The following is a 72,089-nucleotide window of genomic DNA, read 5'->3' as shown; positions in this document are numbered from 1 at the left end:
TCTGTATATTTTATTTACATGACTAAAATCTGGATTAGCAAGATAGCTATAATATTGAATTGTTTCCTCTAACAATATTCATTATTTTATTAACCTAATTATATTAACCTAATTATATTACTTTATAAGTTGTGGTGACCAAGAACATCAAACAATTTAAAACTGGGTTTCATAGTGATTCTTATATAAGAAATATTTTTGGTCTTTCTAAAAAAAGACCCATTCTGTTTAATCACAAACTTTTAAGTAAGTCACTTAAACATTAACTTTGCTGTAATTAACTTCACTATTATTTGACCCATTGCTGACCAAATGAAATTATCTATGTGTATCTACATCTCATAGGAAATATGGGGAAAATGTGCCTCCACTGCTCTTTCCAGTATTTCTGACATAATAAGTAATCACACAGAAATTGAATTTGAGAATTTTCAATTATTTAGTGATTTGGAATTAGAAGGAAAGGTGCTTATTCAAATAAAAATACATTTAGCAACAGGATTATTGGCATTGGTTATTTATATCTTGTGTCTGATTTGAGACTTAAGCTCAAGTTTATTCTGCTAAATAGAACTAGGGAGAAAAAATGTTGCTTAAGTAAAACTAGAAGAATTTCCATAGAAAGTCAAGTCTTATCACTGTAATAACAAAGATAAAGCAACTTTTAAATGTGGAAAGGACTTTCAGATAATGCTAATAACATAATAAACAAAATAAACTTTATAAAGTAAAACTTAAAACAATACTCTTTCATACATAAATTCCACAAGAAAATGAACTTTGAATTTTGAATAAAAGAAAACGGAAAGATTCAGTATTGATACATTTTATAAACTCCAGGTTCAGAAAAAATTCAACCCCAAGTCTCTGATACTTCTGTTCAGTGCCTGCCCTACTAGTGCATTACGTTTGGCAGTCGGCGCAGTACTTCATTTTGTCGTCCTCAAGTATCTCTCCTGTCTTCGTGTCCACTTTCTCTCCATGATCGCTCTGCTCAGTATCCTTTTCTGGTCTCTCCCTTGTCTCTCTTTGGTTAGAGATAGGACTCTTGGTTACAACAGGAAATGAGTATATTGAATGTAAATTTGTATAAAATGAAAATGCTGAGGAAGTTGGAGGAATCATCTGGAAAAACGGGCAGGGACAGAAGGAAGCAAGGCAGCCAGTTATAGCCAAATTTATGCCTCAGCACTAGCTTGATGAGGGCAGCTTTTACTCTTCTGAACTTGGATGCCACAGCACCCAATTCAATGCCATTGTTGCGGATGCGGGATGCATTAGCTGGAATCTTAACATTGTTGCTTTTGCCACCAAAATTCTTTTTGTCCCTCTACCTTTGTCTCTCTCTCTGTATTCCAAAGCTGGCGTATGTGGGTTTGACTGGCCAAACCTTGATCAAGTCCCCTTACTCTAGGTGCAAAAGGAGCAGGAGAGCAAGTTTCTAGATCTTTTGGCTTCTTCAGTGGTTGATGGTCTCTGTCTGCCACCAAGACTCATGTGGTAAGAGGTGATGAGACGCTCGCCATCTAATAAATGATGTCCCTCTGCATTATAACCTCTTTAATGTAACTCCTTCAAGTTTTTTCCTTACCGTTCTCTGTTTCAGTGTGTACACTCGCCAGAGAACAGGTCTTTCATTGTTACAAACACCCCAAAGACTCCCAAATCATTATTCTTATTTGGGTCTAACAGGTCCATATTACTCAGTACATCTCATTGGGATGTTCATAGGATGCTTTTTTCTCACAACTTTGCCAATGCATTTTACTCCATCTCAATTTTTTTTTTTTTTTTTTTGTGACCAGCCGCACCGCGCTCAGCCAGTGAGCGCACCGGTCATCCCTATATAGGATCTGAACCTGCGGCGGGAGCGCTGCTGCGCTCCAGCGCCGCACTCTCTCAAGTGCGCCACGGGATCGGCCCTCCATCTCAATTTTTGATGACCATCTACCCCATCAAAAAGGGAATGCTTTCTTCACTGACCACCTCTTTCACATCTGATGTGTCACAAAGTCTTAGTGTCCCACAATTCTGAATTCTTCTGCATCTATGTCCCTATCATTCTCATCACTCCCAATGTTATTTCACACGTGGACTAGCCACTTCAACTACATGGGAATTACCTCTGGAGTCCTTTTATAATGCAAATTATTGAACCTCCTTATTGAATTACTAAAGCATTTTCTAAGTAAAACCTCACAATCTATATTTTGCACAGAAAGCCCCTCCACACATTTCTGAGTATAATGTGGTGTGAGAAGCCCTGGGCAATAGTAGCAGCTCTCTTGTTAGCATCCCTGACTCCAGTTTCCCTTCCCTGTAGTGTGTTTTGTACAGTAAAAAATATTTAATTTAAAAAATTTCTTATGATGCCACTTCTCGTAAAACTTTTTAGTACATGGCTACTGCCTGAGGGATAAAGTTCAAAATCCTTCACATGCCATTCAATACATGTTTTAATCCAGGCTCCTTAACCATCTATCCATTGGCCCTGTTTCCATGTCCAAGACACAAAATTTCCCTCCTATATTCAATAGTGTCCATACAAATTTACCACATGCTCAGAAGGCCTCTCCTTTTGTCTAAATCTTTTGATTCCAGCAAGTTTGATGAACCAAAATAATTGCATTTTTTTCTATTTCTTTAATTCCCCCAAATACATACTATCTATTAAAATAATAATATAAACTTTAGAGGTTATTCTGATAAGTATATGGTTATATTCAACTCTCATCCCCCAATATTCACTTCATAAATCATTAGTGAATGTTCTTTTAAAGTTTACTTTATTTCATTTCAGGAGGCACCAAGTAAGGACATGGAAAAGGAAAATGCAACACTGCTGACAGAGTTTATTCTCACAGGACTTCCATATCAACCAGAATGGAAAATCCCCCTGTTCCTGGTGTTCTTGGTGATATATCTCATCACCATTGTGGGGAACATTGGTCTGATTATTCTCATCTGGAATGACCCTCACCTCCATATCCCCATGTACTTATTCCTTGGGAGTTTAGCCTTTGTGGATGCTTGTTTATCATCCACAGTGACCCCGAAGACGCTGGTCAACTTTTTCATCCAGAGCAAAACGATGTCTCTCTCTGAATGCATGATACAATTTTTTCCTTTTGCAACTGGTGTAACCACAGAATGTTTTCTCTTAGCAACTATGGCATATGATCGCTACGTAGCCATTTGTAAGCCTTTACTTTATTCAATGATTATGACAAATAAACTGTGCATCTGTCTTTCGGTCTTGTCATTTTTAGGTGGTTTTCTTCATGCCTTAATACATGAAGGTCTTATACTGAGACTAACCTTCTGTAATTCCAACGTAATACATCATTTTTACTGTGACATTATACCATTGTTTAAGATTTCCTGTACTGATCCTGCTATTAATTTTTTAGTGGTTTTTATATTTGCTGGTTCAATTCAAGCATTCACCATTGTGACTGTTCTTGTCTCTTATACATTTGTTCTCTTCACAGTCTTAAAAAGGAAGTCCATCAAAGGCATACGGAAAGCCTTCTCCACCTGTGGCGCCCATCTCGTCTGTGTCTTTGTACTATGGCCCTCTTCTCTTCATGTATGATCGCCCTGGGTCTCAGCAGGCAGATGATCAAGATATGATGGACTCTCTATTTTACACAGTGATAATCCCTTTGTTAAACCCAATTATCTACAGCCTGAGGAATAAAAAGGTCTTAGATTCACTGAGAAAAATGTTAAATAAAAATTTTGAGATCTCGTATCAATATTTGTTCTGTATTTAAGTTAGTCACAAAATTGTGCAGTTAGATATGGCTGTATTTTGGTTAGTGCTAATAGTTTTTGCAATTATAACTGTGCTGGTATTTTAATGCCTTAAAGTATTAGTTCCTTACAAACTTCTTAAAATATTCGCATGTGTTATTCAAAAGCATACAGATTTTAATCAAGTGTTTGTATTACATTAGGATAATTAATGCTGAAAACAAAGCAAAATACTGTCTTACATGTTTCAATGTGACTTTATAAATACATTAAGCACTAAAATAATGTAGTTCTTCTAAAAAGGACTTGAGTAAGATGTCTTTGATATAATAAAGCTGTACAGTCTGGGGACTTACACCACCTTTAACTGTGTAGTGATAGCAAACTTGAACAGAGGATAATCCCAGAAATTTAGCTAGCCATCAAAAGGTCTTTCATTTTACTTGATGGGAAGTAGTGAATTTTACTTTCGTAGGCATTCTACTTACATATCACACAGAGAAATAAGCAGAATTGAGAATGGAATGAGAAAAATAATTAGAAGGGAGTTAAAACAGTGAAGGGAGGATCAAATTTTAAGAAGATTTTCTTAGCGTACTGTTTTTCTGTGAGTAACTAGAAAAAAGCCTTGTAGACACACACCTTATTCTCTCAGGTACTTGCTTTTGCTCATGCAGGTCCCTGCACAGAGAATTCTCCCTCCATCTGGCTCCATCTTCACTTGCAATGAAAATGGTATGCTTTCTTCCATGTCTATTCCATATGTTATAGCTCCATGGTGACTTTCCTTTCTATCAAAAAGATGGAAGTGCTCAGTCACTCAAAATGCTTAGAAGTTTTATTTATCCTTCTTATCCACACTTAGTCTGGGATAATACTTATTATAGGCCTACAAGCTATTCCAAGTCATAATTTAAAAAGTCTATACCTCATTCTTTCTTGTGCAGTGTGTAACACAGGGGCTTCTAAACATCAGGTCCTAAATAAGTATTGTGAAATATTTAAAAATTTTAAAGAATCTGACCGCACAAATGCATAGAATGTGTAAGAGTGCAACATACTTTTCAGTCTTGAATCCCAGGGAGATTTCTATGACTGGGATGGCCATTGAATTTCAACTAGCCTTCTTAAGTTTCTTTCTGGAAAATTTCAAGTATCATATACTTACGGTGAATTATTCTTGTTGTTCTCATAACTAGGTACAACTCCTGGGAAATATTATGACAAAATACCAGGGAGAAGATATTTAATTAGAGATCAGGTTTATAGGATAACAAACCTATAATATTTTAAAGAAATATCATTATTCTACAATTCTGGAAGTCTAGTTTCCAAGATTAGAGCAGGTCATCTGCCCTCTTTTGTTCCCCTGAGAATACCCTTTAAGCCCCAGGAAATGGATTCCAGCTATTGTTACTCTTTCTCTCCAGAGAATACCTGGTATTGTATATACTCAGAGTTTGTTAATTTTCATTTTTGTATAATATTTCCAATGAAACGATTATTTCCTGTAAGTTTTCCAGATTTTTGCCTGTTCATTTGATGTTATGACCCAACGACTAGATTGGTAATGTCAGCAACTGGTGTCTGTTTCTTCCACCATTTTAAAGGTCTGTTTTTATTATTGGCCTTTTCTTTTCATGAGAAGAAGAATGTGAAGCTATGAGTATAAGGGCAGGGTATATAACCTGTCAAGTCCTCCTTTAGTTTGGGTGAGTATGAAAGAGTTGGTTGGGGAATCTCAGAAATTCGGACTTTCTCTGCAAACTTCCCTTGTAATTTTCTGCTCTACAGATTCCCTTGCTCTGATTTCTCCTTCAAGAAGATTTCAAATTACTTTAAGCCTTAAAGAAATTCAGCAAAGTATCTAGTTCATTGAACTGATCTCATTCTCTTTTCATTTATAGATTCTTTTTTGTACATCATTTTTGTTATTTCTGTGGGATGTTGTGAAAAGAGGTAGACATTTTACACCTGTGCAGAGCCTACATTTTGGACAAAATATTCCCCTGATTTTAATGAAATAAAATATAAAAATACATTCATATTATTTAATATATCTTTAAATGTAAACTATGATCCTTTATTGTTAAATTCACCCAATTGTCTGGAACAATGCTGATGTTGGATTAAAACCACTCTATGGAAATACTAATAATAAAATAGAAACACTCCTTGTAATGAAGGTGTATTTATTTTATAATCTGGACATTTTTGCATTTATTTCTCATCACATTCTACTCCTTAGAATATCACTGACAAAATTATGCTAGATTACTCTAAAATAAATAAAATAGTTAACACTTAGGCAAAAAACAAACACCAACCAAAACTACAACAGTGTCTGTAAATGTCCGGGGTGTGGACTAGCTATGCAAAATCTTATGAGTATGTGTTATTTATGTGTCAAAACCTCTCTCATCCAGGCTTTTTTATAAAAAAAATAGTGTTCTCAAAAGACCACAAGAATCACCTAGAGAGCTAATGAAAATACAGATTGATGGACTCCATCACTAGAGTTTCTGATTTAGCAATGTAAACATTGTTAGTTTAGAGGCACACTTAGAGAAACACTGTCTAAAAATAATCAGTGAAAAAAAATCTATAAAGTCAAAATATTTATCCATCACTCAAGTGCAGTTTCACACATGCTGTATTCCTTAGTTAAGCACCCTATGCAAATATTCTACATTTCCACTTTCTACATTGTATTTAATTCCTGTTTGGGTCAAGTGGATGCACAATTCAACAGAGCATCTATTTCAAAGGGTGGAGCATTGCAGACATTTTTATAACTTTTTTCAGACCCACAATTGACAGTGATGATAGTCAATGTAAATTCCATTGCCTCATTTCAGTAGGGATCTCTGTCTATTAGAAAATTAATTGTCTTGTCAAGATAGATCAACTTTGGAACATCATTTTAAGAGAAATTTTATATAGATGGTGTTCCAATTGCCTTAACAATGTGATATTTACTTATTCTGAGGGTCATAGTTAACAGTTGCAGGATGATATTTTACCTCTTTTATTCAAGATAGTAAAAGTAGCTCAATAAATGCACAGCGAGTATTTATATTAGTCAGGGATCTCTAGGTAAAAAGAATCAATATGATATATACACCTATATTTATACTTTATATATACTTAAATATTAGATAGATATAGATAGATAGATAGATAGATAGATAGATAGATAGATAGATAGATAGATAGATAGAACAGATTTGTTATAAAATATTGGCTTAGGTGATTATGGAGGTTGAGAAGTACCATGACACGCTATCTGCAAGCCAGGGACATGGGAGCACCAGTGGTGTAGTTCAAAAAACTGAGAGCCAGAGAGCTGGTGGTTTAGATTGCAGTCTTAGTATGAAGTCCTAAGAAACAGAACAGTGGAGGACAGAAGAAGATCAATGTCCCTGAATAACCGCTTCAGTCAGGCACAGAGGGAATTCAACCTTCCTCCACCGTTTTGTTTCATTCAGGCCCAAAATGCATTGAATGATGGGCACCTACATTGGGGAGGGCTATCTGATTTACTCAGTTCAACATTTCAAATGTTAATTTCATTCAGAAGCAAATCCACAAGAATACAAGAAAATTATGTTTAACAGAAGGCACATCTAGGCATTCCATGGCCCAGTCAAGTTGACTTAAAATTAATCATGACAAGTCCACCCATTTACAATTCACACTCATATACATCTCCTTAAACTATACTTAATCTCCAAATAAAAACAATAGCAAGGTCATAATCATCCTAGCATAATACAAATTCTTCTGCATACAACTAAAGACACACTAACCCCTTCCCCAGAAGAGGAGGTAAAATCCTTGAGTAAGGTGTACTCTTCTCCTTGACATCTGAAACCTAAATACTGTGATGTAAAATTAGCAATACTTAGTTAATATAATATAAAGACAGTGAACTTTATGTTAAATCATAAGGATATAAGAGAGGAAATGAAACAGATAAACACACACTGACATATCAGCTGTGGAGGAAGTACTTATGACAATTAGCATCATTGTTTCTGTAACTGGTCATAGGTGGTATTTACAACTACATTCTACAACTACCTACACCTTATTCCCTTCACCTTAAGCAGGCACTTCAGTTGGTCATTATTCTTTACCTATTAGGTTGTCCTAAACCTTAATGCCTGAACATTCTGGGACATTAGTAGTCCTGCATGGCTGGGATTCTTGTCATTTTCCATTGACTTTAATCACAGGACATGTAATAATAAGAGAGTGTAAAAGAATCTCCTGTATTTCAGAATACTCTTCTTTGCCTTCATAGTGGAGCAGCAATCCAATTCCCCTTGGTGGTCAAGATCAATCAGTTCAGTTAGTAGAGTAACTACCTCCATTGCCTATTGATTAAGAGGAATGAAGAGCCAAATGTGATCAAGGGACAACCTGAAATTCCAGTTCAATGGAATCATTGTCGTAGCTCTTGATGGGAGCATTTCTCTCTCTGGAACTAAGACCTCTTGGCCTACAGAATATAAGGTCATGAGACCAGACACAAAATTTTGCTAAAGGGTCAGAAGTGATAAAAGTGAGTGATGCCACTCTTATTTCCATCCCTTGACTCCTGGACCCATAAATCCTGACTATGGGAGAAAGAGCACCATGTATTGAATGCCGATTCAGAGCATATACAGCATTCAACAACCCTTTAGGGTATTTCCACCTGTCTTTGGCACTGTTATTGAGTCTTCAAAGGCTATTACATCTTTCCACCAAACTAGCTGCTTCAGGATGGTGAGCAACATAGTGAGACCAGTAAATTCCATGAGCGCAGGCCAAGCCATACTTCTTTTGCTGTGAAGTGACTTTCTTCATCAGAAACAATGCTGCATTGAATACCATGAGTATGGATAAAAAATTCTGTAAGTCCATGGTTAATAATTGTGGCAGAACCATTGTGTGCAGCAGACACAAATCTATATCCAAAGTAAGTGTCTATTCCGGTAAGAACAAAATACTGCTCTTTCCCTAATGGAATCTATCCAATGTAATCAACCTGCCCCCAGGTAGCTAGCTGATCATTCCAGGTAATGGTGCCATACTGGAGACACAATATTGGTCTCTACTGCTGAAAAATTGGGCAGTCAGCAGTGGTTGTAACCCAGATAGCTCTCATGAGTGGAAGATAATGTTCCTGAGCCCATGTATAGCCTCCATTCCTGCCACCATGACCACTTTGCTCATGAGCCCACTGGGTGATGACAGGGGTGGATGAAGAAAGTGGATTTCTGGTGTCCACAGAATGGATCATTTTATCCATAAAATTATTAACACCATCCTTCGCTGAGGTCCATCCTTTGGTGGGCATTCACATGGGCTACAAATATCTATGGGTATTTTGGTTTTTGCTTATTTTTTGTTTTTGCCAATTCAGAGAGGTTAATCCACATACCTCTTCCCAAAATTTTCTCATCATTACCAATTTTCCAATTATGTTCCTTCCATGTCCCTGGGCATATGGCCAAACCAGCAGCCAGATCCCATGACTAATGTATACTCATGTTTCTTGCCATCTCTCTTTCCAAGAAAAATGAATGCTCAGGTGCACCACTGAGAGGATTTGCCTTCACCACTGTCTTTCAGGGATGTCCCATTAATATTCTCTTGTTATGCACTTGTACACTTTCAGGTGGTACCTGCACATTCTGTAGAAATATCTGTATACAGGCTCCAGTCTTCTCTTCCTTTGTCAAATGGCCATAGGGAACATCCCATGAATCCATAGGTGGAAACTGGAAAGAGAAGGCAGTGTAGCATGATTGGGAAACCTGTGCATTTGGGCTATTTTTATTTTTAACATACTTTCGTCTCTCAGGTCCTGGACAGCCCCTATTATGTATATACTTTTATTTCATTATAAGAGTGTTGCTGTATGTGCCCAACTTTATGGCTTGGTGAGTCAGATAACACCCCGTTCCTGATTGGCAGCTCAGGTCACATGGTAAATTGATGGCCCAATCAAGGATTCAGATCTCCTTACCAGATAGCCACACACAAAAAATAATAAACTGAGGGCCCATAGTTAAGTGTTCAGTCACTGTTAAGGCCCAGTAACAGACCAAGAGCTGTTTCTCAAAAGGAGAGTAGTTATCTGCAGAGGATGGCATGGCTTTGCTCCAAAATTCAAAGGTCCTATGTTATGTTGTGATTCACCAAAAGAAGGATGTCAAAGGCTCCGAATAGCATCCTTATATGCCTCTGACCCATCAAGAACCACTGGATACATGGGATCATATGACCCAAGTGGCAGAGCATCTTGTACAGCAGTTTGGACCTATTTTAGAGCCTTTCCTGATCTGTATCCCTTTTGAAACTAGTAGATTTTTGGGTCACTGGGAAAGTAAAACAGAGTAACACAACCAAATGAGAAATGAGTTGCTTCTGAAATCCAAAGAGGCCCATTAGATGTTGTGCCTCTTTTTCGGTTGTAGGAGGAACCCGATACAACTCACACTTTAACTTCTGAGGGATATTTCAACATGCCTCACACCACTGGACCCCTGGAAATTTCACCCAGGTAGAGGCCTCTGATTTTTTGTCAAATTTAGTTCTCGTTCTCTATCACTAAATATCTTACCAGTAAGTCTAGTGTAATTACTATTCTTGCTCACTAGGTCCCATCAGCGTAATGTCACCAGTGCAATGAAACCAGTATGATATCTTATTAAAGGTAAAGGCAATCATGAAGAAATACTTGCAGATTCTGTATCTGAGAAAAGCCTTGTATCCAGGATATATAAAGGACTCTCAAAACTTGATAATAAAACAAATAAACCAATTAACAAATAAGCAAAAGAATTAAACAGATACTTCACCAATGAAGATAAATACATGGCAAATCAGGACAGAAAAAGATGCTCAACTTCATGAGTCACCAGGGAAATGCAAATTAAAACAATAGTGAGATACCATGACTACTTAAAAGACTGAAATAGAAAAGTCTACCCAGCTGGATGCAGCACTGCAGAACTTTTATATTCAAAGATGGGCAACAAAATGGGTTTGGAGATAATTACACACTATTCAAGAGAGTAGTAAATTTAAGTCAAGTTTTGGTCATGTTAAAAGCTACCTCTGCACATCCTGCAGCTACTCCACACCTCTGCAAGTTTTCACAGTGACTCCTCATTAATTCATATTAGTTTTTTATACTTCTTTGTACTCACTAGAAAAATCTTAATGAAGCAAGGTAATTGACTAATGAGTCCACCATAAAATATGCCCTTTGCTTTCCCACTATCTTTTCTGCCATGATTTTTTTAAAAGAATCCTTGCACTGTGGATTTAGTTATGTATCATTATTTATATATTAAATATCATCTTTGTATCTCATGAATATTCATAACCAATAAAAAATGTACTATGTAAAATTTTTAAAAGTCACAAATGAGTATATTAGGTTTTATATTTCCAAGTGAATGGGAATTGACTCCTATCTCTTAATGGTCAAAAGACAAATCTGAACATGTTACCACTGTGTTCATTATATCTCAATTATGGGATAAAGAACAAAGTCCCTGACCTAGCCTTCAGGATCGCATGTCATCCCACCCATGCTGCCTCCCTGGCCCTACTTGACTCCTCCCAGCTTCTCTCTGTGATTGCCATCCACATACACCATTTTTTGCTTCTCCAATGAAGAGGCTCTGTGTTCATCTAGGCCCTCCAATGATGAAGGCCCTGTGGATGCCAAAATATCACAGGCATAACCTAGTAAGAAAGGAGGACACCTGAGCACCATCCCAGAACTACTGAAAAAGAATCAGAACCTTAACAAGATCTTCAGGAAATTCATAGGCAATAGTGTTTAGGAAGTACTGATCTAGACCACCCCCTACTGTGTTTTTTTTGCCTTTTTTTCCCCCTCCCCTTGACCTTTGCCTAAAAGGTCTGTCATCAGATTTCACCTTAGTGTCGGCAGGTAGTTATTTGTCTGGAATTTGAGCGTCAGTTTGCACGAGAAGGACAATTTTATTTGGGGATTGCTCCTGAAGGGAATTCAGAGCTTTGGCCTTATTAAAATTATGTTTTGATTACCCCAGTCATGCCCATACTAATCAAAGCATAAAGAGCACATTCTATACATAAAGTGAAGTTTGTATAAACACGTCATGGTGTAACCTGGGGTGGCAAAATAGTGGCATAAAGTGTAAATTTCAATTGTTAAAACTAGAACTGTCTACAGTGAATAGATATTTATTATTAAAGAAGCCTGCTGTGCTCTGTGGGACGACCTGGACTTCTTCATGTCCAACTCCACAATGCCAAGTAGAAGAGCTTCTTCAACTTGCCCTATAGGGAATCCTCAGGTGCTCTTAGGGGATTTCATTGTTCCACTCCTTCCTCTTCTAACAAAACGGCACAGTTATACAATTTGTTGGTCCTTGGGTTCAAAGCAAATCTATATAAATGTTTTCCTGAGTTGGAGAAATGAAGCCTCCAAAATAAACCAGTGTGCCAAGTATTGATACTTGTGTTATTGGAGTACCTATGCTATTAATTTTTTTGTGTGCTTTAGAAGCCTAACACTTTTAAAGGATCACTACAATTTCTTTTTATGATATAGGTAAGAGAGAAATAGTTCCTATAATATTTCCTATCCTTTATATAGAAAGTTAAAAATGCTTTTAATTTATAAAAAATTGAAGATTGGGTTTACAAGATTCCCAAATAGGTGAGGAATGGAAAGCAAATACTGAATTTTCTGTATATTTAATTTTTATGACTTAGTCTACATAAGCAAAATAGCTGTAAGAATGTTTATTTTTCCCCTTTAACAATGTTTTATTATCTTGTTAACCTAACTGTAATGAATTTAAAAATAAGTTCTGGTGAATTAGAATATTAAATAATTTAAAACTGTGTATAAACATTCAGATCATAAAGATTCTTATATAAGTAATCTTTCTGCTGATTCTAATTTTTTTAAAAAACTTTCTGTTGAATTAAACACATATTCTGAATAAAACTTTTAAGGTAAGTCATTTAAATATTAGCCCCTATATCCTTATACCCACTTCTGACAGTGATTTAAAATATTCAACTTTTCTGTCTCTGTATGTATATGGAAATATGCAGAAAATCTCTCTCTAATGAACAGTTTATGACTTTATAAGTTCTAGAATTTATGACAATAAGTACCCATGCATAATTTAAATTTGAGAATTTTCATGTATTTAGTGATTTGGTATTGCATGGAGAGAGCCATATCAAATAAAAACACAAGGAATAACTGGAATTATTGGCTTTGCTATTTATATAGCCCATAGGCTATAGTTTCACACTTTGGCTCAATTTTATTCTGCTACAAAAGTGGTGAACAAAAAAGTGTTCTCACATAAAACTTGCAGAATTTCTAGAGAAAGTCATCTCTAATCACTATAATAACAAAGATAAACCAACTTTCAAATTTGGAAAGAAGTTTCAGGCAGTGCTATTACATTTATGAACAACATGAAGTTTGTGAAATAAAATTTAAAATCAAATCTCTCACACAAAAATACAAAGAAAAATTAACTTTTTAATAAATTTATGAATAACAGAAAAAGAACAGAATCCTAGAGTTGACATATTTTAATAAATACAGGGTTAAGACAAATATTTACCTCTAAGCCTATGTGCTTTTCCCTTTATTTGATTTTGGAACTTTGTCTAATGCTTTTTTCTCCACCTTCTTTGGCTTATCTTTTCTACACTTATCCATCTCTGTCATTTTTACTCTCTATTTCTCTTCCTTCCTGTTTGCTTTTCACCCACCCAAATTTCCCTTTCCATTTCTCCTGTCCCATTTCTCCTCTCCATACCTTTCTCTCTTCTCTCACTGAAAACTTTTATTAAAAATTCTACAGGAAAAAATTACATTTTTCTACAGCAGTAGACAAGTGCCAGCTATTCTCTGCATTTCTTAGAGTACGCTATTTCATTTCACTTGTTGTGTCAGTTGATAAGCATTTAATTCTCATTATTCTCTGACTCTAATTCTATCACCACATGGAAACTTCTCTCAATAAAGCTATTACAGATTTTTTAATATCCCCACTCAGTGATATCTGTTCACTCCTTGTTCTGTGGAGCATTTATTTTGGCACTTGGCACTGTGCTTCACTTTGTTTTCCTTGAGTGTCTTTCCTTTCTTACGTCCACAATGATCAGCTTTCCAGTTTCCCTCCTGCATCTCTGATCACTCTGCTCAGTATTCTTTTCTGGTCTCTCCCTTGTCTCTCTTATGTTTAAGCCAAGGCCTTGGATACAATAGAAAATTAGTTTATTGAATGGATATTGAATCTAATAGAGAAAATCTAGGAAGATCAGAGGAGTCAGATGGAAAATGGGCAGTAACACAAGTAAACAAGGCCGCCAGTCAACAGCCAAAACCCCATTCTAACACTAGCTCAATGAAGCCTGCTCTTACTTTTGCTGACCTTTGGACACCCTAATTTACAAAGACAATGCTACTATGTGGATGCAGGATGCATTTGCTGGAGTCTTGTTGTCTTGAAAGAGTCTTTGCTAGAAAAGTTCTCTTTTGTCCTTGAACCTTTGTCTTCCTCTCTCCATATTCCAAGTCTAGTTTGGGTGGATTTGACTAGGCAATCTTAGATCAAGTCCCCTCACTCTAGGTGTAAGGGAGAAGGAAAAGTGACTTTCCAGTTTTTTGGAATTATAGAGTGGGTGGTAGTCTCTGCTTATCCACCAAGAATCATGTGGTAGAAAAGGAAATCACGTATTGGTCATCTAATAAATGACATATATTAGTTTTTTTTTATATTTCTAATATAACTTCCTCAAATTCTTTTCCTTGATCCTCATTCTTTCCTTGGTATACTCTCTGACAGGTCATCCCTAACTATGCCTTCGACTACCTTGACGACTCCTAAGTCGTTATCTTTATTAAGCTTTAGTAGACTCACGGTACCCAGTGCATCTCATCTGGATGTTCAGAGGATGCCCCTTCCACATTTTGTCAATTCACCTAAGTTCTCAATCTCGGTTTTGATGAACATCTACCCAGTAACCAACTGATTCCTCTCTCTTTCACTAACCACACTCTCCACATCTAATATGCCACCAAGTCCTTGTGACTCTACATTCTGATATTTTTAAAACTTTCTCTTTGTTCTCTTCATCACTCCCAATGTCATATCACACTTGGTCTAATCACTTGACTTGCACTTGAATCAGTTGAGAGCATTTTCAAAATGAAGATTCCTAGACCTAATTCTTGAGCTACTGAGTCTATTTCTACAGTATTACGTTACAATCTATATTTTTCACAAAGAGCTTCACAGGCAATTATGTTGTGTAATCTGTTTTTGGGAACCCCTGAAAATAGTAGCAGCATTCTGATTGGGATTCCTAACGCCAGTTTCCCCCCGTTGCAGCCTATTTTATACACTCTCAGATATTTAATTTAAACTATCTTATCATGCCACTCCGCATCTTAAAAGTTTTCAGTGTATGCCTATTGTCTGAGGTATAAAGTTCTAGATCCTTAACATGCCATTCAATCCTTTTATAATCCTGGTCCTTCAAACATCTTTTACCTTGACCCTGAATCCATGTCCCAGACATGGGATTTCTTTACCAAACTCGGTTGTATCCTCACAAATTTAGCACATGCTCAAAATGCCTCTCCTCTTTTGTAAGTCTGTTAAATCCTGAACATTTTAAAAACAGAAATAGTTTTATTTTTCTTTCATTTATTTCCTAAGTATAGTTTCCTATAGTTGTTGTAGTACTAATAAATAAAATAAAAAGGGCATTCTAGGAGTACAGTTTTATTTCCATTTTTCTTCCTCAGTGAAAACTCATAATTGCATCATGAATTGTTCTTTTTACATTTACTGCATTTCATTTCAGGGACATCCAGCGAGGATATGGAAAAGGAAAATGCAACACTGCTGACAGAGTTTGTTCTCACAGGACTTCCATATCAACCAGAGTGGAAAATCCCTCTGTTCCTGGCGTTCTTGGTGATGTATCTCATCACCATTGTGGGGAACCTTGGTCTAATTGCTCTCATCTGGAATGACCCTCACCTTCACAGCCCCATGTACTTATTCCTTGGGAGTTTAGCCTTTGTGGATGCTTGGATATCATCCACAGTGACCCCAAAGATTCTGGTCAACTTCATAGCCAAGAGCAAGATGATCTCCCTTTCTGAATGCATGATACAATTTTTTTCCTTTGTAATTAGTGTAACCACAGAATGTTTTCTCTTGGCAACAATGGCGTATGATCGCTTTGTAGCCATATGCAAACCTTTACTCTATCCAGTGATTATGAACTATAGATTCTGCATCTGGCTACTAGTCTCATCATTTGTAGGTGGCCTTCTTCATGCTTTAATTCATGAAGGCTTTTTATTCAGATTAACCTTCTGTAATATCAATATAATACATCACTTTTATTGTGATATTATTCCATTGTTAAAGATTTCCTGTACGGATCCTTCTCTTAATTTTCTAATAATTTTTGTTTTCTCTGGTTCAATTCAGGTGTTCACCATTGTGATTGTTCTTGTCTCTTATACGTTTGTTCTATTTACGGTCTTAAAAAGGAAGTCCATCAAAGGCATAAGGAAAGCCTTCTCCACCTGTGGCGCCCATCTCTTGTCTGTGTCTTTGTACTATGGCCCCCTCCTCTTCATGTATGTGCGCCCTCGATCACCACAAGGGGATGATCAAGACATGATGGAGTCTCTATTTTACACTGTCATAATTCCTTTTTTAAATCCAATTATCTATAGCTTGAGAAATAATAAAGTCATAGATTCACTGAAAAAAACATTAAAGGGAAATGGTGAGCTCTTATACTAACATCTCTTCTCATTTTATTAAAACCGTCACAAAATAATGTACTCACATTATCTGAGTACAAAATAATGTACTCACAGGTTAAATATGAGTATATTTTGGAAAATTTTGAAAGGTTTTTGCAATTATAATTGTCCTCACTTTTTAATGACTTAAGGTGTTAGTACCTAATAAACTTAAAATATATGTATCGATGATTCAAAAACCTACATGAAATTTTAATCAAGTATTCCTGTTATATCTTTTAGTGTCCTCTTTAATTTCTTTCATAGTGGCACCCGTGTGTGTAAGACATGCAAGTGAGCAAGAGTTGGATGTTTTGCACCTGTAAAGTCCTTGAATGCTAACTTTTATTGCTCTTCATACTCTTCAAGTTTGATGAGTGTTCCGTCTTCAGCTCCGCTCCTGTCCTCCTCTCTCAACACTGAAATTCCTACTGACACCACTCAGGCTCTCACCCTAAAAACTATTAACCTATATTTAAAACAAAAAACTCTAATTACTTATCCTGCTGGCATTCTCATACTTCCCAAACATTGTTGCCATATTGCTCATACAAGTCTCTCCACAAAGAAACACCCCCAACTGCTCCCATCTTCATTTATAATTGAAATGGTATTCTTCAAGGATTATCTCAGATATTACCCTTTCTATGAGGCTTTTCTAGATTAAATGGAAGAAGACAGAAATGCTCACTCATCTGAAATATTTAGCAGTTCATTTTTTTCTTGAAATATAATTGATTATACATATTTATGGAGTACAGATTTGAATATTAATACCTGTGTACAATATATGGTGATCTAATTAGGATAATTAGTTTATTCATTATTACAAAAAATAACCATTCTTTGTGTCCATTAAATTAATTTATGTTTCTTAGGTCACACTCGGCTGTGTATAACACTTATTTTTGGACTACATACTGCTTTAGATTACAATTTAAAGTCCTGCTCCTCTTTCTATCTTTTGCAGTGCATGGACAGTGGCTTATACCCGAGACCCCAATTAAGTATTTCTGAAATATTTATGAGATCAAAATAAATCTGACAGCATAAATATGTAGAATGCAATTTAAGAGTGTATCACTCTTTTTTCTAATCTTGAAATGAGCCCAGGGAAACTACTTGGCCTTGGATGGCTTCTGTATGTCAACCCACCTTAAGTTTCTTTCATTATAATCCAAACAATGATTTACTTAAAGTGAAGATTAGACTGGGTCATTTGCTCTCTGAGAGATACCTGCACACCTCAGAGAAGGGAGTGAATTAGTCACAGCCCAACGGCTATTATGCTTTCTCCTCAGAGAATCCACGCTATTTCATACGTCTGTAGTTTATTGATTTTTATGACTGTATCATATTTCCATTGTACTGATGGTTTCCTGTCCATTATCTAGATTTTTGCCTGTTTGTTCATCATTATGACCCAAAGACTAGAGTGGTAATATAAGTATCTGGTGCACATTTCTTTTGCTATCAGATAGGTTTGTTTCCCAAGTTGGCCTTTTCCTTTATTGAGAAGGTGGACATCAAGCTATGAGTGTATGGGTGGGATATGGCACTTGTCAAGACTTAATGTTAGCTTGGTGAGTATGGAACAGATAATTGATGACCTCTAGAAACCAGGACTTTCTCTGCCACTGTCTCTTGTACATGTTTCTTCTACATATTCTTCTGCTTTGGTCTATCTTTAAATACAACCCCAACTAGTTTATGCCTTCCTAAAATCCAACAAAATCTCTACCTCATTAGTGTGATCCCATTCTCTCTTCTTTTATAGATCTGTGCTCTTTTGTACATCATTTTTGTCATGCAAGAGGGATGTCAGAAAAGAGGTATTATACACACTTATACAATGCCTGCATTTTGGGCTAGATATTCTGCTTTCTTTAAAAAGAAACTGAAATACATTTACAGTATTTACTTTTAAGATAATTTATTATACATACATGTGGGTACAATGTTGATTTTCAATAATTGTGTACAATGTGTGATGGTTAGATCAGGATAGTTAGCTTATTCATCATTATAATATGGAATCATTCTTTGTGTCTGTTAACCAGTTTCTCATTAATCCCCTTCTCTCTTCACCTCTCCTCCCCTTTTCCACTCTAGTAATCATGGTTTTTTTCTCTTTCTAAAAGTTCAATGTATTACTGTAATTGTTGTTTCTTTTTTTCTCTCTCTCTGTCTCTCTTTATTGTTTATTTGTTTATTTATGGATTAAGCTCCCAGTTATGAGTGAGAACATGCAGTATTTCTCTTTCTGTACCTGGGTGTTTTCACTTAGGATAATTTTCTCCAGGCTCATCCACATTACTGCAAATGGTAGAATTTCATTCTTTTTTATGGCTGGGTAGTATTCCATTGTGTATATATACCACAATTTCCTTATCCTGTCATCCATTGATGGACATTTAGGTTGGTTCCATTGCCTGGCTTTGTAAGGGATGATATCACATTGCAAAATTCATCCACTTGTTTGGAACTTTGCTGACAGTGAATTAAAACCACTCTATCAAAACACTAATGACGTGATGGAAAGATTGTCAATTATTAAGAGTATTAATAATTAAGGTGTATCTGTTTCTTAATCTGGAGATTTAATGAATTTGTAGTTCCTTTGTCTTTATCAGTCATCAGCAAACAAGGATAATTTGACTTCCTCATTTCCAGTTTAGATGCCCTTTATTTCTTTCTCTTGGCTATGGCTATTTCTTTTTCTTGCTATGGCTAGAACTTCCAGTACTATGTTAAATAAGAGTGATGAAAGAGTGCATTCTTGTTTTTTTTCCTGTTCTTAGAGGAAAACATTATTTTTCCTCATTCAGTATGATGTTAGCTATGAGTTTGTCACATATGGCCTTTATTGTGTTGAGATAATTTCCTTTGATACAAATTTGTTGAGAGTTTTATTGTGAAAGGATTTTGAATATTATCACATGCTTTTTCTGCATCTATTGAGATGATCATATGGTTTTTGTTCTTCATTTTGTTAATGTGGTGTATCACATTTATTGATTGGCTTATTTTGAATCATCCAGGCATCCTGGGGATGAATCCCACTTGATCATGGTGTATAATCTTTTTCATGTGCTATTGGATTTGGTTTGCTAGAATTGTGCTGAGAATTTTTGCATCTGTGTTGATTGGGGATATTGGCCTATTGTTTTTCCTTTTTGTTGTGTCTGTCCGAATTTGGTATCTGGGTGATACTGGCCACAAAGAATGAGTTTAGGAAAATACACTCTGCCTGAATTGTTTGGAATATTTTGAGCAGAATTGGTGTGAATTCTACTTAAAAAGTTTGATAGAATTTAGCAGTAAAGCTATTCAGTCCTGGACTTCTCTTTTTTGGGAGGCTGCTGATTACTGATTCAATCACGTCACTTGTTAAATACTTTGTTCAGGTATTCTTTCTTCTTGGTTCAGTCTTGGTAGTTTTTATGTGTCCAGAAATTTATCCACTTCCTCTAGATTTTCAAATTTGTTTTTTTATAGTTGTTCAAAATAGTCTCTAATGATTCATGTTATTCCTGTGATATCAGTTATAATGTCTTCTTTTTCTCTTGATATTTGCTATTTGGGTCATGTCTCTTTTTTTCTTAGTTAGTCTTGCTAATGGTTTGTCAATTTGTTTATTTTTTCAAAATAACAACTTTTCACTTCATTGATCTTTTTATCTTTGTTTGGTCTTATTTCATTAAGTTCTATTCTGAACTTTATTACTTCTTTCTTCTACTAATTTTGGGATTAAATTTTTCCTGCTGTTTTAGTTCCTTGGGATGCAACATTAGGTTGTTAATTTGAAATCTTCCTCCTTTTATCATGTAAGTACTTACTGCTATAAACATTCACCTTAGTACTGCTTTTAAAGGATCCCACATGTTTTGGTATGTCATGCTTTTATTTTTATTTGTTTGAAGTTATTCCTCGAGACTTCCAGTCAAGACGGCAGAATAGAAAGTCCTCAGCATCACTCTCCGACAAATCAACCAATTTACAACTATTGAAAAGCAATGACAGCAAAGCTGGGGCCACTAGAGCTCAGGGGAAGAGGAGGAGAGACTTATGGAGTACATGAAGGTGGGAAAAGCCATGATGAGAGAAAGAAAAAAACCATTCTGACCATTTTGAATCCCAGCTACTTCCGACTGGAGTTGCTGAGCGCATGGAGCAATAGCTGGCAAAAGCAACAGCTGTGCCCGTTGGATGGAGTTGCTTGGAGGCGGCAGGGGAGAAGAGGGCCTTGGTGGCCTCCAGACCAGCAAGACCACTGATGGGGTTCCCTTGGACCCACATAGGAGTGAGGAGCCACAACAACTGAGAAAAAGGAGCCACTCAGAGGCCAGTGGGTCATTGCAAGGCACCAGCACATGGCCCATCCCATGGGAAGTGTTTGGAGCATGGGTCGTAGGGGAGATGGGCCCACCAGGGTAACACTGGGTCACAGCAAGGACAGCTGATCTACCCCCCAATCAGCACAGGACCACTCAGAGGAGACTGGTCAGGAATACATAATTGTATGGAGTACTATTTGATGAAAAGATTCAGGCCCAGACCAGAATTTTTTTACACAACCCAGGTGCACCAGATTTCTCTAGACCTGGAAGTATATATAAAGTCAACCATTAAAATCTGAGCTGCACAAATAGCCTTGCCTAGGGAATCAGCAGCAAAGCAGTAATTTAGCTCAACCACAGTGCTCAAGTACTGGTCTCCTCAGGAAGTTCCCCCATCTAGAAGTAAGCAAAGGATAACAAATTAGTTCCAGTGCAGAGTTGAAGTGGTGGGAAAAGCAAATAATCGAACACAAAACTGGAAAAAAAGACAAAGTACCCACAACCAGAGACAAAGTCTAATATTAACTAGTAAAGGTCTCATTTTACCAAAGAACACCTATAACACCTACAAGGACCAGAAGTCCCATGGGCTACCAAGCCAGGAAAGGGGGAGGGCCAGGGACCTCAGCCATGGCCACTGACATCTGCAACCAGTCCCGAGGGTGGAGGCCGATGGCATAGGCCACACCCCAACACAGGCAACCACCCCGATGACCACTGAGCTACTTCAGGAAGTGCCCCAGGCTCTCTCGAGCTGGGGCAGTGGGGGGCCAAAGGCCTTAGCTCCACCTCCCCAACACCCACACCAGCCCAGTGATGACCACCAAGCGGCAGCAAGAAGGGCCTCAGGTTTCCAAGCTGGGGTGGTGGCAGGTGAGGGCTTTTGCAACATCTCCCTGACATCTGTACCCAACTTGGCAATGACCAAATCACCACTGGATGCCCCCCAATCTCCCCTGTGGGAATGAGGGGGGTGCCACAGGCTTCAATCTCACCCTTCCTTCTTCTTCCTTCTTCCATCACATTTCCTTCCTCTTTCCCCTGTCCCCCTCCCTCCCAACTGTTCCACAATAACATCATAAAATGTAAAAAAATAATATTAATAAAATTAATTAATATACAAGATACTTCTTGATTTCCTGCTTAATTCCTTCTTTGACCCATAGATCTTTCAGGTGTATGTTGTTTACTTTCCATGTATTTGTTCAGATTCCAAAGTTTTGCCTGTTATTGGATTCTAGTTTTATTCGATTGTGGTCTGAAAAGAGATTTGATATATTTCGACTTTTTAAAATTTGTTGAGGCTTGATTTGTGGCCTAACATGTGGTCTATTCTGGAGAATGTTCATATGCTGATAAGTGTGTGTGTTTTGCAGTTGTTGCAGTTCTGTAAATGTCTATCAGGTCTATTTAGTCTACAGTGCAGTTTAAATACAATGTTTCTTATTTCATCTTCTGTCTAGATGATCTGTCCAATGGTAAGAGAGGCGGGATAAAGTCTCCAACAACTATTGTACTGGAGTTTATATCTCCCTTTAGATCCAATAATTTTGTTTTAGATATCTTGTTGCTCCAATGTTGGGTGCATATATATTTGTGATTGTTATATTCTCTTGGTGAATTGATCCCTTTATCATTATATAATGACCTTTTTTCTTTTTATGGTTTTGGTGTTAAATTCTATTTCATCCAATATAAGTATAGCTATGCATGCTCATTTTTGGTTTCCATTTACTTGAAATATCTTTTTCCACCTATACAGTATTAGTCAATGAGTGTCTTTACAGGTGAAGTGACTTTCTTGTAGGCAGCACATAGTTGGATCTTGTTTCTTAATCCATTCGTCCAGACTATATCTTTTAAATGGGGAATTTAATCTATTTACACTCAAAGTTATTACTGGAAGGTATTACCTTACTCCTGACATATTATTAATAATTTTATGGCTGTTTTGTGTATCTTTTATTCCTTTTTCTCTTTTATTGTTTGTCTTTGCTATTCAGTCTTTTTTTTCCAATGGTAAGATATCATGTCTATTTCTTGTTTGCATTATCTGCTCAGCCAATGAGTTTTATTCTTTTGTGTGTCATCATGATGGTAGTTATTATTCTTTTCCTTCCAGATGTAGGACTCTGTATTAGTCCATTTCTGTTGCTTGTAACAAAAATACCTGAAATTGGGAAATTTATAAAGAAACAATATTTCCTGCTTACAGTTTCAGAGGCTAGGAAATCTAAAGTTCATAGAACACATCTGGTGAGAGCCTTGGTGGTGGGTAGTGACTCTTCACAGCAGAGCAGGGTGTTACATGGTGTATGGTTGAAGCAAAGTACAAGCTTCTCATGCTCTCTCCTTTTAAAGCCAACGGAATCATGCCCATGACCACCATTAAACCACCAAATGGAATAATCCATTCACTATGGCATGGTGCTCAAAATTTAATCACCTCTTTAAGGCCCCACCTTTCAATCACCAAAATAGGATTTCCCACTCTCAATAGATACATGGGGGTTATGTTTCAGTGAGTTTGGGGGGACTTTCAATCTATAGCAGACTCCCTTAAGGATTTCCTGTAATGAACTCCCATAGTTTCTGTGTGTCTGGGAAAGACACTATTTCTTCTTCATTTCTGAAGAATATCTTTGCTGGGTATAGTATTTTTTGCTGTCAGTTGTTTTTCTTCAGCACTTTGAATAAAACATTTCACTCTTCCTGGCCTGTAAGTTTTCTAAATAAAAATCTGCTGTTAGTCTGATTGAGCTGCCTTTATAAGTGACTTGACACTTTTCTCTTGCTGTTTTTAGAATTCTCTCTTTGTCCTTGACTTTTGACAACTTGATTTCAATGTGTCTTGTAGAGGACATTTTTGGGTTAAATCTGCTTAGGAATCTTTGAGACTCTTGAATCTGGAAGTACATAGCTCTCCAAACACTTGGGAAGTTTGCAGCTATTGTTTCATTAAATAGGTTTTCAATGAGTTTTCCCTTCTCTTCCTCTTCTGGAACACCCATAATACAGATGTTTGTAGGCTTAAAATTGTCCCATAGATCTATAGGTTTTTTTTATTTTTAAAGATTCCTTTTGCTTTTTTTAATGACTGTGTTAATTTTAAAAGCTTGTCATCAACTTCATTATATTTTTCTTCTGATTGATCTAGCCTGTTGCTTAAGCTCTCAGTTGTATCTTTTATTTCATTGAATAAATTCTTCAGTTCCAAGATTTCTGCTTTGTTCTTTTTAAAAATACCTATCTCTTGGTTGAATTTCTCCTTCATATCCTGAATTGTTTTTCTGACTTTGTTGTGTTATCTATTTTCTTGCATCTTGTTGACTTTCCTTCATATTATTATTTAGAATTCCTTTTTAGGCATTTCAAAGGTTTCCTTTATTGGGGAGAGTGGTACTGGACAATTGTGTCTTCCTTTGGGGATGTCATGTTTCCATGTTTTCTCATGCTTCTTGTATCCCTATGTGAATATTGGAATGTTGGGACAGATGGTGGGGCAGTCACATTTTTTAATTCTTTGGAGTAGTTTTTGAAGGGATAAACTCTTCTGTAGAAGTATTCTATATTGACAGTTGGATAGGGTGTTTTAGGTTTGGTTGGGTGAGTACAGTGGTGTACTCTGTATATTCCTTCTTTGGCAGTATTCAGTCTTGGGGTTGTCTGTGGGTGCCTCTGTAGCCTAGGTGGTGGGGACTCTTGATAATTCCTTGCTAGAGTGGATAACACTGGGCAGGGTTGTTGGGGCTATAAGCAGGACCTTGAGCACATTGGGGATGCACTGGTGTGCTCTTTTTCCTAAGCTGAAGTAAGTAACCCTGAATGCGGTCACTGGTGTCATATCAGGGCTTTGGGCTTCAGAGAGAGGTTTCATGGCAATCACCTGTTCCTCAGGTAAAGTTGGTGTCTTTGCCAGAGCACTGTGAGTATTGCACACCCCTGGGAGAAGAGTTGGGGTACTTCTATGTCCCCTGGGAGAATTCATCCTGTTCTAAGCTGCTTCCCCACTGGATTGGGTGGTTCTAGGGGAATTTGCCAGAGTCACAGAGTATGCTGTGCCTGGGGAGAGGCAAGCAGTCTTTCCACAACTTCCCTGCTGTAGTGGATTCATCTAGCAGGATTGCTGGCGTTGCATGGGATTCTGTGCCCTTAAGAGGAGGTAGGTGAGCTACCCTCAACTCCCAGCTGGAATGTTTCTGGGTTTGCCAGGGCTGTGTGGGACTCTGTTCCCTGGGAGAGGCCAGAAGTCTTTCTGCAGCTTTCTTGTAGAATGGATGGCTGTAGATAAGTTTGTCAGAGCCATACAGGACTTTATACACTGAGAGAGGCCAACAGGCTTTCCATAACTTTTCTACTGGATTGGGTGGCTCTAGGTGAGATTGTCGAAGCTGCACAGAACTCTGTGCCCCTGAGAGAGGTGAGTGGGTGCCCCACTGAGGAGAGCAGGGTTGCCTTCAGTTGCAGAAGGCCATAATTTATTGGCTCTTGTGCTCTGGAATGTGCAAGCACTGGCTCTGTTCATCCTGGGAGTGGTTTCTGCTTGGACTGCCTTCTCCCAAGATGCAGGTCACCTCATGGCTGTAGTCTTTATGTGCTGTGGGGGCTCTAGGGATGTAGAGATGTGAAGGCTCCTGGGCCCATAGGAAAAGTACACTGTGGTACTCACTTTGATCCAAAATGGCAATGTGCTGTCACAGCCAAGGACCAATGGGATGAGGAAAATCTGTGTGAACTCTCCCTTTGGAAAAATGCAGTCATGTAGGTTCCAAACAGCTCTCCACACAGAGCTCACAGCTTGCAAGGGCTGTATGACATCTTTGCAGCTTTCCATAGGCATCTGTAGTGGAGGCACTGACAAATTCCCCTCACATACCTTTTCCCAGCAGTATGCAGTCTCTTCATGTGGTCCTGGTCATGTGCTGCACTTGTCTATGTTACCATCTCAAGCTTCTGAATCTCAGGAGGTCTTCTTCACAATTTTGCTGTATACTCGTGTTTTCTCCTAGACTTTGTATTCCATGCATGACTATCCACTTGTTTCAAACTTTCTCTCTGCTAGAGATGAGAGCTGGCTGCCACTAGTCAGCCATCTTTGACCTCCTTCTAGTCCTACTAATTGCATTATATAATGACCACTTGCCACTCTCTTACTTTGTGCTCCTAATCAGTGCTTTTTGATTCTTTATGTGGCTAGGCTGAGAATCTTTCAGATTTTTAAGTTCTGATTCCATTTGTTATAAATTCTGTCTTTCAATCATTTCTTTCCTTGCATTTTACTATAAGCAAATAAAAAAAGTCATGTGGTTCTCTCAACATTTTGTTGCTTAGAGATTTCTTTCATCAAATATTCTAGTTTATCATGCTTAAGTTCAACCTTCCACAAAGCCCAGGACATGAACAAAATTTAGCCAAGTTTTTGCCACTTTGTAACAAGACAGCCTTTCTGCTAATTTCCAGTAAGATATTCCTAATTTCCATACAGGCTTTTCCCAGCATTCTCTTCAAAACTGTTCTAATCTCTATCCATTACCCAGTTCCAAAGCTGCTTCTACATTTTAGGTATTTGTCATAATAACAACATTTCTTGGTACCAATTTCTGTCTCGTGCTGATATAACAGAATACCACAGACTGGATAATTTACACAGAATGGAAATTTATTTTTTCAAAGTTCTAGAGGGTAGAAAGGTTAAAATCAAGGCACCAGTAGATTTGGTTATCTAGTAAGGGTTCAGTCTCTGCTTTCAAGATGGTGCCTTGTTGCAGCATCCTGTGGAGAGGAGAAATCCTGTTTTCTCTAATGGCAGAAAACATAAGGGTAAGCAGACCACATTTATGCACATTTATGTGCAAGCCACATATACATGTTACGTGCATTTATTTGTATTCCATCCACATTTTTTTGAAGAAAGGGCATAATAAATTTTATTATATCCTAGTTTTATGTGACACAAGAGCCTTCAGGACAAAGATGCAAAGATATAGGAAAATATGTTTATTTTAATGCTTAGGTGCTATAATGCAGGCACAGCTATATTAAAATGTGATTCAACAAGAAAAGTATAATCTAATGCTAATAGAGTGGGTGGGGAAACCTGGCAAGGCCTGTCTATTCAGATTCTTCCTGTACTTTCTGTGTATCATTCATTCCTCCAGGGTATGGGGCAGGACCCTTTCTGGAATGAGGGTCTTATGACCTACAATCAGACAAGTTAGGTCAGAGAATTTCTTTATGGCCAGCTCTAAAACAGAAAGGTGAAGGGAAAAGATTAGAGTATGTTTCCATGACCTGCCTTGGGGAAGAGAGATTCTAGTTTCTTTCTTTCTTTCTTTTTTAACTTCAAAATTTTAAAATTATTTATCTATTTATTTTTAATTTTAAAAAAATTATTTATACATATATATGGGGTACAGAGTTAACTATCAGTATTTGTGTATGATATATGATGATCAAATCAGTATTATTAGCATGTTCATCATTACAAAGTGCAATTACTTTTTGTGTCTGTTACCCATTGATTCTAGTTTCTATGGCTTGCCTCAAGGGAGAATGAGCCTGAGAGACAGGAGGGCAGGAGAAATTCAAAGGAAAACTCTGCTTTTGAGACTGTTTCTGAGGCCTTCACTTTGGGGTATTGTTTGTTGAGCCCCAACATTTCCCACTCAAAAACTTCCCCAAGATGTTTCACAGTCCAGAAATAGGGGTGGTAGATTATCTCCTAAATCATTGAATCAGTCTCTAGTTTTGAGATAGGCTGATCCAGTTAACAGCAGTGTGTCTCATTTCAGGCAGTGGTGCTGCAAATGCGCTTCCCCCAAAGTCGGGCCTCTACATAGTGTGAGCAATCAGATGTTTAATAAGAGGCATTTCTGTGGAAACAAGAGAAAAAAATGAAAATGGTTATAACAAACTGTAAACTTAGTTTTTGAGTACAGAATGCAGCCAGTCAAGAACATTTTAGGTGTTTGTCTCTATCTTCAGATCGAGTGAGAAATGACAGTGGTAGTATGACAGATTTTTCCTGGTTTGAGGTTTGCATTAGGTGTCTCAGTGAACTTTCTGAATAGTCAATAAAGTAATAGGCAGAAAGATGGTTTGCATGTAAACTGAAATATTAGTCTGGAGCCTCACAGTTAGATATTGGAGGAAATTAAAAATTCTGGATTTAGTCCATCTGAGGTGGAAAATAGAGACATAAAGTGTAATTTCAATTGTTAAAACTAAAAGTGTCTACTATAAAATGATATTTACTATTTAAAAACTCTATAATGCCCTTTGGGACAACATGGACTTCTCACATACATCCAAATCCTCATGCCTACTAGAACAGCTTCAGTTTGTACTACAGGGAATCTTCTGGCACTCTTATGGGAACTTCAGTTCTCTCCTTCCTCTTCTGGCAAAAGCACACGGTTTTAAATTGGTTGAATCTTGTGTTTAAAGCAAATTTACATAAACAACATTTTTCTGAGCTTGGGAAATACTCAGCATGCAATGAATTGCTGTCTGTGCTGTTGACATTCCTGTACTATTGTATTTTTTCTCTTTTAGAAAACCTAACACTTTTTAAAAACCTCCATAATTTCTTTCAAGATACAGGTTAAAAAATATGATTTCTATAACATTAATTATGCTTTTTTTAAAAAAAGCTAAAAATTCTGTTTAACTTGTTATAACTTTAGATTGAGTTTACAAATTGTCAAAATAGGCAGATTGAAATTGGTTAATTATTACTGAATTATCTTTATATTTTACTTTATGAGTACAATATAGATTAGCAAGATAGTTGTAAGACTGAATTGTTCCTTTAATTATATTTTTTTATTTGGTTGACCTTACTACCATGACTTTATAAGATAACTTGTGGTAAACTACAACATTAAACAATTAGAGTTGGGTTTAAAGATTCAGATCATAATAATTCATATGTTAGAATAATTTCTAATGATTATGATATAAATATGCATTCTTTTAAATTAATCATATTCTCTGATTAAAAATTTAAGGTCAGTAACTTAAATATTAACTGCTGTATCCTTTCCCCCATGTCTGATAACAGTTTCACTGGTAGTTTATGTATATGTATAAATATTTCAGAAAATATGCCAAAAATGTCACATACCACTCTTTCTATTATTTATAACTTAATAAGTACTCATGTAGAATTGATTTTAAAAAATTTCAATTCTAAACATTTATTGATTTGGAATTGCATGGAGTAAGCCCATTCCAAATAAATATGTATTTAAGAACTGAAATTATTGGCATTCATTATATTTATTGCTGTATCAAGTCCCATTGATTCAATTGCGTTCTGCTAAAAAAAAATGCCAGAAAAGAAAGTGCACTGAAGTAAAACCATCAGAATTTCTAAAGTGTCAATTCCAACCACTGTCACTACAAAGGTAAAGCAACTTTTAAATATAAGAACTTTCAGCCAGTGCAGGTATATTTATGAGAAACTCAAACGTTGTAAAGTAAAATTTGTTATCAAATCTCTCTTTTATACACTATTTCCGTACCAAATAAACTTTGAATATTGAATGAAGGAAAAAGGAAACGTTCTCAGAATTGACAGCCGTTAATGAACACTGGGTTTAGAGCAAACATTTACCCATAAGGCTATCAGCCTTCCCTTTATTTCATTTTCAGCTGTCTCTGATGATTCCTGTCTCCCTCCTCTTTGCTTGTCTTTCCCACATTTATCAATACATGTCTGTTTTATTCTCTGTTTATTTCTCTTCTTCTTTCTTGTTTGCTTTTCAGCCACCAGAATTTCCCTTCTTCTTCCCTCTTCCTTTCCTCCTTTCATGCCCTTATCTTCTCTCCTCTTCTGAAAACTTTCATTAAAATGTTCTAAAATGCACTTTTGTCTCTGTACCTTTTTTTTTTTTCCTTTCTTCATATTCCAAATGTAGGGTAGGTGTGATTCACTGGCCAACCTAGATCATGTGCCTACACTGTAGTTGCAAGAGGGGTGGGAAAATAAGTTTCTGGTTCATTTGGATTCTAGAAAAGTAAGTAACCTCTTGAGTGGCAGGGAAGAGGATCAGATCTTGGCTGTTTTATGAATGACATATATACACTTTACCTCTTTTATATAACCTCCTCAGGTTTCTTTTCTTGCCATTCTTTTCTTTTCTTTGAGTATTTCTCAATGAATAGGTGTAGTTTAATCCTGCCGAGTACACCAATTGTAGAGCTAGAGCTAGGGTCTGGAGCTCACAGACCCCCTCAAGCCTTTTCACAAACCCTTCACATGCAGGTCTACAAGCTAGGTGACCAGACAAAACGGTCCTTGGAGCCTTGGCTGAAGAAGGAATTGTCTTTATTCAGCACACACAACACTAGGAGCTAGGCAGTACCAATAGAAACTCAGAAACTCAACTGTTATTGGCAAAGTCCAAAGTAAAACTGAAACTGAGCAGCTGCCAGCAGAGTCAACACGCTCTATTGTCAGACCCGAGCTCTCTGCCACCAGCCTTCTTCACAAACTCAAGAACACACAAAAGCAATTAACTAGAAAGATACATGGGTGCACATGCACACCAAGTCCACCCACACACAACTTGTTTACAAGAAATGTGCTGCTCCACCCTCCAACCAGACCTGAGCTGAGGGAGCCTGACTAAGTTATTCTATTTCCCCCACAATAGGTCATCCCTAACCAAGCCTTCAACTCTCACAGTGATTTCAAGTCTCTATGTCTATTAAGCTACAGTAGGCTCATATTATTGACTGCATCTCACCTGGTTGTTCAGATGATGCTCACTCCACCAATCATCAGCACATCTGAGTTCTCAGTCTCAGTTTTTGAAGACCATCGGCCCAGTTACCAAGTGACTCCTCTCTCTTTCACTGACCACTCCTTTCACATTAAATGTATTACAGAATGCCAGAGACTCTACATTGTCAATTATTTTGAATTTATCTCTTGTTTCACCATTTCTGCCAATGTTATATCACACATGAACTCAACACATGCAATTTGAATCACCTAGAGAACATTTTGGAGTGCAGATTCTTAGACTTCTTTCTCGAACTATTTAATCCATTTCCACATTAAACCTGCAAAACCTATATATTTCCCAGAAAGATTCCCCAGACAATTCTGATGTGTAATATCATTTGGGATGACCTGGATCATAGTAACTGTTATTAATTAGCATCCTTGATTCCAGTTTTCCCTCCCTGTAACATAGTTTCTACATTATCTAAAATTAAATTAAGAAATGTATTATGATGTGTCTCCCCATATTAAAATTTTCCATGCATGCCTATTGCCTCAAGAATAAAGTTCAAGATCTTTTACATGGCATTCAATTCATTGTTTTTAAAATCTAGACTCTTCAAAAGACCTTTTCCCTTGGCACTGCATCCATGCCCCAGACACAGGACTTTTTTTTTTTTTTTTTAACCATACTCAAGAGTTTCCACCTAAATGTAGTACATGCATAGAATGCCTTTCTTTTTGTTTATATCTGTTAATTCCTGCATGGAAAGTATTGCATTTTTGTTAGTTTAATTACCCCAATACAGTGTCTTTCTATTATAGTAATAGTAACTAAAATTAAGAATGCTCTGATAAGTATGTTGTCTATTTCAACATTCTTCTCCCAATTTCAGCACATAATTCTATTGTGAATGTTCTTTTCACGTTTACTACATTTTATTTCAGAGGACATGCAGTGAGGACGTGGAAAAGAAAAAATGCAACATTGTGGACAGAGTTTGTTCCCAGAGGACTTATGTATCAACCACAGTGGAAAATCTCCATTTTCCTGGTGTTCTTGGTGAAATATCACATCACCATCATGGGGAACCGTGGTCTGATTGCTGTCCTCTGGAGGGACTCTCACCTTCACATCCACATGAACTTATGCCTTGGCAGGTTAGCCTTTGTGGATGCTTAGATTTCATCCTCACTGATCTCTAAGATGCTGATCAACTTCTTCACCAAGAGTAAGATTATCTCTCTCTCTCTAAATGCATGGTGCAATTTTTTCCTTTGAAATCAGTGCAGCCACAGGATGTTTTCTCTTGGCATCAATGGCATATAATCGTTATGCAGCCTTATGCGAGCCTTTACTCTACCCGGTAATTATGACCATTGGGTTATGCATCTGGCTATTAGTCTTGAAATTTCTAGGTTGCTCTCTTTGTGCCTTAATTCATGAAGGTTTTTTATTTAGCATAAACTTCTGTAATTCCAACACAATACATCACTTCTACTATGCCCTTATTCTGTTGTTAAAGATTTCCTGTACGGATCCTTCTATTAATTTTCTACTGGTTTTTATTTTCTCTGATTCAATTCAGGTATTCACCATTACGATTGTTTTTGTCTCATATACATTAGTTCCCTCTACAATCTTAAAAAGGAAGTCCATCAAAGGCATAAGGAAAGACTTCACCTGTGGCGCCCATCTCGTCTGTGTCTTTGTACTACGGCCCTCTTCTCTTCATGTATGTGCGCCTTTGATCACCACAATGAGATGATCAAGATATGACGAAGTCTCTATTTTACACTGTCATAATTCCTTTGTTAAATTACGTTATTTATAGCCTGAGAAACAAACTAGTCATAAATTCACTTAGAAAAATGTTAAAGAGAAATATTTAGATCTCGTACTAATCTCTCTTCTCTTTTCAGTAATAATAGTTACAAAACTGTGTAAGTTATAGGTACCTATGTTTTTGTTAATGTTCAAAGTTTTTTTGCAATTATAACCCTCCTAGCATTTTAATGACTTATTAGTACCTAATAAACCACTCATAATATTCTGATACTTTATTGAAAAGTATTCAAAGAATTTTTAGCAATTGTTCATATAATAGAATAATTACTGCAAAACACAAAAGAAAATATTTTATGGTCTTGTATGTTATTCAATGTGTATTTATAAATGCATTAAATGGTAAAATAATGTAGTCCATCTGATAAGAACTAGACTGTGATGTCTTTGATACTAGGACAGTTGTATTGCCTGAGACTCCCAACACATTTAGCTCTATTGTGGTGGCAGTTTTGTGTTTGGATGAACAGAAGCAAAGCTCAGGAATTCTGCTAGCCATCAAAAGATCTTTCATCCCACTTTATCAGAAAATGATGAATTTTACTTCTTGCAGTGATTCAACTCACCTATCAAGCAAAGAAATAAATAGCAATGAGAATACAATGAGAAGAAAAATGAGTAGGGAGTTAAGACATTGAAGTCATGGCCAAAGTGTCAGAGGAGGCTCTTAGGTTAGTGTGTTTGTACAAGTTAGAAGAAGGAAGTTGCCTCTATCTATAATGCCTTCTAAAGCTCTTTTCAGCTATGTTTGCATACTTTTTGGACAATCCAAAGAACTTCACTAATTTACAAAGTAAAAGATTAAATAGAAGAATTATGTGAGAGTGGATGCAGAGACGAAATGGTAAGTGGTGGGACTGGAAGAAAATGATCTTAATCTTCCTAGGATCAAAAAAGAAAATGAAACTAGTAAGGTAAAGAAATTAGTAATATCCCAAGATTACTGGAATGTGTTGTCAACAACCAGGAGCTTTAAATTTATATCACCAAAGTTTAAGTAATGTTAACGTGATATGACATTATAGTGTCCAGTTAGTGGTAGGAACAACATGAAAATGAGAAAGAGTTGGATATTTTTCTGCCTCAAATATCCTTTACTGTTTGCTCTCTTCACACTTTATACTATTTAAGTATATGAGTCACCCATCTTCTAGCCCACCCTTGCCCTTCATCTCAATGCTGTAATTCCATTCACATTCTCACTGATACCACAGAGGCCCTCACCCAAAAAAACTACTTACCTGTAGTTACTGATCTCCTCCGTCCTTCTACCACTCTCTCAATTCCCTGACATTGCAGTCAGATTTTTTTTTGTAATAAGAACTCTAATTAATAATGTCTGTCTTCAGTACGTTTTATTGGACTGTCATCACTAACAGATTATATGCATATATGATTTAGGTGTCTATATCTGTACATATTCATATGCATGTTTGTTTTTCATGTGTATGTGTAGTTACATGATATACATGTACTTATATACGTAGTTAAAATATAAACAAAACATAGGCATATTAAAAATGTAGAATTTCCTTTGAAAATGGCCAACAGGTACATGAAAAAAATGCTCATTATCACTAATCATCAGGGAAATGCACATCAAAGTCACATCGAGATATCATCTCACCCCTGTTAGACTGGCTATTATCAAGAAGACTGAAAATAACAAATGTTGGCAAGGATGTGGAGAAAAGGGAAATCTTCTACTCTGTTGGTGGGACTATAAATTATCACAGCCATTAAGGAAAACAGGATGAAGTTTTCTCAGACAACTACAGATAGAATTTCCATGCATTCCAGCTATCCCAAAATCATGATGTCGAAGGGATACCTGCCCTCCCATGTTCATTGCACCTCTATTTACAATAGCCAAGTTAGGAACCAACCTAAATATCCATCAATGGATGACAAGATAAGGAAAATGTGGTATATATATACAATGGAACACTACTCAGCAATAAAAAGAATGAAATTCTGCCATTCACAGCAACATGAATGAGCTTGGAGAGAATTGTATTATAATAAGCCAGGCACAGAAAGAAACATACTGCCTGTCCTCTCTCGTAAGTGGTAGCTAAGAAAGCAATCAAGCAAGAGTAAGAAAGAATGAAAGACCAGAATAAAATGTTGAGCTTTCAGAAGGATAGAACAGACCTATAGTTGCTAGAAGGGGGAAAGAAGGAGGGGAAGGGGTTAGGAAGTAATTGGGTAAGAGACACGAAAATGCTAATAACGTTGATTTGATCATCACATACTGCACAGAAACACTCTTAGTCAACTCTGTACCCCATAAATATGTACAATCATAAATAAACAGATAAATACATAAAAATTTAGAGTTTATTTGAGGAGACAGTGATTCATAAATCAGGCAGTATCAGACTGTGTGTGGTTTGGGGCTCTTCCAAAGGGGCAAGAGAGGAAGCTTTTACAGAGTGAATTGAGGAAGCAAGACAAAGAAAATATTTGATTGGTTAAAGTGAAGCAGTAGCTTTACTTGGATCATTCCACTGGAAAGTCTTTAGTTAGACATTGTTTGACATTTTTTGATTAATTAAACTTAACCTTTATTTTATCCCTTACACCAAGTTTGGTTTCTGTTTGCTTAGGTAGGAACCCATTTTGCTGGAACCACCTCAGCCTAATGCAGTCTTCTTTATTTACTTTAACAATTTCCTCCATTTTGGTCAGTCTCTCAGTTATAGGAGATTGACTAAAACTCAAGCACACGTGCCACTTTCTGTCACCATTAAGGCTGGTTTGTCTTTGTCTCAGTGTATCACTTATAAGAACCAGGGAAATTATAATAATGATTATCACAAGGACCATACCAACAGACTGGAGTATGCTCCCTAGCCAAGGCCCCCTTGTTCTAAACCAACTAAAATAAAATAAAAACAAAGATTAATGGTTAAAACAAATTATAAACTCATTCTCTGAGTCTAGAGGGCAGTTAGTTGAGAAGACTTCTATAGTTTACATGAAGTGTCTTTTTAAAAATTATTTTTATTTTTCATTGTGTATCTTTAAGGCATACAACGTGTTTTGAGATACACTTATACACTGGAATAGTTACTATAGTGAAACAAATTAGCATATCCATTATCTCGCGTAGAATCTTTTTTTATGTGTGAACAGAGATATATTTTTTAATTGAAAAATAGTTGAAGAAACATATCTATGGTGGCACAGAGTTGAATATCAATACCTGTATGCAATGTGTGATGATCAAATCAGGAAAATTCGCATGCTCATCATTGCAAAATGTAATCATTCCTCGTGCCCATTTACCAATTTCTCGCTACCACCATCCTTCCCCCTTGCCCACCTCTAATAACCAGTCTGTTTTCTCCTTTTGAAAGTTCAACTCATTATTGATTGTTTGTGCCTAGCTTGTTTCACTTACCATAATTTTTCTCCAAATTCATCCATATAGCTATGAATGTCAGAATTTCATTCTTTTTTATGGCTGAGTAATATTTCATTGTTTTTTTGAGAAGATAAACTAGACCCATACATCTCACTATATACTAAAATCTACTGAAAATGGATTACATACTTAAATATAAGACCTGAAACTATAAACCTCCTAGAAGAAAACATAGGAAAAACACTTCAGGATGTAGAAATGGACAAAGACTTTATGAATAAGACCCCTAAAGCACAGGCAACAAAAGAAAAAACATAAACAAATAGGATTATAGCAAACTAAAAGTCTTCTGCACAACAAAGGAAACACTCAACAGGTGGAAAGACAACCTACAGAAAGGGAGAAAATATTTGCAAACTATGCACCCAACAAAGGATTAATATTCAGGATATACAAGAAACTCAAACAACTTAACATAAAAAAAAAAGAATAATCAAAATAAAAAATGGGCAGAGGTGATGAATAGATATTTCTCAAAGAAGGACAAACAAATGGCCAAAAAGTACATGAAAAAATGCTCTGCATCACTACTCATCATGAAAATGCACATCAAAACGACATCGAGATATCATACTGCCTCACCTAGACTGGCTATTATCAAAAAGACTGAGAATAACAAATGCTGGCAAGGATATGGAGAAAGAGGAACCCTTCTACACTATTGTTGGACTGTAAATTAGTACAGCCATTATGGAAAACAGTATGGAGGTTTTACAAACAACTACAGACAGAACTGCCATATGAACTAGCAATCCCAGTACTGGGTATACATGCAAAGGAATGGAAATCATCATGTTGAAGGGATACCTGCATGCCCATGTTTATCAAAGCTCTATTTACAATACCATTTCCCAGAAGAAATTCAAGAGGCCACCACCAAGAGGCAGAAGAAGGGAGGCAGGAGGCACAGGAGGCCCTGCTCCACCTATCTGTACAAGGTGCAGAAGCGGGTGCACCTGACACAGGCATGTAATCTAAGGTCTCATATAGTAATGACATCTTGGAAACATCATGGAACACACTGTCAGGGAGGCTCCCCTCCTGGTGCATGACTAGCTCTGGACCATCACGTCCAGCGAGGTGCAGATGGTTGTGAACCTGGTGCTGCAGGGGAGCTGGCCAAGCAATTATGGCACCAGGTCATCCCCAAGCATACCAGCTCCAAGTGAGGCAACCTGGCCTTCCTGAACTCAAAGTCTCTTTCAGAGCCTCCTAGCCTCAAGAGAGGAGCTGTAACTGGAATCTTAGTCCTTGTGACCACCAAGATGTACAAAGCAGGAGCATTTAGGCCAGAACCCACTTTCAGTAGTATTAGTAATAATAAATGAATCAAAATATGCCTCTTTAGAAGACTTTGCAAAAGAAAACAGATGTATATTTTTACAACTATAACAGCCTCAGGGATCAAGAGGACCTCTTCTTACATATGAGGGTACTTCAAAAAGTTCGTGGAAAGGTTTTTATTATCTCCTAATTCTATTTTCCCACAAACTTTTTGAAGTACTCTTGTATTTAAAGCAGATATATACAACCAATTATGTTTCAATAAAAAAATTAAATAAAAATTACAAAGGCAAATAGAGAAAGTTATGCAATTCTGAAAAAGAAAAAAAGTTGGCTCTTAATATTAAGAAAAATCAGTTTTCTTAAGTAATCAAAGACTTAGTAAAGATAACATAAATCACAGTAAATTATCTTGATAAAACATAAAATCTTTCTTTTCTAGGTCAATTACTTAAAAGGTAAAGAAAAACTTAAACAATTTATAGTTAAGAGTAGACCCATACACTAAGAAAATCATTGATATTAAGACATGTTTTTAAAACCCTTGTAATAGATTCAGTTCTAGCAAACTTGGCCACCCAAGGTTTTCTCTCTCTCTCTTTTCAACTTTCTATATCCATGAAGTTTTTGTCCATTCCTCATTCATTCTGAAAAAACTTTTAAAGAACCCCCAAAGTAGACAAAATTGCTCTCCCTTTTTCTTATAAAAACATATTCTCATACCTTGTAGCTTTTCTTACCCAAAACACTTCTTAATTTACATGAATACTTTACATACAGAGATGTTTTCCTAATGAGTTGTGGTAGTTCTCATTACCATATATTAACTAAAATGTTTAACTCTTAGTAACTTTATTTTCTGGTGAAAACTAGGATGTAAGCAATTGTCAACTGTCAACACACCAGCATTCTGTAGACTGGCAAATCCATGAACATGCTGTTTCATAATTTCTACAAGTATGTGCTTTCTATAGCACAATTTTTTAATTGTGGTATTGGACATAGTTGCTAACAGATCCAAATATCTTTATTTCTTCTATAATAAGAAGCCCAAAGTAGATAAGCTATGTTCAGCAATTAATATCGTAATTGTATAGCAATATGGCAGATTCATTGTGTGCAGAGAAGACAAATCTATATCCAGAGTAAATGTCTATTTCAATAAGAAGAAAACTCTGCCACTCTTATAATGAAAGTGGTCCAATGCAATCAGCTCGCCAACTGATAGCTAGCTAATGACCATGGGTAATGGACTCAGTGTTGGTCTCTGCTGCTGGCATCTTGGGCATTCAGTAGTGGCCAAAGCCAGGACAGAATGGTGAATGGAAGCCTATGTTTCTGAGAGCGTGCATAACCTCCATCCCTGTCACTACAGCCACTTTTATCATGAGCACATTGGAAGACGGCAGGGGTGTCTGGAGAAAGAGGTTGACTGGTGTCCACAGAAAGTGTCATTCTATCCATCAATTATTAAAATTTTCCTATCCTGAGGTCATTCTTTAGAGAGTGCTCACACATGATGCAAATATTTTCATGTTTTGTTTGTTCATTCACAGATCAGCCCACATAACTTTTCCCTAAATCTCCTTGTCATCAATTTCCTACTAATGTTCATTCCAAGTCCCTGACAAACCATTGACCACAGCCCAAGAACTGGTATATAATCACTGGTCTGGTCAATTCTCTTTCCAACCAAATTAAACTAGGAGCACTGTCCACTTTTTGCCCATTGGGAAGATTTTCCTTGACCAAGTCCTTCAGGGATATCCCAAAAAGGGGCTACAGTGTTGCAGCCACCCACTTTTGAGTGGTGCCTTAGTATTGTGCAGAATCATCTGTAAACCAGGCCTGAGTCTTCACTTCCCCTGTCCAGGCATCATCCAAATTCCCTATGAGGCCATAGTTGCAAGTTGGGAAAGAGAAGGCACTTTAGTAGGACCGTAAACTATGTGTGTTTGAGCCTTTCTTTATAAAACTTGTGCTTTAAGAGCATGATTTGGCACAACCACATATATACCACTTACCTGTGATAATGGAGTGCTGTTATGCATGCCCAACTCTATGGCTCAGTGGGTCTAACACACAAATCAGGGTGGGCATCTCTGTTTGCATTGTAACTTGGTGGCTCATGGTTAAGCATTCAGCCTCTACTAAGGCCCAGTAGTAGGATTAGAGCTGTTTTCTCAAGAACAGAATTGCAGACCATTGCTTCACCATTCTAAGTGTCTGGACTGCAATTCACCTGTAGAGGCCTGCCAAGTACCCCAAACAGCATCCCTTTTAGCCATCGCCACTTTAAGCACCAGTGGATCTGCCTGGGTCACATGGCCCAAGATACAGTGCAGCTTACACAGCAGCTAAGACCTGTTGTAGAGCCTTCTTCTTTTCTGAGCCCCACTTAAAACTAGCAGCTTTCTGGTCACTTGGTAAATTGGCAAGAGTAATACAAACGAATGAGGAGAATGTTGCCTCCATGATCCAAAGAGGACCACTAGAGTTTTTATTTCTTCTTGCTTATAGGAGGGGCCAGATGCAACAACTTATCCTTCACCTTAGAAGGGATATCTCAACATGCCCCACATCACTGGACCTTTAGAAATTTCACTGAGGTAGAAAACCCCTGAATTGAAAATGCTACTCACACTGGATACTGCAATGCAGACCTTTAATACTCAAAGATAGGAAACAAACTGAGCTTGGAAATAATTGCACAAAATTTAAGGGAGAAGTCAATTTAAGTCATGTTTTGGTCATATTAACAGCTCCTTCTGCACACCATACAGCTTGCTCCACCCTTCTGCAGAGTGTTCACAGAGACTCCTCTTTTATCTATGTTATTTTTTCTTTACTTATTTCTTTTTTTACTAGAAACTCTTTGGAAGAGGAATAATTGATTAATGAGTCTGCAAAAAAATAAACCCTTTGCTTTTCCCCCTATCTTGCCAGTCATGACCTAAGTAAGATTAAACTTTTTTAAAGAAAAAACAATTTTTAATGTGAAGATAATTACATGTCACTGTTCAGTTATTAAATCTAAATGTCACAAATAAATAAATTTTATTTTTTCTGAATGAATGTTCATTGACAACTTTTTATGTTAATACTCACAAGGAAAACCTAAATATGTTATAACAATGTGTAACATCCTTTAATCCTTTTCCTTTGTGTGGAACAAAGTCCCTGACCAAAATGTCCCTGACCTAGCCTCTAAGGCTCCATGTGATCCCATCCATGCTTTCCACCTTGGCTCCATCTAACTCCTTTCTGCTTCTCTTTTTGCAAGTCAGTCACATTTACAAGTTTTTGTTTCTCTACTGACCTAGGCTCTGTGATCATCTAGGTCCTCCAGTAATGAAGGCCCTGTGGATGTCAAGCATCCACAAGTATCACCTTGTTAGAAAGGAAGACCCTTGAGCCCCAGCACAGGATTACTGAAAAAAAAATCTTCATTTTAACAAAATCTCCAGGAAATTTGTAGGTAACGAAATCTGGGAGGCACTGATCAAGGCCACCACCCAAAGTGGTGCTTGTCTTCTACCCAAGTACTAACCAGGCCAGACCCTACTTAGCTTCCGAGATCAGACAAGATCATGAGCATTCAGGGTGGTATGGCCATAGAATTTGTTTTTCTTTACTCCCCTGCCTGACCTTTGCCTAGTAAGATTTCTTATCAGATTTCATTTTAAACTGGGGGAGGAAGACATATGTTTGGACTGAGCCGCAGTTTGCATGACGAAAACAACTTTACTTGGTGTTTGCTTCTGATTGAAATCTGTATCCGTGGCTTTATTAAAATCCTGTTTTGATTAACTCAGATGAGACCACACTAATCAAAGCACGCAGAGCATCAAATATTTTATATATATATATATATGTATATGCCAAAGTTTGTATAAACATATCATAAGTGTCACCTGTGGTGGAAAATAGTGTCATGAAGTGTAATTTCAATTGTAAAGATGAGATCTGTCTTCAGTGATTTGATGTTTATAATTGCAAAGTCTGTAATGCACCGTGGGATGACCTGGATTTCTTATACACCTCCAAATCCACATTGTCCAGTTGAAGATTTTCACTTTGTCCCACAGGGAATCCTCAGGCACTCACAGGGGAATTTCAGTTCTCCACACCCTCCTCTTCTGGCAAAAACACATATGTGTGCAATTGGTTGACTTCTGAATTCAAAGAAAATTTAGATAAACAACATTTTCCTGAGATTTGGAAATGAAGCTTATTGTGTATTTTTTCTACTTTAGGAAGCCTAACAGTTTTAAAACATCTCCATAATTTCTTACAAGATATTGGTAAGAGAGGAATTATTTTTTAATATTCATATTCATAATTGTTTATTCAGAAAGTTTAAAATTTTATTTATAATTATTATAGATTTGTTTTACAGGAAACCAAAATATCCAGTGGGGAATGGAAGAAAAAAGTGAATAATATTTATACTTTATTTTCATGACTAAAATCTAAACAAGCAAAATAGCTGTAAAATAAATTTTCCCTTTAGTGATGATTTATTATCTTGTTAACCCAACTATAATGAATTCATTAGAGAAATTCTGGTGAACTAGAATGCTAAATGCTTTAAAACTGTTTTTAAATATTCAAGTCACAATGATTCTTTTCTAAGAAATCTTTCTGACGATTTTGATACAAATATCCATTCTGCTTAACCAATTCTCTGATTAAAACTTTTCAGGTTTGTCAGTGAAATATTATATCCTCTATACCTTCACAATTTCTAGCAGTACTTTAATTGATTATTGTATATATACATTGTATAAAATATATATAGGATATAATATATATAGAAATACGTATGTAGTTCATTGAGTGTTTTATATATATACAGTAATACTAGTCATAGTAATTACTATTCTATTTTTTAACTATGTTTATGCTCTATATTCAAATTCATGTTAAGAAATAGCTAAATACATTTTTTTAATTCCAAGTTGTAATTGCCAATTTTTTCTTGTAAGGTGACTAATTTGAAGTTTTTTTTTTTAAATTAACTATATTCTCATTCACACAAATATATGTTAGTACTTACAAACGTATTTTAAAATTTAAGTTTTTTCACTAATAACATGTAAAATCATTGAAAATGGCCTATCTAAATGAAATATTAAGCCTAAAAGAAAAGTCTGTGGGAAAATAGAATTAAAAGATAATATAAACCTTTCCACGAACTTCCTGAAGATCCCTCATGTGTGTGTGTGTGTGTGTGTGCGCGCGTGTGAGTGTGTGAGTGTATTAGGAAATATACAGAAAATGTTCCTCTCTTTTCTCAGAATTATTTTTGTGACAGTTTTTTTTATTGAAAAGTAATTGATTATACATATTTGAGGGGTACAGAATTGAATATCAATACATGATTACAATATGTGGTGATCAAATCAGGATAATTAGTAAACCCATGTTTAGAAAACATAATCAATCTTTGTGACCTTTTTATTTCTCACTAACTTCCCTCCGCCACCCTCTTTCCCACCTCTAATAACCTCTAATAAAAGAGAACAATTCTGTTCTCTCTCTCTCTTTTTTTTTTTTGGAATTTCAAAGCATTATTGTGATTGTTTCTTTCTTTCTTTCTTACTTTCCTTTTTGTTTTCTTTCTTTATCCCACACTTATGAGGTCATGTAGCATTTCTCTTTCTGTGCCTGCCTTCAATTAACATAATTTTCTCTAAGTTCATCCATGGTGCTGTGAACAGCAGAATTTCATTCTTTTTTATGGTTGAGTAGTATTCCATTGAGTATATATGCCGCATTTTCCTTATCCAGTCACCTGTTGATGGACATTTAGGCTGATTTCAACTTTTGGCTACTGTAAATAGAGCTGTAATAAACACAGGAATAAAGATAATCCTTTGACATGATTTCCATTCCTTTGGGTATATACACAGCAGTGTGATTGCTGGATCATATGGCGGTTCTATATGTTGTCGTTTCAGGAATCTCCACCCTGTTTTCCATAATGCCCGCACTAATTTACAGTCCCACAATAGTGTAGGAGGTTTCCGCTTTCTCCACATCCTCACCAGCATTTGCCATTCTCTGTCTTTTTGATAACAGCCGCTCTAACTGAGGTGAGATGATATCTCGGTGTGGTTTTGATTTGCATTTCCCTGATGCTGAGTGTTGTTGAGCATTTTTCCATGTACCTGTTGGCCATTTGTATGCCTTCATAAGAGAAATGTTTATTCAGAACTGACAGCTATTAATGAACACGAGGGTGATACAAACATTCAACCCAAACCTTGGAGCTTTTCCTTTTATTTTGTCTTCAGGCATCTCTGTTACTTCCTCTCTTTCTCTTGTTTGATGGGCCTTTTTTACACTTATCCATCTATGACTTTTTTATTCTCTGCCTATTTCTCATCCTCCCTCTTGTGTTATTTTCATCCACCCAAACTTCCCTTTCCATTTCGCTTGTTCCTTTTATCCTCTAGATATCTTCTTCTCCCCTCCTCTCAATAGCTTATTCTTTCTTTTGAAAACATTCCTTAAAAAATTCTACAGGAGACAAAAATTAAATCAGTCTATGAGCAGGAGACAGAGGCTGGCTCTTCCCCTGCATTTCATGGAGTGCTCTGCACCATTTCTCTCACTGCTGTGCCACTTGTTCCTATTCACTCCTCATAATTCACTGACCTCAATTCTATTACACTATGGAAACTTTTCTCTCTAAAACCACTAAAACTCTGTTAATGTTCACACTCAGTGATCTCAGTTCACTACTTGTCCTACTAGAACGTTGATTTTGGCATTAGGCACACTACGTCACTTTGTCACTCTTAGTGCCTTTCCTGTCTTCTTGTCCACAACACTCAGCTCCCCAGTTTCTCTCCTGCTTTTTTCCTTGACCACTCTGCTCAGTATCCTCTTCTAGTCTCGCCCTTGTCTCTCTTTTAGACATTCAAGGCTATGGGTTGCCTAGGAAAATAGCTTAGTTAATAAAAATTGGCTCTAACATAGAAATGCTAGGAAACTTGGAGCATTCAGCTTAAAAAATTATCAGGAACGGAGGAAGCAAGGCTGGCAGTCAACTGCCACAATTATGTTCCATCACTAGCTTGGTGAGGGAGGCTGTTACTGCTGTTCAACTTCTGATGACACTGTTCACACTATCAGTGCCATTGTTGTAGACGCAGGGTGCATGTGCTGAAATCTTTATAATTTTTGTCTTGGCTGCTTTTGCACTAAAATTTTGTTTTGTCCATGTACATTTGTCTCCATCTGTTCATATCCAAATCTATATTTGGTGGATTTGATTGGACAAATCTAGGGGAGTATCTCTGTATGCCACCAAGACTCATGTAGTCTTGTAATCATGAGTCATGTAGATTCATGTAGAAAAGAGGATCAGGCATTGGGCATCTAATAAATTACATCTATCCCCTGCATAACTTCTTTAATATAACTTCCTCAAGTTTTCCTCTTCCTCTTCTTCTCTTTTCTTTGTGTACTCTCCAATAGATAAGTAAGCTATAACTACATCCTCAACTACCCCAATGACTCCCAAGTCATTATTTTTATTACTCTAGTAGAATCATATTACTAACTACATTTCACCTAGATGTCTGGAGAATGCTCACACTACAAACTTGTCAGTGCATCCAAGTTTTCAAACTCAATTTTGGATAACAATATACCTAGTCAGACACTTGTTTCTTCTATTACTCTGGAGTGGGCTATGAAGGAAAGACTTCCTCCTCTATCTGTAGGCTCTTCTGGTGACTTTTTTTTGTATCAGTGCAGTTGAGTATTCCTTGGGATGCCTCAGCTCCTGTTTGGTTGGTGTGCAGGCCACTCCAGGGCTTGGGCAGGCATGAGTGGGCCCATGACTGCATCGGGGGTCAGCTGTGTGAGAAAAGGAATACTCTTCTACACTGTTGGTGGGACTGTAAATTAGTACAGCCATCATGGAAAACAGTATGGAGGTTCCTCAAACAGCTACAGATAGAACTACCATATTATTCAGCAATCCCACTACTGGGTATATATCCAAACTATGGAAATCATCATGTCGAAGTGATACTTGCCCTACCATGCTCATTGTACTCTATTTACAGTAGCCCAAATATGGAGCCAACCTCAGTGTCCATCAGCAGATGACTGGATAGGGAAAATGTGATATATATACACAATGAAATTCTACTCAGCCATAAAAAAGAATGAAATTCTGTCATTTGCAGCAACGTGGATGAGTCTGGAGAAAATTATGTTAGGTGAAATAAGCCAGAAAAGGAAAGAGAAATATTGCATGTTCTTACTTATAACTAGGTGCTAAGAAAAAAAGAGAGTCAGAAAGAAAGAAAGGAAGGGAGGGACTGAAGGAGGGAGGGAGGTATGGGGGGGAGAGAGAGAGAGAGAGAGAGAGAAAGGAAGGAAGGAAGGAAAGAAAGAAAGAAAGAAAAAGAAAGAAAGAAAAAGAAAGAAAACCACAACAATATGTTGAACGTTCAGAAGGAGAGAACAAACCTAAGGATACTAGAGATGAGGGCATGGGAGAGAGGGGGTTTTGGGAGTGATAGGTCGGGTAAAGGGCATAAAAAAATTATGATTTGTAATAATGAATATGCTAATAATAAAAAAATAGAAAATATTTTTTTAAAAACCTATAAATTTTACTTTACAAAGAAAAATAAATAAATAAAAGAATATACCTAGTCACTAAGTGACTCCTCTTTTCTTCACTGACCACTATTTTCACAGAATCTACTTCTTCATCCTCCTTCTCATTCTTAACATCTTATCACACATGAAGTAGCACTTTACCTGCATTTTAATCATTTTTAAAAAGCAGATTCTTTTATTTCATTATTAAAATTGAAATAAGTGAATTTATTTCAGTTTTTTTCAATTCCCTGAAATAGTTTCCATCTATTACAGTAATACAAAATAAAATTAAAATGGTACTCTAGGAAGAGTATGGTTTTATATCAGCCGCCTCCCCAGGTATTCACTTTATAAATCCTAGTGAATGCTCCTTACATTTTCTGCATTTCATTTCAGGGACATCCAGTGAGGACATGGAAAGGGAAAATGCAACACTGCTGACAGAGTTTGTTCTCACAGGACTTCCATATCAACCAGAGTGGAAAATCCCCTTGTTCCTGGTGTTCTTGGTGATGTATCTCATCACCATCATGGGGAACCTTGGTCTGATTATTGTCATCTGGAATGACTCTCACCTTCATATCCCTATGTACTTATTCCTTGGGAGTTTGGCCTTTGTGGATGCTTGGATATCATCCACAGTGACCCCAAATATGTTGGTAAACTTCCTAGCCAAGAGCAAGATAATAACTCTTTCCGAATGCATGATACAATTTTTTTTCTTTGCATTTGGTGGAACCACAGAATGTTTTCTCTTGGCAACAATGGCGTATGATCGCTATGTAGCCATATGCAAACCTTTACTCTATCCAGTGATTATGACCAATAAACTGTGCATTCGTCTGCTAGTCTTATCATTTGTAGGTGGTTTTCTTCATGCCTTAATTCATGAAGTTTTTATGTTGAGATTAACCTTCTGTAATTCCAACATAATACATCACTTTTACTGTGATATTATACCATTGTTTATGATTTCCTGTACCGACCCTTCTATTAATATTTTAATGGTTTTTATTTTGTCTGGTTCAATTCAGGTATTCACCATTGTGACAGTTCTTAACTCTTATGCAGTTGCTCTATTTACGATCTTCAAAAAGAAGTCTGCCAAAGGCATAAGGAAAGCCTTCTCCACCTGTGGAGCCCATCTCTTATCTGTGTCTTTGTACTATGGTCCCCTTCTCTTCATGTATGTGCGCCCTGCATCTCCAGAAACAGATGATCAAGATATGATGGACTCTTTATTTTACACTGTCATAATTCCTTTGTTAAATCCCATTATCTACAGCCTGAGAAACAAACAAGTCATAGACTCTTTTACAAAAATGTTAAAGAAAAATGTTTAGATCTTAAACTAATATTTCTTCTTTTCTTAGTTAAATGTCACAGAATTTTGCAGGTGAGATGTGGCTGTATTTTGTAAAGTGTTCAAAGTTTTTTACAATTATGATTGTCTTAGCATTTTAATGACTTTATGTGTTATACCTAACAATCTCCCTAAAATATTTATATATGTTATTCAAAAGCATACAAGGAATTTTAATCAAGTGCTCATTTCACATTGGAATAATTAAAGGGGAAAATAAATGAAAACATTTTATAGGTTTGAGTGTTCTTCATGTGTATTTATAAATGCATTAAGAGCAAAATAGTAGAGCTCTTTTCAAAAGGACTTGAGTAGGATACATCATACAGGTGACAGATTTTTACAATCTGAAGACTCATTATCGCATTTAACTCCATTGTGGTGGCAGGTTTGTCTTTGGTTTTGCAGACGAAAATTCCAGGAAACGTGTTAACCCTAAAATGATCCTTTATTCCAGTGTATTGGGAAATAGTGAATTTCAATGCTTGCAGACATTCAACTGACATATTATGTGGAGAAATAAATAGAACATGGGAATGCAATGGCAATAAAATCAGAAAGGAGTTAAAACTGTGAAGGCAGGGCCAACTCTAAGAAGATCCTCTTTGCTCAGCTGTTTTTGTGAGTAATGAGAAGAGGCAAATTGCCTCTCTTTGCATATGATGCTTTAAGGACCTTCAAGGACTGCATTTTTATAATACTGGGCAACATGAAAAGCTTCACTAATTCAGAAAGCTAACAGGTTAGATCAATCAAGTTAGTGTGGCTGTATAGAAGAAAAGTGGCAGAATGGGAAGTAGATAGTTCCAATCTTTCTGGAATTAAAAAGAAATTGAAGATAGTAAGAAAGGGAAATCAGTAATATCTTAACAGTCGTTGAAAAGTGTTACTGAGAATAAGTGGCTTTAAATATATATTACCAAAGATCAAGCAATATTAAATGAAATCATGTCATAGAGACCAGTGGGTGGCTGGGAAAGACATGAAAATGAGCAACAGTCTGGATGTTTCGTGACTGAAAAATCCTTAAATTTTAACTTTCCTCCCAGTACATTCTCTTTAAGTATAATGAGTGATCCATTTTCTGGCTACCTCTGCCCTTCCTCTCTCAACACTGAAATTCCATACATACTTGTGGATACCACTTGGGCCCTTATCCTAAAACTACTCACCTATGTTTTCTGCAAAACTCTGGTCACTCATCTCCCCCATCTTGCTTATACTCTCTTATTTCCTTAATATTGTTGCCAGATGATTCTTCATACATAGCACTCGGATCAAATCATGTCTTTGTTCAGTAAGTTTTAATGGATTTTCTTTGCTACCTGATTACATATACATATGTGGTATATGTGTCTAGATCTGAGTATACACATATGAATATGTTTTGTTTGTTCGAGTGTATGTACAGATTGTATGATATACATATATACACATATATACTTGTATGATATAATATGATAAACATATATATTATATTATGTATGTATATTATAATATATGTATATATACAAAATATTATGAAGAAGCTGTTCAACCATAAGGATTAAAATATACAAAATGTATATATAATTTTTCCTTTATCTTAAAATTTATTTATTTATTTTACATTCTAAGATGTTGAGGAGCAGCTGGGGGATGGGGGAGAAGGGAAAGGAGAAGAAAATAGGGTGGGAGAAGGAGGAAAGAGGGGGGCATGGTTGAGGTCCATGGCAACCCCCTCATTCCTGCAGGGGAGACAAGGGGGCTTCCAGTAGTGGCTTGGTTGTTGCTAGGCTGGATGCAGGTGTTGGGAGGTGTGTGGCTGAAGCTCTCGGTACGCCCCCACCCCAGATCAGGGGACTAAGGGGCTTCCAGCGGTGGTTTGGTGGTCATCACTGGACTGGTTTTAGGTGTTGGGGGTGCATGGGCAAGGCTCCCCACCCCGGCTCGGGAGCCCAGAGTGCTTCCTGTGGTGGCTTGGTGGTCATTGTTGTGCTGGTTGTGGGTTCTGGGGGACTTGGCTGAGGCCCTCTGCCCTCTCTGCTCCCTGGCTTACTAGCCCAAAGGGCTCTTGGTCCTTCTAAGTTTTATAGGTGTTCTTTGGTGATGTGAGAACTTTACTGGTTAATATCAGAACTTTGTCTCTGGTCTGTGGGTATTTAGTTTTTTCTTTCAGTTCTGTGTTGGATTATTTGCTGTTCCCACAATTTAAAGTCTGCACTGGAACTAATCTGTTGTCCTTTAGTTACTTCTAAAATGGGGAGACTTCCTGTGGGGACCAGCCCTTGAGCCCTGTGGTTGAGCTAAATTGCTGCTTTGTTGATGATTCCCTGGGGAAGATTTTCTGTGAAGCTCAGGTTTTAATTGTTGATCTCGTATGCACTTCCAGGTCTGTGAGTTTCAGTACACCTGGGTTGTGTGGAAACTCCGGTCTGGGCCTGAGTCTTTTCAGCAAACTGCACCCCCTGCAGTTCTATATTCCTGACCAGTCTCCACTGAGTGGGCCTGTGCTGATTGGGGGACAGGTCAGCTGTCCATGCTGTGCCCCGGTGTTCCTTCAGTGGGCTCGTCTCCCTCACCACCCACACTCCAAACACTTCCCATTGATGGGCTATGTGCTGGTCACTTGCGATGACTCACCAGCCACTGAGTAGTTCCTTTTTGCAGTTGCTGTGGCCCCTCACTCCTATTTGGGTCCATGGGAACCCTGTTAATGGTCTAGCTGTCCTGTGGGCCACCAAGGCCCTCTTCTCTCCTGTCACATCCAAGCAACCTCATCTAAAGGGCACTGCTGTGGCTTTTGCCAGCTCTTGCTCCAAGGGCTCACCAGCTCCAGCCTTGAAGTGGCTGGGATTTGAAATGGTGGGAGAGATCATTTCTTTCTCTCATCGTGGCTTCTCCTGCCTTCATGAACTCCGTAGGTCTCTTCTCTTCCCTTGAGCTCTAGTGGCCCCAGCTTGGCTGTTGTTGCTTTTTAATAGTTGTAAATTGGTTGATTTCTGGGAGAGAGTGACGCTGGGGACCATCTATTCTGCCATCTTGACTGGAAGCGCATATATATAATTAAAACAAAATTAATTACTCTATACTTGCAGAAGTTCATTCACAAGATTAGACCAGACCATCTACCCTCTCTTTGTTCCCCAGAATACCCCTAAGCCACAGGAAATGGAATGAATGGATCACAGTTCAGCTGCTATTACTCTTTCTCCCCAGAGAATCCCTGTTATTGCATATGAACATAGTTTATTCATTTTTATTGCTGTATATATTTCCATTGTACTGATGGTTTCCTGTCAATTATCTAGATTTTTACTTATTCATTCACTGCTATCACTCAAAGACTAGCTGTTTATTAAGCATCTGGAGTCTTTTTCTTCTGCCATCTTAAAGATCTGTTTCTCTAACTGGCCTGTTCCTTGAATGGGAAGGTGGACATCAAGCTATGAGTACATGTGCAGGATATGTAACCTGTCGTCTTACTTTAGGTTGAATTCTACAGTTAGATACAAAATTCCATAGGGCATCTGTTGCAAAGGATGAGGAATTGTGGTGTTTTTTATACTTTTTCTTGGGAACCATGATTGACTGTGATGACAGCCCATCACTTTTCTCATTTCAGTAAGATTAATGGGAGGAACCTGTGTTCATTAGAAAAAAATCAATTGTTAAGCTGGATCAAAACATCTTTGAAACATCATTCTCAAAGAAATTTTATATATAAGGTGTACACTTGTTGTAATAATATGTTTACCTGTTCTGAGGTTATACCTTCTAAGCGAGACTCATTCGAGGGCAATACCTAACAGTCATATCCTGATCTGCCCCTCTATTCCTCTAGGCAGTTTGCACAGCAGCCTAAACCTGCTGTAGAGACTTCTTCTATTCTGAGCCCCTCTCAAAACTAGCAGCTTTTTGGTCCATTTGTTAGATGGGCTAGAGTAACAAACCCTAGTGAGAAATATGTTGTCTATAAAATCCAAAGAGAACACTAGGCTTTGTGCATCTTTCTACCTTGCAGGAGGGGCAAGAGGCAACAACTTATCTTTTGCTTTTAAAAGGATAGATCAACATGACTCACAACACTTGCCCCTAGACATTTCACTGAGATAGATGGCCCTTGAATTTTTGTTGAATTTATTTCCAAACCTCTGGCATGCAAAGGCAATTGCAGTCCTGGATATTTGCAAATCATAAATCTAATAAAAGAGTTGTCAAGGATATATACAAGTTCTCAAAATCAATGGAAAGAAATCTAATGATCCGAATTAAAAAAATGAGCAAAAGATCTGAACAAACACTTCACAAAAGATGATATACACATGCTGAAAAAGGACAAAAAGACATGCCGGACATCATTAATCATTGTGGAAATGCAAGCTAAAACCTCAATGAGGTACTACAACCCACCCATTTAATTTAAAAAATTGTAAAGGTTTTTCATACTGAAAATAGCAATGCAGACCCTTTGTAGTCAAAAATAAACAACAAACCAAGTTAGAGATAATTACACAAAATTTAAGGGGAAAGAAAATATTTTTATTTATTTATTTATTTATTTTTGTGAACGGTAAGGGGATTGCAACCCTTGGCTTGGTGTCGCCCGCACCGCGCTCAGCCAGTGAGCGCACCGGCCATCACTATATAGGATCCGAACCCGCGGCCGCGGCACCACCAGCGCCGCTGCGCTCCCAGCGCCGCACTCTCCCGAGTAAGCCACGGGGTCAGCCCAAAATATTTTTATTTTTTAAATTTTTATTATTTATTATTAGCATATTCATTATTATAAAATTTTCTTTAGGTCCTTTATCTGACCTATTACTCCCCAAACCTCCTCCCTCCCTCCCTGCCCATCTCCAGTATCCTTAGGTTTGTTCTCTCCTTCTGAAATTTCAATGTATTGTTGCGATCCCTTCCTTCCTTCCTTCCTTCCTTCCTTCCTTCCTTCCTTCCTTCCTTCCTTCCTTCCTTCCCTCCCTCCCTCCCTCCCTCCCTCCCTCCCTCCCTCCCTCCTTCCTTCCTTGCACCCAGTTATGAGAGAGAAATTGTGGTATTTCTTTTTCCTTGTCTGACTTATTTCACTTAACATAATTTTCTCCAGACTCATCCATGCTGCTGCAAATGGCAGAATTTTATTCTTTTTTATGGCTGAGTAGTATTCCATTATCCACATTTTCCTTATCCAGTCATCTGTTGATGAACACTTAGGTTGGGTCCATATTTTGGCTGTTGTAAATAGAGCTGTGATGAACATGGGAATGCAAGTATCCCTTCAACATAATGATTTCCATAGTTCGAATATATACCCAGTAGTGGGATTGCTGGATCATATGGTAGTTGTATCTGTAGTTGTTTGAGGAACCTCCATACTGTTTTCCATAATGGCTGGGCTAATTGACAGTCTCACAAACTGTATAGAAGAATTTCCCATTCCCTGCATCCTTGCAAGCATTTGTTATTCTTGGTCTTTTTAATAATGGGCAGACTAACTGGGGTGAGATGATATCTCAAGGTATCATCTCCTTTTCCCATTTTTTTTTTTTTTCTGACTGGTAAGGGAATTGCAACCCTTGGCATGGTGTGGTCCGCACCACACTCAGCCAGTGAGCGCACTGGCCGTCCCTATATAGGATCCGAACCCGCAGCCTCGGCACTATCAGCACTACACTCTCTCAAGTGAGCCACGGGGCTGGCCCTCCTTTTCCCATTTTTAATTGGATTATTAATTTTTTTACTGGATATTTATTTGAGTTCTTTGTATATTCTTGATATTAATCCCTTGTTGGATGTATACTTTGCAAATATTTTCTTCCATTCCATAGGTTGTCTTTCCACTCTTTTGATTGTTTCCTTGCTGTGCAGAAGCTTTTTAGTTTGACATAATCCCATTTGCTTATTTTTTCTTTTGTTGCTTATGCTATTGGGGTCTTATTCATAAAGTCTTTGCCCAGTCCTACTTCCTGGACTGTTTCCCCTATGTTTTCCTCTAGTAATTTTATGGTTTTGGTTCTTATATTCAGGTCTTTAATACATTTGAGTTGATTTTGGTATATGGTGAGAGGTACACATCCAGTATCATTCTTCTGCATATGGATGTTCAATTTTCCTAGCACCATTTATTGAAGAGATAGTATTTTCCCCCATGTATATTCTTATTGCCATTGTCAAAGATCAGTTGGCTATAAGTATGTGGGTTGATTCCTAGGTTTTCTCTTCTGCTCCATTGATCTGAGTGTCTGTTTTTATGCCAGTTCCATGCTGTTTTGCTTACAATAGCTTGGTAATATAATTTGAAGTTGGGTAGTGTTATGCCTCCAGCTTTATTTTTTTTTTGTTCAGGATTGCCTTGGCTCTTCAGGATCTTTTGTTGCTCCATGTGAATGTTAGGGTTGCTTTTTCTATTTCTGTGAAGAATGTCATTGGCATTTTGATGGGGATTGCATTGAATCTGTAGATTGCTTTGGGTAGAATGGACATTTTCACAATGTTAATTCTTGCCATCCAAGAGCATGGTATGTCTTTTCACCTTTTTGTGTCCTCTTTCATTTCTTTCTGTAGTGTTTTGTAGTTCTCATTGTAGAGATGTTTCACCTACTTGGTTAAATTGATTTCTAGGTTTTATTTGTTTATTTATTTATTTTTGCAATTATTTTAAATGGACTTGATTTCTTGATATCCTTTTGTGCTAATTCTTTACTTGAGTATAAAAACACTACTGATTTGGGGTGTTTATTTCATATCCTGCAACATTGCTGAAATTGTTAAACAGCTGTATGAGTTTTTTGGTAGTCTATAGGTTTTTCTACATGTAAGATCATGTCATCTGCAAACAGGGACAGTTTGACTTCATCCTTTCCAATCTGGATTCCATTTATTTCTTTCTCTTGCCTCATTGTTCTGGCTAGTACTTCCAATACTATGTGAAATAGGAGTGGTGAGAGTGGGAAATCTTGTGGTGACTCTTCTTGTATCAATGCATTTGAGTGTGTGGTTGGCTGCCTCAGCTCCTGTTTGGTCAGTGGATGGGTCCCTCCATGGCTCAGGTGTGGGTTTGCAGCTGGATCATGTTCAGTGCACAGAACTGGCACTCACCCGGCCACCTGCTTGGTCAATGGATCAGGTGGGGAAGTCAATTTAAGTCAGATTCTGGTTAGGTTAGTAGCTATTTTGGCACATCATATTGTTTATTCCGCATTTTTGTGACATATTCACAGTGACTTTGCATTTATAATGCTACTTTTTTTCCACATATTTCCTTTTTGCTACCAAATTGTAAGGAATCCAGGTAATTGATTAATAATTTTACCAAAAAAATATTCCCTTTACTTCCCCCCTACCTTGCCAGTGGAGGTTAAAGTTAAACACACACACATACACATACAAGAAAAACTTTTTCTGTGTAGGTAGTTACATACTACGATTCATATATCAAACCTAAATGCCACAAATAAGTAAATTAGGTTTTATTTTTCCGAATGAGTGCATATTGGCAAGTTCCTCTGTTAATTCTCAAAGGGAAAATCTGAACATGTTACTACCATTTTCACTATCCCTCAATAGTTTTCCTATAAGTTGGAGTGCAGAGCAAAGTCCCTGACCTACCCTCCAATGTCCCATGTGATCCCACCCATCTGCTTCCCTGGCCGCATTTGCTTTTACCCTGCTTGTCTCTTTGCATGCCAGCCACACTTACCAATTTTTGGTCCTCCAGTCATCTAGGCTCTTTGATCATCTAGGATCTCCAATGATGAAGGCCCTGTGGATGCCAAGTGTCTACAGGCATCATCTTGGTAGAAATTAAGACTTCTTAGAGCCCTGCCCCAGAACTACTGAGACAGATCTGCATTTTGACAAGATTTCCAAGAAATTCACAGGCATTGGAGTTTGGGAAGCACTGATCTAGCTATCTCCCAAGTGGTCTTTTTTTTTTTTTTTTTACTTCCTACTGACCTTTGCCTCATAAGATTTCTCATCAGATTTGAGCTTAAAGATGGAGAGCTAAGCAAATATCTGAAATTTGAGCTGCAATTTTCATGAGGAGGACAACTTTACTTGGAGTTGGCTTCTGAAGGGAATCTAGACCTTTATCCTTTGTAAAAATCGTGTTTGCATTACCTCAAACAAAACAATACTAATCAAAGCACTCAGAGCAACAGATTTTTACACATAAACTGAAGTTTGCATAAACATGTCAGAAGTATCTGTGGTAGAAAATAGTGGCATGAAGTGTAATTACAATTCTTAAAACTAGAACTGTCTACCATGACTTGAAGTTTATAATTCCAAAGTCTATAATACCCTGTGGAAAAATTTGAACTTCTCATACACATCCATATCTACAATGCCCAGTAGAACTGCTTAACTTCGTCCTAAAGGGAATCCTCAGGTTCTCTTGAGGGAATTTCAATTTCCTATTCCTTCCTCTTTTGGCAAAAGCACACAGCTGAAAAATTAGTTTACTCTCATGTTCAAGGCAAATTTATCTACACATTGCCTCAGCCTGGGAAATAAAGCCCTCAGAATTAATCATTGTGCCAAGAATAGCTACATATGTTTTTGTGATTCCTTGGTATAATTACAGTTTTTCTACTTTAGAAAGTCTAACATTTTTAAAGGATCGCCACAATTTCTTTCAAGATACGGGTAAGAGAAATTATTTCTATAATATTCATTAGTCTTTATATAGGAAGTTAAAAGTTTTGTTTAATTTATAGGAATTTTAGGTCATGTTTCCAAGATGTCAAAATAGACAGGTGTAAAAGGAAAACTATTAGTGAATTATCTGTATACTTTATTTTCACAACTAAAGTCTGGACAAGCAAAATAGCTGTAAGACTGATTTGTTCCTTTTAACAATGTTTTATTATTTTGTTAACCTAAGTATAGTGACTTTAAAAGTTTTGGTGAACCAAATTGTTCATTTCATTTAAAACTGGGTTTAAACATTTAATTATAATGATTGTTATTTAAGATATCTTTCTGTTGATTCTGCAAAAAGGACCCATTCTATTTAATTAAATGCATATTCTGATTGAAACTTTTAAGGTGTCACTTAAATATTAAGTCCTCTATCATTTCATGCACTTCTGAAAATAATTTCATTGCATTTTCATATATGAGTAGTCTTCAAAACATTTGTTAAAAGGGGCTGGCCAGTGAGCAGATCCCCATACTGGTCAGACTGCAAAAAAAAAAAAAAAAAAAAAAAAAAAAAAAAAAAAAGTTTATGAAAAGACTTGTATTATCTTTCAACTTCATTTTTCCATGAACTTTTTGAAGTACCCTCATATATACAAGAAAATGTCCTCACATTGATATTTCCAAATAAATATGCAAAAAATGTTCCTCCACTGCTCTTTCCAGCATTTACGACTTAAAATATATCCACACAAAAGTGGAATTTGATATTTTCCAATTATTTTATGATTTGAGATTACACAGAGGGAAGACCATTCCAAATTAAAATAAATGGAATTCTTGGTATTAGCTACTTATATATCCTGTCTCAGGTTGCGGTCTTGGCTTGATACTATTCTGCTAAAAAATTGTTGGAGAGGAAAGTAAAGCCTGAAGAATTCTTAGAGTAAGTCAATTTGAATCACTCTAACAAGAAAGAAAGCAATTTTTAAATGGAAAGAACTTTTGGACATTGTTAGAATATTTAGGATCTACACAAATTTTTTAACTAAAATTTAAAATCAGACCCATTTTTCATCTGCAAATTCTATTGGAAACTAAACTTTGAATTTTGAGTTATAGTAAAGATTCCCAGAATCCGCTTTTTGATGAACTCCAAGGTTAAGATACATATTTACCCCCAAGCCTCTGAGCCTTTCAATTGTTTTTCAGCCTTTTTCTGATACTTCCTCTCTTCCTCTTTTTTGGCTTGTCTTTTCTACACTTATTCATATATGTCTTTTTAATTCTCTGCCTATTTCTCTTCCTTTTGTTTTCTTTCAGCACCCAAATTTTTCTTTCCACTTCTCCTGTCCCCTTTCTCCTCTCCCTGCCCTTCCTCTCTTCTCCCTACTCTTGAAAACTTTTATTAAAAAGTCTTACAGAAAATATATTTTACATTCGTCTACAGGCAGTAGGCAAATGCCGATCTCTCCCCACATTACTTGGAGAACTCTATTTCATTGCCCTCACTGCAGTCCACTTTTTCCCATTTCCTTCTTATTATATGCTGACTTTAATTCTATCATAAAACAAAAAGTTTTCTCACCGAAGCCATTAAAAATCTCTCATTTCCCCAATCTGCTATCTCTTCACTCCTTCTCCCACTAGAACATTTATTTTGGCAGTCAGTACAGTACTTCATTTTGTCTTTCTTGCATATCTTTCCTCTCTTCATGTCCACAGCACTCAGCTTTCCATGTTCCCTCCTGCTTCTCTGACCACTCTGCTCAGTATCCTCTTCTGGTCTACTCCTTGTCTTTTTTTTGTTTGTTTGAACTAGGACTCCTGGTTGTAACAGGAAATGAGTTTATTAAATGGATACTGGCTCAACATAGAAATGCTAAGTAAATTGGAGAAATTAGCTGTAAAAATGGGCATAATCAGAATAAAGTAAGGCAGCCAATCAACAAAGTTATGTCCCAACACTGGCTCAATGAAGGCTGCTCTTACTGCTCTTGAACTTTTGTATACCACAACTCACACTGTGAATTCCATTGCTGTGTGCTGAGCACATTTTCCGGAGTCTTGCTTTCGCTGCCTAGTCTGCCTTTGCATTCCAAATTCTCTTTGGTCCCTGTTCGTTTGTTTTCCATTTTCCAAATTTCAAATCTGCGGTAGGTGGGTTTAATAGCCAAACCCAGATCAAGTCTCTTCCCTGTAGGTACAAGAGGGATTGGAAAGTGAGTTTCTAGCTCTAGAGTGGGTAATAATCTCCCTTGGCCACCAAGATTCATAAGATAGAAACAGGGAGCAGGAGTTTGCCATCTGATAAATGACATGTACCCACTTTATAACCTGTTTAATATAACTTTCTCAAGTTTCTTTCCTCTTTCCTCTTTCACTTTTGGCACACTCTTTAATGCTTAGGACATCTGTAACTGTGCCTTCAACTACCCCAGTGACTCCTATATCACTATTTTTGTTAACCACTAGTAGAGTAATACTACTAAGTACATGTCACCTGGATGTTCAACAGATTTTTCTTCCACGTATCTGCCAATGAATCTGAGTTCTCAATTTTATTTTGAATCACCACGTGACTCCTCTTTCTTTCACTGACTACCATCTTCACATCTAATACATCATGGAGTCCTACTGACTCTACATTCCTAATTCATTTGAATCTATTTCTTTGCCTTCCTTTTCACTTCCAATGTCTTATCACATATGGGTTAGGCATGCCACATAACATTTGAATAATTTGGACAGCATTTTAAAAATTCATATTCCTCAACCTCATTCTTGAACTATTGAATCTATTTTCCACAGTAATCCCTCTCACTATCTTTTGACTAGAAAGATCCTCAGAAAATTCTGATATTCAATCTGGTTGGGATCCTGGACAATAGAAATATCTTCTTGATTACTATCTCTGACTCCAGTTTCCCCTCTTTGCAGCCTATTTTCTACAAGGCCAGTTATTTCATTTAAAAGATATCTTACCTGCCATCCTTTGTCTTAAAAGTTTTCAGTTAATGGCCACTGACTGGGGAATTAAATTCAAGGCCCTTTACATGGTTTTTTGCTCATTTTATATTTCTGGCCTTACAAAGATTTTTTCTCCTGACATTATATCTATGTCTCAGAAACATAATTTTTCTACCACACTCATGAATGTACATAAATTTAGTGCCTGCTTAGAATGCTTTTAATTTTCTCTAAATTTCTTCTTGCACATCTTATGAACTGAAATAGTTACATTTTTTCCATTTCTTCAATTTCCCCAAATAATTTTTATCTATCATCGTGTGATAAATTTCAACTTCCCTCCTCTAGTATTCACTTTATAAATCCTTAGTGAATAAATCCTTCTTTTTAAATTTACTGCATTGCATTTCAGGGACATCCAGTGAGGACATGGAGAAGGAAAATGCAACACTGCTGACAGAGTTTGTTTTCACTGGACTTACATATCTACCAGAATGGAAAATCCCCCTGTTCTTGGTGTTCTTGGTATTGTATCTCATCACTATTGTGGGGAACCTTGGTCTGATTGCTCTTATCTGGAATGACACTCACCTTCACATCCCCATGTACTTATTCCTTGGAAGTTTAGCCTTTGTGGATTCTTGGCTGTCATCTACAGTGACACCAAAGATGCTGGTAAACTTGTTGGCCATGAGTAAAACGATATCTCTCCCTGAATGCATGGTACAATTTTTTTTCTTTGGTATCAGTGCAACCACAGAATGTTTTCTCTTGGCAGCAATGGCATATGATCGCTATGTAGCCATATGCAAACCTTTACTTTATCCAGTGATTATGACCAATGGACTATGCATTCGGCTATTAGTCTTGTCATTTGTAGGTGGCTTTCTTCATACCTTAATTCATGAAGGATTTTTATTCAGGTTAACCTTCTGTAATTCCAATATAATACACCACTTTTACTGTGACATTATACCATTGTTAAAGATGTCCTGTACTGATCCTTCTCTTAATTTTCTAATGCTTTTTATTTTGTCAGGCTCAATACAGATATTCACCATTGTGACTGTTCTTGTCTCTTACACATTAGTTCTCTTTACAATCTTAAAAAGGAAGTCCATCAAAGGCATAAGGAAAGCCTTCTCCACCTGTGGCACCCATCTCTTGTCTGTGTCTTTGTACTACGGCCCTCTCCTCTTCATGTATGTGCGCCCTCGATCGCCTCAAGGAGATGATCAAGATATGATGGAGTCTCTATTTTACACTGTCATAATTCCTTTTTTAAATCCAATTATCTATAGCCTGAGGAATAATAAAGTCATAGATTCACTGACAAAGACATTAAAGGGAAATATTTAGATCTTATACTCAAATGTGTTTTCCTTTTATTAAAACAGTTACAAAATTGTGCGAATTAGATGTATATTTTGATATATGTTGAATGTTTTCTGTGGTTACAATTGTCCACACTTTTCAGTGACTTAAGGTGTTAATACCTTAAATTCTTCTTAAAATATCTGCATACAGTTTTAAACACATTTAAGGAAATTTAGTCAAGTGTTCTTGGCATACTAAAAAAATTAATGCAGAAAACAAATAACATTTTACATTCTTGGATGTTTTCCAATATGGAATTTATAAACTGAATAAATTCTAAAATAGTGTGGAGCCTCTCATAAGGACTTGAGTATGATGTCTTTGATATTAATACAGATGTACAGACTGGAGATTTATAATACATTTACTCCATCCTGATGGCAGGCTTTTGTTTGGTTGAACACAGGCAAATCTCACAAATTTGGCTAGTCATCAAAAAGTCTTTTATTCCATTTTACTAGGAAATGGTGAATTTCTCTTCCTGTCAAAATTCAATTCACATATCACATAGAGAAATCAATAAAAATGGAAATGAAGAATGAATAAGACAAGAATTAAGATAGTGAAGGCAGGAACAAACTATGAGAGGATTTTCTTAGTTCTGGGTGCTTCTATGAGTAAGAGAGTCCAGTTGCCTCTCACTGTCTGTGATGCCTTCTATGGATCTTTTCTCAGCAATCCAAAAAGCTTCACTTATTCAGAAAGATAATAGATTAGATTAAAGAAAAGTTGCAGAAAAGGAAGGAAATTGTCTCAACCTTCCCAGCATTAAAAGAAAAAAAAGAGCTTCTAAGACAAAGAAATCAGTAATATTTAAAGGTTATTGGAATGTGCTTGAAAATGAGGGAATTTAAATTCATATTATGAAAGTTAAAATAATATTATGATGATATACTGCTTGGTGAAAAAGACATGTAAATGGCCAAGAGTTTGGATGTTTTGTGACTGAAAGGTCCTGATTCTTAGCTTTCTTCAAACTTCATACTCTTTAAGTATAATGAGTGATTCATTTTCAGGTTACTCCTGCCCTTCCTCTCTCAATACTTGAAATTCCATAAATTTCTACTGATACTACTCAGGTCCTCACCCTAATACCTACTCATCTGTGTGTTTTACAAAACTAAAGTTACTGATCTCCATCTAGCTGTCACTCTCTTACCTTTCAAAACTGCTGCCAGGATACAAAATCAACACACAAAAATCAGTAGCATTTCTTTTCTCCAATAGTGAACATGCAGAAGGAGAAATCAAGAAAGCCTGCCCATTTACAATAGCCACCAAAAAAATAAAATACTTAGGAATTGAGTTAACCAAGGAGGTGAAAAATCTCTATAATGAGAACTACAAACCACTGCTGAGAGAAATTAGAGAGGATACAAGAAGATGGAAAGATATTCCATGCTCTTGGATTGGAAGAATCAACATAGTGAAAATGTCCTTACTACCCAAAGTGATATACAAATTCAATGCAATCCCCATCAAAATTCCAAAGACATTTTTCTCAGAAATGGAAAAAACTATTCAGACATTTATATGGAACAATAAAAGACCACGAATAGCCAAAGCAATGCTCAGCAAAAAAAATAAAGCTGGAGGCATAACACTACCTGACTTTAAGCTATACTACAAAGCTATAATAACCAAAACAGTATGGTACTGGCATAAAAACAGACACACTGACCAATGGAATAGAATAGAGAATCCAGAAATCAACCCACACACTTACTGCCATCTGATCTTTGACAAAGGCACCAAACCTATTCACTGGGGAAGGGACTGCCTCTTCAGCAAGTGGTGCTGGGATAACTGGATATCGATATGCAGGAGAATGAAACTAGATCCATACCTCTCACCGTATACTAAAATCAACTCAAAATGGATTAAGGATTTAAATATACACCCTGAGACAATAAAACTTCTTAAAGAAAACATAGGGGAAACACTTCAGGAAATAGGACTGGGCACAGACTTCATGAATACGACCCCAAAAGCACGAGCAACCAAAGGAAAAATAAACAAATGGGATTATATCAAACTAAAAAGCTTCTGCACAGCAAAAGAAACAATTAAAAGAGTTAAAAGACAACCAACAGAGTGGGAGAAAATATTTGCAAAATATACATCTGACAAAGGATTAATATCCAGAATATATAAGGAACTCAAACAACTTTACAAGAAGAAAACAAGCAACCCAATTAAAAAATGGGCAAAAGAGCTAAGTAGGCATTTCTCTAAGGAAGATATACAAATGGCCAACAGACATATGAAAAAATGCTCAACATCACTCAGCATCCGGGAAATGCAAATCAAAACCACATTGAGATACCATCTAACCCCAGTTAGGATGGCTAAAATCCAAAAGACTATGAACGATAAATGCTGGCGAGGCTGCGGAGAAAAAGGAACTCTCATACATTGTTGGTGGGACTGCAAAATGGTGCAGCCTCTATGGAAAATGGTATGGAGGTTCCTTAAACAATTGCAAATAGATCTACCATACGACCCAGCCATCCCACTGTTGGGAATATACCCAGAGGAATGGAAATCATCAAGTCGAAGGTATACCTGTTCCCCAATGTTCATCGCAGCACTCTTTACAATAGCCAAGAGTTGGAACCAGCCCAAATGCCCATCATCAGATGAGTGGATACGGAAAATGTGGTACATCTACACAATGGAATACTACTCAGCTATAAAAACGAATGAAATACTGCCATTTGCAACAACATGGATGGACCTTGAGAGAATTATATTAAGTGAAACAAGTCAGGCACAGAAAGAGAAATACCACATGTTCTCACTTATTGGAGGGAGCTAAAAATTAATATATAAATTCACACACACACATACACACATACACACACAAACCGGGGGGCGGGGAGGAAGAAGATATAACAACCACAATTATTTGAAGTTGATACAACAAACAAACAGAAAGGACATTGTTGGGGGGGAGGGGGGGGAGGGAGAAGGGAGGGAGGTTTTGGTGATGGGGAGCATTAATCAGCTACAATGTATATCAACAAAATAAAATTTAAAAAAAAAATAAATAAAAAAAAAAAAAAAAAAAAAAACTGCTGCCAGATGATTCCTCATACATAGAACTCTGATTAAATCATATTTATCTTCATTACTTTCAATGGATTGTTATTGCAAATGTTATATGCAAATAAAGTATATATATATATCTATATCTGAATATATACTTAAGTATATGTTTATTTGTTCGTGTCTATGTACAGATTTATGACATATAGATAGACATATATATTAATATAAAAATAAATATAAATAACTAAGTACAAACACATATCTTTGTCACCCTGCATTTACTCACCCTGGCATTATTTGAGTTCTTTTTCATTAAAATCTTAGTTTAACTCTGGAGTCTCTTATTGTGGATTTGTCCTAATGAAACCTGTGTTGTAGTCAAAATGAGTCACTGAGTGACTTCTGGATATACCTTAGTCTCTCAGGTACATGCTTTTCTCCATCCAGGTCTCTCCACAGAGAATCCCATTCCTCATTTACAACTCAGATGGCATTCTTTCTTCAAGATATATCTCAAATGTTCCTGTTTCCATGATGAATTTCCTGATTATCTCAGAGAATAGAAACAGTAACTTATTTGAAATAATGAAGTTTCTTCATTTTTATGAGGCCAAATTTTCCTTGTATTAATACTTATTTTTGGCCAATAAGACCTTCTAGATTACAATTGAAGGTCCTATTGATCTTTCTGTCATTTGCTGTGTTTTAGACAGTAGCTTACACACATGAGGCCTTAAATAAGTATTTGTGAAATATTTGTAAAAATGAAATGAATCTGACAGCAAAAAATGCATAGAATGCAGTAAGAACACATTACTCTTTGTTAATCTTCATGATGTGAGCCCAAAGAGATTACTGGGCCTGGGATGGCTGTTGCATGTCAATTCATGCTGCATGTCAAACATACTGCATGTAATGCTTCTTTCCTGACAATCAAAAATATTACACACATAAATGAATTCTTCTTATTATTACTAGGATTGGCTCCTGGAATAGAGTAAGAGAAAGTATTAGGGAGAAGCTATTTAGTTGGATGTTTGGTATAAAGGATACAAAATGTATACATATTTAAAGCAAATATTATTATTATATATTTGTGGAGGTCTAGTTCACAAGATTAGACCAGGTCATTTGCCTTCTTTTTTTCCCCAGAGGAATATGCCTTAAACCCTAGGAAATGTAGTGAATGGATCACAGTTTGGCTGCTGTTACTCCTTCTCCTTAGAGAATCCATGTTATTGCATATGTACATAGTTAGTTGATATTTATTGCTGTATAGTATTTCCATCGTACTGATGGTTTCCTCTTGATTGTCTAAATTTTTACTGGTTTGTTCATTTTTATGACCCAAAGAATAGATTGATAATATAAGCATCTGGAGTCTGTTTCTTCTGCCATATTAAATGGCTATTTCCCTAATTAACTTTTCTTTTTAAGGAGAAGGTAGACATTAAGCTGTGAATATGTGGACAGGGTGTGTAACCTGTTAAGTCCTACATTAGGTTGGGTGATTATGGAATGGACATTCGGGTCCTTAGAAACTCAAACTTCTGAAAGTGAGCATTCCACAACATGCCACTAAGGCCCACCCTAAAGTCCCAGACAGCCCCTCCCACTACCCGAGCAGGAGCCAAAGTGAGCATCCCATGAGAATGCCATAAACAATGCTTCTGTTCAGGTGGTCCTCAACATCCACCACCACACCTACTGCAACCCAAGGATGGCTCCCCACCACAGCAGCAACCAGGGCCACCATATAGGCAGTCTGCTTCATAGTCAACTGTGTTGATACAAGAAGAGTCACCAAGGGACCCTGCAAACAGAGGGGGCAGTTTTTCTCCTCATTGACCCTGCCAGAGTAACAGAAGAAACAAGTTCTCTGCCTGAAGACCAGACATCAACGAAAAGATACTACAATTACAAATAAAGAAGAAGATATGACATCACCAAAGGAGTACATTAATTGTCAAGTATCAGATACCATAGAGCAAGAAATCCTTGAAATGTCTGAAAAGGAATTGCAAACAATGTTCTTAAGAAAGCTAAAAGAGATAAGAGAAGATTCAAGTAGAAAACACAATGAAATGAGAAAAAAATATGCAGGATTTGAAGGAGGATATTTATAAAGGGATTAATACCTTAAAAAAGATTATAGCAGAGCTTCTGGAACTGAAAGATTCACTCAGTGAAATAAAAACCATCACATAGAGCTTGAGCAGCAGGTTACAGCAAGCAGAAGAAAGATTTTCAGATCTCAAAGATGGTCTGTTTGAAATAACCCAGGGGGACAAAAAAAAAAGGAAACTTTTAAAAAATGAAAAAACCTAAGAGATCTAGCTGACAACCTTAAGCACTCAAACATCTGAATGATATGTATTCCAGAAAGGGAGGAGAAAGGAAAAGACATTGAAATCTTATTCAAGAAAATAATAAAAGAAAATTTCCCATGTATAGGGGAAACACACACTTTCAGATCCAGGAAGCCCAAAGATATCCAAACAGATTCAATGCAAAAAGATTCTCTCCAACATACGTTATAGTCAAACTGGCAAAGCTCGAGGACAAAGAGAGAATCCTAAAAGCAGCAAGAGAAAGGCATCAAGTCACCTATAAGGGAGACCCCATCAGACTAATAGCAGGCTTCTCAAAGGAAACTCTAAAGGCCAGAAGAAAATAGAATGATATATTCAAAATACTAAATGGAAAAAATTGTGAGTCAAGAACTTTATACACAGCAAGACTATCCTTCGGAAAGTAGGGAGAAATAGTGTATTTCCCAGACAAACAAAAATTGTGGGAGATCACCACTGCAAAATCAGCCCCGCAAGAAATTCTTAAGGAAGTCCTGCCCATGGAATCCAAAAAATGATAATTACTATCACAAATACACAAGAAAGAGAAAACCCACTGTTAAAAGAAAAATTCAAATGAGAAAAAGAAGCTAAATCATGTCACCTCAAAAATCCAGCAAACATTGAAGATGAATAATAAAACTAGAAGAAAGAAACAAAAGATATTCAAAACATCTAAACAAGAAGCGATAAAATGCTGTGAGTAAAACAATACCTATCAATAACAATCCTAAATGTAAATGGATTAAATGTCCCACTCAACATACATGGACAGACTGATTGGATTAAAAAGCTAGACCTAACTATATGATGTCTTCAAGAGACACACCTCACCTGTAAAGACACACACAGACTAAAAGTGAAGGTATGGAAAAAGATATGCCATGCAATGGAAGCCAAAAATGAGCAGGATTAGCTATTCTGATATTAGATAAAATAGACTTCAAACCAAAAACCATAAAAAAAGACAAAGAGGAGCACTATATAATGATTAAGGGATGTATCCAGCAACAAGACATAACAATCATAAATACATATGCACCCAACACTGGAGCACCTAGATATGTAAAGCAAACACTATTAGGTCTAAAGGAAGAGAGAGATGCTAATAAAATAATAGTGGGTGACATGAACACCCCTCTCTCAACATTTGACAGATCTTCCAGGCAACAAATCAGCAAAGAAACACAGAATTTAAACTACACCTCAGACCAATTGGACTTGGCAGATATCTACAGAACATTTCATACAACAGCTACAGAATCCACATTCTTCTCAGCAGCACATGGAACATTCGCCAGGATAGACCACATGTTAGGACACAAATCGACTCTTGGCACATTTAAAAAAATTTATGTCATTTCAGGTATCTTTTCAGACCACAATGGATTAAAACTGGAAATCAATAACAAGCAAAGCTCTGGAAACTATACAAACACATGGAAACTAAACAACAGGCTCCTGAATGACCTATAGGTCCAAGAAGAAATTAAACTGGAAATCAAAAAGTTTCTTGAAACTAACAAAAGTAAAGACACATCATAATAAAACCTGTGGGATACTGACAAAGTAGTACTAAGAGGGAAGTATATTACAATAAATACTTACAACGAAAGAGTAGAAAAGCTTCAAGTAAATGACCTAACAATACACCTCAAAGAACTAAAAAACACAACAACAATCCAATCCTAAGTGTAGTTGACAGAAAGGTCAGAGCAGAACTAAATGAAATAGAGACCCAGAAAATGATACAAAAAAAAAAAAAGAAAGAAAGAAAGAAAGAAAAATGAGAGAATAGAAACAAAGAAAAGAAAAGAGAGAATATCCAAATAACAAAAGCCAGAAATGAAAAGGAAGACATTATAACCAATACCTTAGAAAAACAAAAAATCATTAGAAACTACCATCAACACCTACACACCAACAAATATGAAAACCTGGAGGAAACAGAAAAATTTCTGGACACATACAAACAACAAAGACTGAGCCAAGAATAAATAGAAAAACTGAACAGACCAATAACAACTAATGAGATTTACAGTAATCCACAATCTTCCAACAATGAAATGCTCAGTGCCACATGGCTTCACACTGAATTCTGTCAAACATTTAAAGAGGTGTTAAAACCAATTCTCACCAAACTGTTCCAAAAAATTGTAACAGAAACCATTCTCCCAAACTCATTCTATGAGGCAGCATCACCCTGATACCAAAATCAGACAATGATACAACAAAAAAAGAAAACTGCGAACCAATATTCTTCGTGAACCCAGATGCAAAAATCCTCAACAAAATATCACCAATCAGAATGCAGCAACACACTAAGAAAATTATACTTTTCTTATGATCAAGTGGGATTCATCCCAGGGATGCAAGGATGGTTCAACATACACAAGTTATAAATGTGATACACCACAACAACAAAACCAAGGATCAAAACCATATGACTACCTCAAAATATACAGAAAAACATTCAACAAAATTCAATGTCCCTTCATAATAAAGTGCTCAGCAAATTAGGTATAGAAAGAAATTATTTCAATGCATTAAAAGCCATATATAGACAAACCTACCACCAATATCACCCTAAATTGGGAAAAGCTCAATGCTTTTCACTTAAGAACAGGAACAAGACAAGGATGCTCACTTTCACTATTCCTATTTAACATAGTATTGGAAGTACTAGACAGAGTAATCAGACAAGAGAAAAAAAATAAAGGGCATCCAGATTGGGAAGGATGAAGTCAAACTGTCGCTGTTTGTAGAGTACATGATCTTATACATAAAAACTCCTAGAGACACTATTAAAAAAATCTTAGAGCTAATTAACAATTTCAGTAATGCTGTAGAATACAAAATCAACACCCCCAAATCAGCAAAATTTTTATACTCTAATAATGAACTAGCAGAAAAAGAAATCAAGAAAGCAAGCCAATTTACAATAGTCACCAAAAAAATAAAATACTTAGGAATCAACTTAATCAAGGAGGTAAAAGATTTCTACAATGAGAACCACAAAACATTGCAGAAATAAATTAAAGAGGACACAAAAAGATGGAAAGACATAATATGCTCTTGGATTGGAAGAATTAACATTGTGAAAATGTCCATAGTACCCAAAGAAATCTACAGATTCAATGCAATCCTCATCAAAATACCAATGATAGTTTTCACAGAAATAGAAAAAAAAATCCTAACATTCATTTGGAGCAATAATAGACTCTGAATAGCTAAAGCAATCCTGAGCAAAAATAAAATGAAATAAAATAAAACCAGAGGCATAACACTACTCAACTTCAAATTATATTACAAAACTATTTTAAGCAAAACAGCATGGTACTGGCACAAAAACAGACAATTGGACCAATGGAATAGAATAGAAAACCTAGTAATTAACTCATATGCTTACAGCCAACTTATATTTGAGAAAGATAACAAGAACATACATCAGCCAAAAGACTGTCTCTTCAATAAACCTCTCACCATATATCAAAATCAACCCAAAATAGATTAAATTCTTAAATATATGAACATAACCATTAAAACTATTAATAAAAAACAGGAGAAACACTTCAGGGAAGACACTTCAGGAAGTAGAACTAGGCAAAGATTTTATGAATAAGACCCCCAAAGCACAGGAAACAACAACAAGAAAATAAACAAATGGGGTTATATCAAATGAAAAAGCTTCTGCATGAAAAAGGAAACAATCAACAGAGCAGAGAGGCAACCTATGGAATGGGAGAAAATGTTTGCAAACTGTACATCCAAAAAGGGATCAATATCAAGAATATATAAAGAACTCAACCAAATAGACAGTAAAAACAAAACAAAACAAAACAACCCCCCCAAATAATCCAATTTTTGAAAAAGGCAAAGGAGATGAATAGACATATTTCAAAGGAAGATGTAGAAATCGCCAACATGTATGAAAAAATACTCAGCATCACTAATCATCAGAGAAATGCAAATAAAAACCACATTGAGATATCATCTCACCCCAGTTAGACTGGCTACTATTAAAAAGACAAAGAATAGCAAATTCTGGTGAGGATGCGGGGAAAGGGGAACTCTTGTACACTGTTGGTGGGACTGTCTATTTGCACAACCATTATGGAGAACAGTATGGAGGTTCCTCAAACAACTACAGATAGAACTACCATATGATCCAGCAATACCACTATTGGGTATATAACCAAAGGAATGGAAATCATCATGTTGAAGGAATACCTATAATCCCATGTTCATCACAGCTCAATTTACAATAGCCAAAATATGGAACCAACCTAAATGTCCATTGACAGACAACTGGATAAGGAAAATGTGCCATACATATATATACTGTGGAATACTACTCAGCCATAAAAAAGAATGAAACTCTGCCATTTGAAGCACATAGATGAATCTGGAGAAAATTACATTAAATGAAATAAGCAAGACAAGGAAAGAGAAATACTGCATGTTCTCACTCATAACTGGGTGCTAGGAAGGACGGAAGGAAGGAAGGAAGGAAGGAGAGAGAGAGAAAGAAAGGAAAGAGAGAGAGAAAGAAAGAAAGAAAGAAACCACAAAAATACATTAAACTTTCAGAAGGAGAGAACAAGCCAGTGATGGGGGTGTGGAGGAGGAAGGGGATTTGGGGAGTGATAGGACAGGTGGGAGGCATAAAGAAACATTACGGTTTGTAGCAATGTACATACTAATAATAAAAATTTAAAAAATAAATAAAATAAAATAAAGACACATCATACCAGAACCTGTGAGATACTGAAAAAGCAGTACTAAGAGGGAATTATATTGCAATAAACATTTACATGAAAAGAATAGACACATTTCTAACACAGAACCTAATGCTATTCTTAAAGAACTAGATAACAAGAACAATCCATTCACAAAATTAGCCAATAGAAAGAAAGAGTTAAGGCCAGAGTAGAAATAAATAAAATAGAGACTGAAAAAATGATACAAAAGAGTGATGAAACAAAAAGTTGGTTTCTTGAGAAGATAAACAATATAGACAAACCATTAGCGAGGCTATCTAAAGAGCTAGAAGACCCAAATAACAAAAAAATCAGAAATGAAAAAGGAGACGTTACAACTGATTCAACAGAAATACAAAGTATCATTAGAGACTACTTAAAAGAAAAATACTCCAACAAATTTGAAAACCTGGAGGAAATGAATGAATTTCTGGACACATACAAACTACCAAGACTGAACCAAGAAAAAATAGAAAACCTGAACAGACCAATAACAAGCAATGTGATTCAAGTAGTGTCCAGCAGTCTCCAAACAATGAAAAGCCCAGGAATGGATGGCTTTACTGCTGAATTCTACCAGACATTTAGAGAGGAATTAATACCAATTCTCTTTGAATTATTGCAAAAAAATTGAAACAGTGGCTATTCACCCAAACTCATTCTATGAGGCCATCAACATCATGATACCAAAACCAGAAAAAGATACAGAAAAAGACTTGGACAAAATTCAATACCCCTTCATGGTAAAGACTCTAAGCAAATTAGGAATAGAAGGAAATTATCTCAAAACAATAAAAGCCATATATGACAAACCTACTGCCAATATCATCCTGAGTGGAGACAAGCTGAAATCTTCCTCAAAAATGGGAATGAGACAAAGATGCCCACTTTCACCACTCCTATTTAACATAGTATTGGAAGTAATAGCTAGAGCAATCAGGCAAGAGACAGAAGTATAGGGAATTCAGATTGGAAAAGACAAAGTCAAATTGTTCCTGTTTGTAGATGACAGGACCCTACATATAGAAAAACCTAAAAACTCTACTAAAAAACTCTTAGAGGGGATAAACAATTTCAGTAAAGTTGCAGGATACAAAATCAGCATGCAAAAATCAGTAGGTTTTTTAATACTCCAATAATAAACTAGCAGAAAAAGAAATAAAGAAAGCAAGCCCATTTATAATAGTCACCAAAAACAAACACCACCAACAACAAAAAAATCCAGGAATTAATTTAATGAAGGAGGTGAAAGATCTCTACAATGGGAACTACAAATCACTGCTAAAATAAATTAAAGAGTGTTCCATTTCTTCTGGGTTCAGTCCTGGTAGTTTGAATGTGCCTAGAAATTTATCATTTTCTTCCAGATTTTCATATTTATTGGCATATAGTTGTGTATAATAGTCTCTAATGATTCTTTGTGTTTCTTTGGTATCATTTGTAATGTTTCCTTTTTCTTTTCTGATTTTTGGTTGTTTGAGTCTTCTTTCTTTCTTTGTTCACTTTGAAAATGGTTGTCTATTTTATTTATCTTCTCAAAAAACCAATTTTTTTGTTTCATTCATCTTTTGTAACACTTTTGGGTCTCTATTTTATTCACTTCTGCTTTGATCTTAATTCTTTCTGTCTACTACTTTGGGGATTGGATTGTTCTTGTTTTTCTATTTCTTTGAGATGTAGCATTAGGCCATTTATTTGATATGTTTCTTTTTCTTTTGA

The 72,089-nt window shown here is 36.6% G+C and overlaps 4 protein-coding genes and 1 pseudogene across 4 annotated transcripts; all 5 read left to right on the top strand.

The window, feature by feature from the left end:
- Positions 1–2,818: 2,818 nt before the first annotated feature.
- On the top strand, positions 2,819–3,776 carry LOC134391728 (olfactory receptor 5H2-like). The gene is given in 2 exon segments (XM_063115711.1): positions 2,819–3,549; positions 3,551–3,776. Coding segments are annotated over 2 exon segments (957 nt in total).
- An 11,889-nt stretch (positions 3,777–15,665) lies between these two features.
- LOC134391624 (olfactory receptor 5H8-like) lies at positions 15,666–16,613 on the top strand. Its single transcript, XM_063115652.1, has one exon. The coding sequence runs from the start codon at positions 15,672–15,674 to the stop codon at positions 16,611–16,613; it is 942 nt and encodes a 313-aa protein (XP_062971722.1). The 5' UTR covers positions 15,666–15,671.
- Positions 16,614–31,664: 15,051 nt separating this feature from the next.
- Positions 31,665–32,581, top strand: LOC134389188 (olfactory receptor 5H8-like; annotated as a pseudogene).
- Positions 32,582–41,112: 8,531 nt separating this feature from the next.
- LOC134386882 (olfactory receptor 5H2) lies at positions 41,113–47,222 on the top strand. Its single transcript, XM_063109024.1, has 2 exons — positions 41,113–41,134; positions 46,276–47,222. The coding sequence occupies exon 2, from the start codon at positions 46,293–46,295 to the stop codon at positions 47,220–47,222; it is 930 nt and encodes a 309-aa protein (XP_062965094.1). The 5' UTR covers positions 41,113–41,134; positions 46,276–46,292.
- A 12,032-nt stretch (positions 47,223–59,254) lies between these two features.
- LOC134386427 (olfactory receptor 5H8) lies at positions 59,255–60,190 on the top strand. Its single transcript, XM_063108575.1, has one exon. The coding sequence runs from the start codon at positions 59,261–59,263 to the stop codon at positions 60,188–60,190; it is 930 nt and encodes a 309-aa protein (XP_062964645.1). The 5' UTR covers positions 59,255–59,260.
- Positions 60,191–72,089: the final 11,899 nt, after the last annotated feature.

The sequence above is a fragment of the Cynocephalus volans genome, chromosome 1, assembly GCF_027409185.1.
Source record: "Cynocephalus volans isolate mCynVol1 chromosome 1, mCynVol1.pri, whole genome shotgun sequence".
Lineage (NCBI taxonomy): Eukaryota > Metazoa > Chordata > Mammalia > Dermoptera > Cynocephalidae > Cynocephalus > Cynocephalus volans.
This window is presented reverse-complemented; position numbering and strand designations above follow the sequence as displayed.

What these genes read in the sequence shown, in the direction of transcription:
- LOC134386427 (XM_063108575.1), top strand. Translation starts at nt 59,261, where the DNA reads ATGGAGAAGGAAAATGCAACACTGCTGACAGAGTTTGTTTTCACTGGA.
- LOC134386882 (XM_063109024.1), top strand. Translation starts at nt 46,293, where the DNA reads ATGGAAAGGGAAAATGCAACACTGCTGACAGAGTTTGTTCTCACAGGA.
- LOC134391624 (XM_063115652.1), top strand. Translation starts at nt 15,672, where the DNA reads ATGGAAAAGGAAAATGCAACACTGCTGACAGAGTTTGTTCTCACAGGA.